This window comes from Equus quagga, chromosome 2 (genome assembly GCF_021613505.1).
Source record: "Equus quagga isolate Etosha38 chromosome 2, UCLA_HA_Equagga_1.0, whole genome shotgun sequence".
In the NCBI taxonomy this organism is placed as follows: Eukaryota; Metazoa; Chordata; class Mammalia; order Perissodactyla; family Equidae; genus Equus; species Equus quagga.
The window spans coordinates 169471727-169532674 of record NC_060268.1 but is presented as its reverse complement, the minus strand read 5'-3'; the positions used below and the strand labels follow the sequence as shown (position 1 = coordinate 169532674).

Sequence of the window (60948 nt, the reverse complement as noted above, 5' to 3'; positions counted from 1 at the left end):
AAATGGGCAAAGGACCTGAATAGACGTTTTTCTAAAGAAGACATACAAATGGTGAACAGGTATATGAAAAGGTGCATAATATCACTAATCATCAAGGAAATGCAAATCAAAACCACACTGAGATATCACCTCACACTTGCTAGAATGGCTATTATCAAAAAGACAAGAGATAACAAGTGCTGATGAGGATGTGGGAAAAATGCAACCCTAGTGAATTGTTAATGGGAGTGTAAATTAGTGCAGCCTTTATGGAAAACAGCACGGAAATTCCTCAAAAACTAAAAGTGAAACTACCATGTGATCCAGCAATCCTTCTTCTGGGTATATACCCAAAGGAAGCGAAATCAGTACCTTGAAGAGATTTCAATGCTACCATATTCACTGGAGCATTATTCACAATAGCCAAGATATAGAAACAACACACATCCATTGACAGACGAATGAATGAAGAAATTGTGATATATATACATATATATATATAGAGAGAGAGAGAGAGAGAGAATGGAATATTATTCAGCCTTTAAAAGAAAGAGATCCTGCCATTTGAAACTGCATGGATAAACCTGGAAGACATTATGAAATAAGCCAGACACAGAAAGAAAAAAACTTGCATGATCTCACTGATATGTGGAATCTTAAAAAGTCACATGCATAGAAGCAGAGAGTAGAATGGGAGAATGGGGGGATGAGGAGATGTCAGTCAAGGGTACAAAGTTGGAATTATATATGATGAATAAGTTTAAAGATCTAATACCACAGATAATAATAGTGTTGAATAATGGAAATTTGCTAAAAGATTTCAGGTAGTCTCATCACACACACACAAAAAGGGTAACTATGTGAGGAGAAGATACGTTAATTAGCTTGACTGTAGTAATCATTTCATGATATCAAATCATCAGGTTGTACACCTTAAATATATACAATTTTATTTTAAAGAACTGATGAAACATATTAAGGCACAGATTAAGAAATTCTATGGACATCTAGAAGGGAATTAAAGAAGACTAACTAAATGGAGGAATATACCACGACCATGGATTGAAATGCTCAGTATTATAAAGATGTTAATTTGCCCCAAACAAGCTACATGGAAATGAGAAAGGTTAACGAAGAGTAATGGCAACCTTGAAAAATAAAAACAAAGTTGGGACAACTTGCACTGCCAGATGTCAATATTAATTATAAAGACGCAATAATTAAAACAGTAAGATATGAGCACAAAGATAGACCAAAAGATCAATGAAACCAAAGAGTCCAGAAACAGACCTAGGTACATGTAAACAATCTAATTTATGATAAAGGTGTCAGTGCAATTCTGTGGGGGAAAGGTTACCTTCTCAATAAATGGATCCATCAAACATCCATATTGAAATGGAGCTTCCCCTTACCTCACACTATACTGAAAAATAATTTCTTAGTTTTAAAAATAAAACACTAAAGCTTTATAAGATAACCTGGGAGATTATCTGCATGAATCTGAAGTAGTAAAAGATTTCTTAATCAGAACATAAAAATGTAATCATCAAGAGAAAGATCAATAAATGCAACTTACCATGGATTAAAGTTAGGAACTTCTGTTCATCAAAAAGCACTATTTAGAGAGTAAAAAGGCAAAAAGCAAGCCATAGACAGGGAGAAGATATTTGTAATACATATACCCAACAAAGGATTCATATCCACAATGTATTAAAAAACTCCTACAAGTCAATGAGAAAAAGAAAGAAAGACAGAGGAATCGAGAACGGGCATAAACGTTTAACAATTACAAAGGAGGATATGCAAATGCCCAATAAGGACATGGAAAGATGCTTTCTACACCATTTGTCATCAGATAAATTCGAATTAAAACCAAAAAGAGATATCATTACACACTCACCAGAATGGCTAAATTAAAAGGGCTAACAATAGGAAGTGTGGTGAGGCTGGGGGGGCAAAGAGGACTCTCAATAGTGCCGATGGGAGTTAAATGGCTACACTCCCCTGGGGAGCTTCTTGGCAGTTCCCAGGAAAGCTGAATATGTGCATACTTCATGAACCTGAAATTCCTTTCCTAGGTTTTTAGCCAAAATGGTGCATACAAAGTAAATATTCAAAAATATTCATACATACAAAAATATTCATAGAAGCATTATGTGTAACGACCTCAAACCAGAAACAACCTAGGTGTTCATGAATTGTAGAACAGATAAATAAATTGTCATGCAAAAGAATTCTATACAGCACTGAAAAAGATCAAACTATTACTATTGGCAACAATCTTATAGACATAATGTTAGACAAACTAAGAACGAACAAATCCTGTATGATTCCCTTTATGTCAAGTTTAAAAAAATAAGCAAAACTAACCTATAGTGATAGAAATCAGAATAGTGGTTACCTTTCGGTGAGTAATGATTAAGAGGGAGCACAAAGGAGACTTCTGTAATGCCATTAATGTTCTTTTTTTCTTAATTTACATGAGTTTGTTTACTTTGAAAAAATGCATTGAGCTGTGCATTGATAATTTGCGCACTTTCTTGTCTGTATGTTACACTTCAATAAAAAGAAGTTTAAATGAAAGCAAATTGTGGCAGCCCCTTTCTCCCAGGGGCTTCCTTTCTATACACGCAGGTGACCTGGGTTACCCTGTGTACATTTAGTGTAGCTGTCCAGCTTTCACTCTCTTTACCAACCTGTGGTTCACCCAGTGGCCCCACCGATCCTCCTTCTAACCTCCCCGGTAGTGAGGAAGCCCAGCCTGCTGTCAGTGGAGCGAACAACCGAAGGAGAGGACATGAAGTTTCAGGATTAAAGACCTGGGGCATCTCTGCAAACATGAGTTACTCCCATGACAAGGGCTACAAAGAAATGGCAGGGTTTTGCCCCACCCAATGCATGAAGTATCAGCACTTCAAAGATTTATTAGTCATGGAACTTTTCCATAGTTATGTAAAGCTGGAAATGCATCTAATTTTAACCCAGTTGTCATAGAGCTATCTATTGTCCTTTCGCTGTGAGTGATCTAAATTTAATATGAAGAGTTGTTATAGAAACTTACTACATCAAACGTTGTCCTATAAAATACTAATCAAGGTAACTATTTAACCCCATGACAGGCAAGTTACAATATCTCTTTCTAGCTTTCTATTTACTCCATAACACTCTTGTTACATATATACAATGTAATATGTTGGATGATTTGGCATATTGATATATTGAAATCAATAACTGGTGAAATTCTGTTTAAAAAAGTCAACTTGGTTGCTTGACTAAAATGATTTTGTCACTTTTTAAAAACAAACTGACCAGTTAGTTGTGTTAAATTGGTTTGTAAACATAGCTTAAATGTTGTTGTCCTCACACAGTATTGGTTGCTGTTCAACCAAGGGGAAAGTTCAATCTCTCGAGAGAAATGTCTTTATTGATTACTACACCAACAGCAATTACATCGAAACAGAGTCTGATCAGACCTGTAAGTTCTTGTATAACCTGATGACAGATGCCTGGAGCACATCCACAACGTGTGCCCTTTCTGCTCCCATGCCCTGGAGATTCTGTGAAGTCAAAGGATCTCTGTTATAGTTAGTGTGTGCCCCGGCTCCGTTCCACAGGTGCAGTCCCTGTCCCAGCTGAAACTCGGGGGAAACTACCGTGGGGAAATCCACAGTAAACTAGGGAGGAGTCCAGGGCTTTCTTCACTAGTTGTAATTCATGGCGAAGAAAATGAAACGTCCTCCAAATTTTCTACAGCCTGATATACACTGTTCCTCGAAGAGCAACAATTCAATGAGGAGGAGAAGTTTGTTTAAATGATAGTCTACATTTACATATGCTGTTATTCTTAAATTTCAAGATTGGTTCCAACCCAGAATTTTAACTAGAGTGAGATAATGAGATCTTGAGAACTAAAACTTTCACTGCACATAGAGGTTTGATTTATTGAACATGCATACAGTGTTGGAAAGTGGTTTGTTGACTGTAAAGCTGTTGCTGGACGACACAATATGCTCACTCTTCCACTAGAGAGGTGCTTAGTAAATATATTAAACTCCTATAAGCAAGGCTTTCCACTATAAAAGGACATATCAAACTTTAAGAAAACATGAATTTATTAGGTACAATCAGTGTACCTCTTAAAAACATATGAATACCTAGTTAGACTTTGTATAGTTGAGGAGAATTGTGAACACGCAAGAAAATCCAAATTTTATTTTTTATTGGTTGATTCCCCATCTATCCATTCATTCATGTAGACACACCTTCACCTGATTAGCCAAAGGATTTCAGAATGAGAAAGCAACCCCAGAAATCATAAATATTATCTTCGTTTTACAGGTGGACACACTGAAGCTCAAAGAGGAGAAATTATTTCCTCAAGTCCACTTCATTAATTGATTCTGGAATCAGGGCCAGACCTTAGATCCTCGAATTCACAATTCCACGTTCTATTCACTACATCAAATTTTAAGATATTGTGGAAATTCAAAAAGAAATAAACTTCTATTTCCGAGATTTCAAAAACATCATCTGCATTGTTGGTACAAAATAGAATGTGCCCCATATTCCATGTGTGTCCTGCGTTTTTCTTTTTTCCAGTTGTGTGTTTTGGATTCCTTGGGCCTGTCTCTTTCTCGTTGTGACAACCAATGGAATGACTGTTTCTGGCCTTGAAAATCCATGGGGCTTTGTAAATGCTGGTGAAAGAAACCTTTGTAAATAAGACAGAAAATGCTGCATTTTCCTCTGCGGCTTCAGAGAAAAAGCAAATGGCATTGTGCATAATGAAAGTGTTGTTAGTAAAACACCTGGACGTTCGATATTGATGGTATATCCTGTGAAAATAACCCTCAACCTGTAAAAGATCCAATTCTGATTGGTTGACTAAAGTGTTTTGTTGTGGAAATAAAATTGAAATTCCTTTCTGCTCCACAGAAGCTATAAATACGCGTACCTTTTCATTTTAAACTAGAAGAGAATCCCTGACTCTCCCCTTTCCTCACACTTCCATGTGGTATTCTGATTCGGATAAAGTTCTTATTTAAACAAAGAGCTTGAGAGTCTTGTCTCATATAAAGCAACAGTGTCTGGAGCATCCCCTGCTGCCTACATGCTCTCTGAGCTAAGCTCAGGAAGTAATGGCATTCCCTTTATTGTCAGTGGCATTCTTGTCCTCCACACACTCACCTACCTCTAGCCTTAGTTATTTTGGATGTTAGGTTTGCTGTGGTTTTTCCTAAATGATGGATTGACGTTTGGTAATTGCATCTGTCTTCATGATCAATGGGCTTTGTTCTGCAGTTGACTCAGTTAGGACCACTGGAGTGTGTCAGACTCAAGCCTGAGATGAGTGGATTTGTCATGCTCTGGTTGGCGTCATCCTAAATCTATTGGGCATGGCCTTTGCTCCCTCTTCCTGGGACCCTCAAGGAAATTATTGCTTCTCTGGCCACAGTTGACAGTCAATAGGCTCTTGATGGATAGATGTGTGTGCATGGATGAGTGAAATGTCAGTTCTATTCCTCCAGGACCACAGCTACTGGAAAAGAAGTACACTGAATTCCAAAATGGGATCACGTATAACAATATATGTAGTAACCACAGAATCCAGAAATGAAAACCTACTGGTTTCTTTCTCTGTCGTTATTGCTTCCATAGGAGATCAATGGCAGGGGGCGAAGGTCCTCAGAGTCATCAGGTAAGCTGGTTTTTTTCTATGCAGCTCTCATCTCTGTGTCTGCTTCTATGACAATTCTTGCCATGATGGATTATAACCAACGATTTCCTTTCCCTCTGTGTAGACCTCAAGAGCAGGAACCATTTCTTTGTTTTTCATCCAATCTCATTACTTAGCACAATGCCTGGCACATAATAAATGTTTGTTAAATGGACTAATGAAGAAAAGTCTATGAAAAGAAAAACACGTGACTATGTAAAGGCTAAATGTTTGCAAAACTCAAATGTAGAAAGTAAGTTGTACAAGGAAGAAAGCATTTGGCAAAAATCTTTGGCCCCATCTACATAGACATTCGGTGTCTCACTTTGGAATAAAATCTGGTAGAGAGACTCCACTCTCCTGAGTATAAGACTTAAATCAATTAGAGCAGAACTCTTAGAGAAGCATGTGTAAAATGTTTTTAAAAAGCCCATCTGGTATTATAAGTATGTATTTTGGTAAAAAAAAAATAACACAATGCAACACAAAGCACACCTATCATTTTTATTACACAATCTACAGAAAGTAAAGATTTACAAAATCTTTTTGGCCAGAGGGTGTATGAAAAAAGGTAGATTTTCCCAAGTGGAGGAGTAAGGACCCCAGGAGAGACATGAGATTTTTATGATTATCTACCAAGAGTTTAGGTTTCAAAAGGCTGGGAAACAAGAACTTGGCATAAGTTATGCTTCTGTTCCTGAGACCCTGTGCTTGTTCTAGAGAGAGGCAGAGTCAACAAAACCTGAGGGCTCTATCAAGCAGGGTAATTCCTATTAATCACTCTGAGCTGAGGAGCCTGGGGAAATAATCACACAACTCAGCCAGGTATCTGAATTTTCCTTCTCTTCTGCAGGGGCATTTATTATCCACCTCCTCCAGCCCTAGGCATGGTACAGAGTTCAATGCCTCTTCTGTAACTGGATCTTTACACACCCATCAGCCCCTTTCCTCCAGTCCTCCCACAGCGCGAACCCTGTAAACCTGCTTCCAGGCCTCTTTCTCCCCTTAGCCTGACATTTAACAACTAGATTCCAAGCCATCCAAGGTTCTATTTTACCTGCAACTCTAACTGGTGCAGCTGTTTCAAATTTATAAAGTCATACTACATATATAATCCTTTAAATTAGAGGGGAAAAAAAAAACCGTCAGCAGTTAACTTGAGAGCTGTGAGTAAGGTGCAGACACTGCCCATCCTGCAGGACAGCAGGCAAGTGGTCACTCCCCACTTCCCAGCAGAGAGGAACCTGAATCTCATCAAGTTCCCCAACCCAAGTACTAATTTATAGGATACATACAGATAGAGAAATATGCTAAGGGGTACCAGGGGATTCCATCAGTTGAATGTGAGAAATTTTACAGGAAAAGTGACCTGGTTGATTTAACAACTGGGGTGAAAGAAGTAGAAGAGTAATGGATCAGAAGTTGCAAAGAGGTCTGAGAATGTCACTGGGTGAGTCTGAAGGGAGGCAATGGTGGTTGCTCCAGAGAAGGGGAGGCTCTGATTAGCAAATTTGGAGGCAGGCATTTGCGGGTGACATGATGACATGGTATGAGTGTGAATCCATGGCGATGGGGAGTGGAGGAACTAAATGGCTAATTGGATTGCAAGTCACTTTTCAGCACTAATGGCAGTTTGTTCAAGAAGCAAAAGAATTTCCTAATAGTCCTTGCCCCAACATTTACTGGCCCCAAATACTATGTTAATGTGGGGCACTCAGGGAGAAAGGGAATCATTTTTTAGAGCTTTCCTAGGGAACAATACACACAGAAAGTAATGTTGTCACCTTGAACTTTCAGAATCCCTTTGCCTAGATAGCCCAGGCACTATTTTTCATCCTCACAACATTCTTACAATGCAAAAAAGGGGACAGATATTAAGAACTATGGAACAGAAAATCTATACTTTATTAAAATAGAGTTCCTGGAAGTTAATTGACTCCCATTTGTCTTTTCAAGCTTAGAAAACCCGGCTAAAAGACCTCTTGGGCAAGGAGGCAGGCCAGGACTCACAGAGCCTAACGTGGTGTCTTGATCCATAACTCTTCTTGCTGTTGGCCAAGGCCTTCCTGAAAGGAAGGAAGGCTGAGCAGAGAGCAGTGCAGGCTCAGGACAGCTGCTCTCACAGGAATGTTTCCCTCCCCCAGAGCCATGGAGCTGACTCGATGGCTGCTTGCTAAGGAGTGTTGGGGCTGGGACACAGTGCTCATGGCCCCCCTGTTCCTGGGCTGGTCTGCGTCTAGGGCTGACATGCCCACCAGTTAGGGTAGGTCACTCAGCCGGATCATGCCAAATGGTCCCATCGCCCTTCCTGCTTCCACCAAGCCTTGTGCTCCAATCTATCTTCTATCTCCTACTTGCACGATGGGAGGAGCCACCTCACTTTGTTCTCTGCTTTCTGCCACAGTTCGAGTTTATGTACACCATGGGTCTCTTTTTAAGATTCAGCTGGCACGAGGCACCAAGGAGAATCAAGAAACCCTCTGCAGAGCATCTGTCATCATTTCTTTTCAACAATATTTATAGCACAGTGCTATGGGCTAAACTCTGAGCTCAGTGACAGGAAACAAAGCAAATAAAAACATTCATTTTTCATTTTCACTGAATAAGAACAACTGAATTAGAAGAAATTGGAGCAAAATAAAAGAAAAAAACACAATTGACACATTTAAATATTACAAAATTTTTATTGCAAACACAAAGCGTTAGTCAAGTGCTTTACAAATGAAATGCTTCCTTTAGGCTAAATACAAATGTGCAAGGGGGACTTCAAGGCCCAGGGAGCTGAGTACTTCCCCTGTGGCAGGGGGCTTCTGGAAGAAGGGGCTGGTGATGCCCAGGACCCATTGCTAACTGATGAACAGCATAGATAAGCTCCAAAATCTCTCTTACCTCACACACGCCCTGAAGACCAAGGAGTGCCTCTGAAATACTAATGTACTCATATAAGTTTTCATTATTAACAGATAGAAGTATCAACCCACAGGGTTATAATGTACTATACATCATGAACTATAGCCATAATTTGTCTTAGCAAGATAGTACAACGTAATAAATATTCTTTCAATCATTTTAGAACAATGATTATTCTACCTGGAAATACTCAAAAGGTACTTCAGAAACTAACCAGACAGAGTCTCCCTTTTGCCCGGTGGGTTTACACTGCTGTAATTTGCATCCCCTCCTCTTATTTAGGGTAATTCCAACGCAGCTCTATTTTGTCCCTGATATCCAGATTCCTATAGATCACAGTACTGTACTCCACGCCAGGGCTGTCTGTTTTTAAGATACATAAAAAGTTTACCAATGATAAAAATATTCTAGACAGAAAAAACAACTGTACTTTTCTCTCATTTACAGAGGCCAAGTGTGGTCTGGATACCAACTGGAAGGAAAGTCTTTTTCCATTGCTTCCACTGAATAAGTCCATCAAAACTATATCTGAGATTAGCACTGTTTCAGGATTTGGGCAATATTAGGTCTCATAATGTCTTGACTACAGAAGGTAGATCTGAAAAATTTTAAAGGGCAAAAAAGGATATTAATATGATTCCAGGGGGAAAAATGATATTGGTAGATCTCTTAATTTAATGAGTTATTATTTTGTAAACACTTGTGCAAATACAGTATTGATTTTTAAAATGTTTCCTTTTCTTTAATTGCAAAATTTCTAGGTGAACAAATTTTCATACTAGTTGCAAATTTCAAATCATATGTGGGTTATAAATGCCATTTATAAAATTTTAACTATGTTTGAAAATGCAAAGGAAAAGGTAATACTTACTCATATCCATATTTTCCAGATACATCTGTCACCATTTCTGCTCCCAACTTATTCTGAGAATGTCCAAATGAATGTTCCTTCCAAATGAACTCGATATTTGTAATGTTTCCAATGTTAACTTCAGTATCAATTAATTTTGTGTAAGTCATGCCTGGATTAAGTGTTCCACTGCAAACAGAAAAATAAAACTCATAAGTTTGCACTCGTATTCACAGGGCTGAAGTGAAAGACAACATCTGTGTGTGTGCCACGGAAGAGAAAGTTGCACTTGCTGGCATTTGCTTGTAGGAGATTTATTCTTTCCATTCACATTGAACAGCATGGTTCTAGAGCTTGAAATAAGGATGAGGTGAATGGGAAGCTTGACTAGTTGATTTCGGGGATGCCTACAGGGGCCTTATGTTGGTGAGTTCTCCATAATGAAAGATCCGGTCTCGGCTTTTTAGTATCAGAAACCAGATTTTATTGACACCAGGAAGTGACCAAACTGTCAGTGATGGACTAAATTCACACAAAACTGATCTATAAACCAGAAGCCTGTTTATCAGTTCACAATGGGAAATGCTTCCTTTATATTAACCAAAATGTTCTCTTTCTCTTTCCCTGGTACCTTCTTTATCTGTATTAAAAAAATTGCGTAACCAAACTAGTGATCGAAAGAAGTTTTGGTGAGCATGGCAATAAAGCAAAGTGGATTATCTTGAGGCATAAGGCATATTTAATCCAAGTCAGAATTAGGCCAAATGAGATTTCTTTATTCCTGCTATTTCCTTGTTCCTTTGTGAATTTATTGCCTATCTCCTCTAACTGGAATATAAGTTCCAGAAGAGTAAGACCTGTGTCTGTATCCTCAGCAATTGGAACAATTCCTGGTACACAGTAGGCATTCAAATGTTTGTTGAATGAATGAATGTTACTATTCCTAGAGCCTATCTTATTCTATTACGTGTAGAATTAATTGACGTAATTATCAGAAGGCAATTTTTCTTCTGGGTTCTTAGTTCTTAATTTCCCTGTCGCTGCATGCACTGCCTTCACTCAGGGCACACACAGTGCAGCCCTTCACAAGAGTGTCGTTGGAAGCTCTAACAACTAAGATATACTTTACAGTGAAGCCAGGCTCTTAAAGCTTGACCAAAGAATAGGAATAGACTAGCATACAAATTCATTTAGCTGGCTTCATTTCAAGATGAGACATCTACTATGAATCTGAAATCAGCTTAATTATTCTTAAAAGAGGATTGGGTGAACTACGCAACGACATTACAACAGCTTCTTCAGACATTAGCGAAAGAAATACGGAGATGTCAAAACATTTTCAGGAATCTTGAAAAAGGCCGGGATTGCCTATTCCTCCCCGCCTGCCCCACGCCAGGCGCCTCTGCGCAGGGCACACACCGCATATCCTTAGGCAGTGTCCCGAGTGCCTCAGAGCCACAGGCAGACGATTGTGTCGAACTGCTCTCAGAGTAGTAGCTTAATGGAGACAAGAAGAACAGGCAGAAGTGGGATCTGCTAAGACAGGGAAGGGTATTTGGAACAAAGGAACGGCATGGTCGTGAAGTCAGGAAGGGAGGAAAGCATGGGATCTATTCAATGGTGGGTGGCGCAATCAGTGCATCCTGGCTGAGCCGAAGGTGAATGGAGCCAAATGGTGGGGACACGGCTAGAGAAAGACGTGGAGCCTGTGAATTAACCAGATGCAGATGATCATTGACTGAACCCGTATTTACAGGCAGTGGCACCGAGGCAAGGTGATGGGCTCAAACTCTGCCAGAGTGAGCACTCTGATGCATCTCTCAGCTGACAAAATAAGCACCAAATCCCTGCTTCTCATGTCTCCGCCCGGTGTTTGAAGATGACGGAAATCCCAGAGGCTGACCATCTAATCCATTCGTCAATTCGCAAAAAGGTAGCATCTAATTAGTGTGCAGAACGCTAATTCTGAAATGAATTATGGGATTAAACAATCAAAGTGAAATATGGAAAACAAAAACGCTAAGGCTGATCAAAGAAAAGGTTAAGGAAAACTCAAGATAAAAGGGACCTTAGCCCAAGATACATAGGGAATGTCTCTACTGAATTATTCCTACTTTTGATTATTCCAACACCCGTCCTGTATCTGTGGGTACTACATGGATAGCTTATTAAAACTTTGGCGACCGATGTAAATGTCTTATTTCATGAGTAATTTGTAACCTACACAAACAGAAATATATGCTCTAATTTGTGTAACATTAATGGACTGGATTAAAAATATATCTTGTTTACTGTCAATTTTTTTCCACTTGCTTTATCATCTAGATCTGTATTTTCATGTTATCATTACCTAATGTTTTCTGTTTGTAGCTGGAACTGTGAAGAAAATAGATATTATGATGTCTATTTTATATCTGGAAAACATGAAGTGAAAAGGAAAGCAAATATAACATGTTAGCCTGTGGTAGCATAGGAAAAGAAAAGACTGAGCTGCTTCTTGAGCCAGTGTAAGCAAGCGCCGGTGCTGTGTCGCCTGCCAGCTCCTTGTCCTTACCTACCTGGCCATCACAAACTCTTCTGTTCCCCCAGTCGCTCCACCTACACGGAGAAATATGCTCCCTTGAGTGATATTGTTTCCACTGAGTTTAACAGACAATTTGTGCCTCCAACCTGGAAATAAAGCAAAAAAGAAAGAAAACGAAGGGTTAAAAACATGTGAAAAGTGGGTCCGGCCGGGTGGCGCAGTGGTTAAATGTGCACGTTCTGCTTTGGTGGCCCTGGGTTCGCCCGTTCAGATCCCGGGTGTGGACCTACACACTGCTTGGCAAGCCATGCTGTGGCAGGCGTCCCACGTATAAAGTAGAGGAAGATGGGCATGGATGTTAGCTCAGGGCCAGTCTTCCTCAGCAAAAAGAGGAGGATTGGCAGCAGATGTTAGCTCAGGGCTAATCTTCCTCAAAAAAAAAGTATGGAAAGCATGACATCCTGGACACTTTAATGGAAACGCAAGTTTTCAGAGTTAAAACGGAACAAGGCTGCTCATGTTCAGGAAAAAATACAACTTTAGATTGTGCGAATTTGCTGAAAAACTACATTTAAAAATACATATAAATGTCCACATTTAATTTTCCAAAAATAAATAGTTTAATGATATTTTACAAGAAAATTCTTTAATTCTCCAGGCATTTTTATGACTTCTTAAAATGGAAGTGTGTGTCTCTTTCATCCATTTCCTTTGCATTCTGTGGCAGATATACTTTCCTTAGCTGGGTTTTTATTTGTCATAGTTGGACAACTAATCCAGAAAAAATCTAGAAAACCTACGGGCAAGAAGGTCTGTGCTTTGGAAATTACGTGGAGGTGAAGTGAACTGTCCCGTCCCCTCCTGCAGGGATGTGTGCTAGGAATGGCCTAGCAGCACAGGTCTGCGTCGGCACAAAGCCTACCAATGGGATACTTCCCTTGCAGATGGTCCAGTGTAATTTTCTAAAAATGTAGAGGCAAATAGATCTTTCGTTCCGAATTCTGAAATTGTTGTATGCTTAATAACACATCGCAAAATGAAATTCTTCATAAAGCTGTTTGGAAAGCATCTGAAAAGGGAAAAATCTACCAGAGAGAATTTTTAATTCATGTGTTAGTCATTGCCAAAGATTTCTCTTTCCCTCTTCAATCCATTCTATTGAAAACAGTATGGAGGTTTCTCAAAAAATTAAAAATAGAAATACCATATGATTCAGCTATTCCACTACTGGGTATATATCCAAAGAAAATGAAATCAAGAATCCAAAGAGATTTATGCACCCCTATGTTCAATGCAGCATTATTCACAATAGCCAAGATGTGGAAGCAACCCAAGTGCCCATCAATAAGTGAATGGATAAAGATGTGGTATACATAAACATATATATATATATTTATATACACACACACACACACACATATACAATAGAATACTACTCATCCATAAAAAGAGCTAAAATCACACCACTTGCGACAACATGGATGGACCTTGAGGGTATTATGTTAAGTGAAATAAGTCAGACAGAGAAAGACAAATACTGTATGATTTCTCTCATATGTGGAAGATAAACAAACACATAGATACAGAGAACAGATTGGCGGCTACCAGAGCAGAAAGGGGTGGAGGGAGGGTGAAAGGAGAAAAGGGACACATACGTATGGTGATGGATAAAAACTAGACTATTGCTATGAAACATGATGCAGTCTGTACAGAAAGTGAAATATAATAATGTACACCTGAAATTTACATAATTTTGTAAGCCAATATGACCTCAATAAAATAATTAAAGTAAATTAAAAAAAAGAAATACAGCTCCCTCTCTTCCCTCTCCACTGAAACCTTTCTCCCCCAGCTCACCAATGACTGAACTGGTTTTTCACCCAGTGAGCCCTTTGGGTCCCTGTCTCATTTGACCTTTTAGCACATCTCATGCACTGATGCATCCTCTCTTCCTCGTCTCTTTCTTCTCTTGGCTCCTTTGACTACTACCCCACCAGTTTATCTTCTTTCTCTCTCTTTCCGCTCAGTCCTCAGTCTCCTTTACAGGGGCCGCTTTCTTGGCTCTTTCTTTTTATTTGACACACTCTTCTTGGGTAATTATATCATCCACTTTCACAGCTCTGATTACTGTCTGAATATGAGTGACTCTCAAATCTCTATCTGTAGATCACAGTGATCTCCAGAGGCTGAGACCGGTATCTCCAACTGCCTGGTGGGCATGCGCACTCCCAAGTCCTAAAGGCATCTCAAACCTAACAGGTCAGAGACTGAGCCCAACTTACTCCGAACCAGCCTCTCTCCCTGAGTTACCCAGTTCAGTGGATGGGACTTCATCCACCCAGCCAGAATCATCCTTGACTTCTCTTTTTTCTGCATTCGTCAAATCCATTCACCAGGTTCCTTTCTGCTTCTACCTCCTAACCATCTGTGTAATCTCTTCACTTCTCTCTGCTTTTCTGCCTGGCTTGTCCCAACAACTGTTCTCTATTTTTCTCCCATCATTATTGAGATATAATTGACATATAGCATCATATAAGTTTAAAGTGTACAACATGATTTGATATACATACATTGTGAAATGATACCCCAGTAAGGTTAGTTAACACATCCATCACCTCACATACTAGTGAGGGGTGAATGATTCTAACAGTCACTCGGCCTCCAGCTTGTCCCCCTATTATCCATGCAGCAACTAGAGTGATATTTCCAAAAAACCTATCTGATAATCCTTAATACCCTTCAGTGGCTTTCCATTAGCCCCAAGATAAAGCCTAAACTCCCCACATGGCACACAATTCCATTATTAGACCCAATTTACTTCCCCTTCCTCATTTCATATTACTCTTCTCTTGGTCTCTGCAGCCCCAGCAGGGGATCTTCTTTCAGTTTCTGCTCTTACCTCCTGGAGTTCACACACACAGTTCCTTCTGCTGGGAATACCCCCATTTCCTTCGCCCTCTTATTCATCTTTCAAGACCCAGCTTAGAAATCGCTTTCCCTCAGAAGGCTCCCCTGACCTGGGTGTGGAAGTTCCTCCTTCCTCTCCTAACACAAAGTTTATTACTCAAGATTGGAACTGCGAATTATTATTATTATTATTATTTTTGCTGTCTTCCCCACTAGCCTAAACTCACTGTATTGTTCTTCATTGCATCCTCAGAGTCTGGCCCAATGCCCAGTTATTCAGTAGACACTCAGTAAAAACTGTTGAATTTTTAAAGATAAGTACCTTAAAGCATTACAATAAAACTTAGCTACAATACTTACGGGCAAATGGGGAAAGAGCCCCTGTGTTTAAAAAATAATATGATCTATTAGGCTTCCTACTTTTGACATGAAATCTATCAGCAAAATGACCCATTGTTGGACAACCTTCTTTGGGACAATGGAGGCAATTTCCCTGGTGACAGAAAATAAGAGGCAATTAGAAATGTAATTAGAAATGTTGTCCTTCAATAAACACATAAGTTATCAAACTGTAATAAATCTTTGGAATCTAAATAAAGTACATGCATTTACAATTGACGAAGTTGCCTAACAGGTGGAAAGCAAAACCAAATAAAACAAAACAACTGAAGGGAAAAAGAAAAATGGCCTGTTAAAAAAATGGGTAAATGATATGACTAGACAATCCACACTAGAGGAAACTCAAATAGCCAATAGCTATGTAAAACAATGCTCGATCTTACTAGTTGTCAGGGATGTGCTAATTAAAACAACAGGCAATTTCATACTCAGCAGATTTGCAAAAATTAAAACAATTGGCAATACCAAGTACTAGTGAAGACATGGAGTGGGAGATTCTCATTTGCTTTTGATGGGAATATAAATGGACAAACATTGCAGACAGCAATTTGGTAATGTCTAATAAAGACAGAAAGGCACATACACTTCGATCATATGCCTCAGAAAAACTTCTACCCAAGGACATAAGGAGATATGCAGAGGTCTTTATGGCAGAATTGCTTTTAATAACAAAGACTGGAATCAACCAAAACTCACATTAGTGGGGGGAGGAATAAATAAATTGTGGCTGATTCCTATAAAATAAATACATAGATTGATATATATCACCGTAGATCTCAAATTTATAACATTTAACAAAAAAAAAAGCAAATCCAGAAAGATACTTAGAGTATGATGCTATTTATTTGATATATATCTGATTCAGTTCAAATTCTGCCTTAGGGGAGACAGTGAGGAAATACAAGGTACTTCAATCCTTTAATTATATGTATGCTTTAAAATCTAAAGCAAAACTAACGAGATGTTAACTTTTTAAAAAAATCTGTGTAGCAGTTCTTGAGTATTTGCTATTTTAGATTTTGAACTTTTGGGTTTAAACCATGGCCATTTGGGCTAGGACTATAGTGAAACATCCCATTTAAAACTCTATTTTTAATGAAGGAAAAATCTAACAAAAATAATAACAGCTCATATTTACTGAGTGTTTACCCTATGCCAGGCACTGTTCTCAGCACTTTACGTTGTATTAACTCAATTGATCCTCACAAAGCCCCTAATTGTCATAATGCTTTTCCTCTTCCTCTTTTACAGATGCGGAAACTGAAGCGCAGAGAAGTTAAACAATCTGTCCAGTGTTGCACATCTAGTAAGCGATGGAACAAGAATGCGAACCCGGGCAGCCTGGAACTAGAACTCCTCCTGATTTTATTTTATTCTATTCTATTTATTTTATTTTTCTGGCTATTTGGGTAAAAGTACAATAAAACATATCGAGGAAATTGACTCGTTCTCTAGTTTGTAACCATAATTAGCATCCATGGGCACAGGAGCCTAAGCTTCTCCAGTCAGGCAGACAACCCCATCATCACTGAATATACCGTAACTCTAAGGGCCAGCCTTCAGTATAGTAAAGGCCAGGACCCGGTAGCCACTCAGAGCAGCATCCCGGGCCGGAAGAAGGGAGAGGTCAGGGCGGGGGGGAAGGTGGTTATAGGGGGAAACGCCAGTGCTTGGCTGTCAAGCTTTCTGAGAACGGCAGTTCACCAGGGCACGTTACGAGTGATGGCAACTGGCTCAGGAAACTGAGAAGATGGCCAGAGGGTGACCACTCACCTTGCTCTGTAATAGGGGAGAAATGCTTATTCCTGTCCTAACATTGCACTTGTTCACAAAGTGCTACTACTTACAATAAACGTTGGCTGGAAATCCCACGTTTTTCTACCCTGACAAAAGAGGAATTAGGTCTCTAAAGCACAAGAAAGAAAATCTTTCCACTCCCCACTACAAAATAGATTTTTTTTCTCCTTTTCATAGTGATAACCAAGTGAAAAATATGTTTAGCTCAGATCTGGCAATGTGTGTTTTATGACTCAAGCAAAATCAGATCTGGTACTTCGTCACATATTGATTTGATCTGTGTGGAACTCCCGTGAGCTATCTGTGCCTTAGTTCAGCTCTGTATAAATAGTTAAATTTTAACAAAATAGTTTTTATGTTCCAAGTAAATAGCAATATGTTTGATTCTAACTATTGATTAGTGCAGCCTTCTCCGGGCATCTTTGAAGATGACATTTAAAATATATACACAGAAAACTTTTTGCCCTGGACTTATGCCCCTTACATGGTAGCATATAATTACTGCATAACAAATAGCCAAAAAAGCAAAATTTGACATAATCTTCAAAAGAGCTGAAACAACCAGAATACAAATAGTTAGTTTAGTTATTTAAGCCCCTCAGCAACCCCAGCTCCGGTTCAGTACTCAGCACAGAAAGAATCTATTATTTCCCAAAAAGGCAGATGCATTTTTTGCCAAATACTCAAAGCCATAATTTTTAGTTGGCTGATCATGCTTCAAAAAATGACTTGCTGATTAAATTCCATTGCAAAATGCTTTACTTACTGCTTTAAAAGATTCGTAGGATCTACAAGGATAAGCAATAAAGGCATCAGGATCAAGGATGCTTTCAGTATAAAAGCGATGACTTCGGGCATGGTTGCAATCAAAGAAGGAAGTCACTTCTGTGGAAACAATTTCCAATTAACTGATAGCAAAGAACTGATTAACTGGTAACGGATAGCATGAACCATTTCTTGGAAAAAGTAACTTTAAATGCCGGTTTCCTGACGAGTCTAGACAGCTAGGCTTTGCGTGTGGGCTTGGATACTGCACAGCATTTATCAATATTAAGTATCATTTTCTTTGTACCAAAGAAGCTTTGTGTGAATCTAACGGGACACTCAAGCAGGGTAAACAAACAAATGCAGATGTAGGTGGCTCTGTGCTCTGACCTTAATATCCCCAACACTTTCCAGATCTCTGACAAAGGCACTTAGAGCTTTAAGTGTCCCTGTGTACACAGCGTCTCCACCTTAGACCAATTAATTCTGTCTCCCTGTTTCTGCAGGGAGGACTGAATACCCTCCTATTCAATCACAAAACAGCCAGCAACGTTAACTCGTACACCCCTTTAGCTGAGTTTCAAGGTGTGACAGCTGGGACCATTATAAAGAATGCTGAAGACAAATTCGTTTTGTCATTGTCAGGCATAACATTATTGCCACCAATAGTTAGGATCATTGCAACAATAAATAAGATAGATCTAGACACATTTGCGTAGTCTGAAGTTCTCATAGCATTCTAGCCATTTACACTCTCTTTACCTTACACAACAACATTTTTATTGTATGGCATGGACTGTTCTTTCAATGACCTACACAGCTTGGTTGATCTTTGAGAAACTAGATTTTGGTTTTAGTATACGTGGTAAATCATTATTCTATAATAAATAGTGCCCTCCAATGAAACACTCCTTCTCAGATCCTTGCCCTTTTGCAATATCATATTACCATTCCTCCCTTCAGGAGATGGAGTCTATTTTTTCACTCCCTGGGTTACAGGCTAGTCTTGTGACTTCTTCTGACCAACGGAATGTGGAGGAACTAATACTGTGAGAGTTCCAGGGCCTCAGTCTTAAGAGACCTTCCAGCCTCCCCTCTTGCTCTCTTGGAATCCAGGCTCCACGTTAAGAAACCCAGGTTAACTGGCTGGGGAGAGAGGCCCTGAAGGCTAACAGACCGCTTACGGAGGAGAACCAGACACGGAAGATCATCTTGGACCTTCCCACCCAGCTTAGCCCAGCTCAGCCTCCAGCTGGATACAATCACACAAATTATCCCAGTGGATTCACCCCGAAGCAGAATCTTGGCAGAACTCTGCCTGAATCTTGAACCTCAGAATCACGGCAATAAAACCGTCATTCTTTTAAGAATGTTTTTTATCTGTTTTTGTCGTTATGCAATAGATAACTGAGACAGCTAATTTCATAAATGCAGTATAGAAGCAGAACTCAATAAGTGGCATCATCTTATTTTTTAATGAGTACTTCTCTTACATCAGGTTTCTTTATGTACAGACTATATTCACAACTAATTGTGATTTAGACAAGACGGTTAGTTAGAATATAAGGAACTACGAATTTTAAAAGTAAGTGGTTTCTTAGTAATAAACATAATGTAAAATAGAACATCTTGAAGTCTTAAAACTCATCTAAAGACTTAACGTGAATGATAAATGTGCTTTTAATCCAATAAAGTTGTAGGAGCTCTTATAATGTCTCAAAATGATAGTATATAATACATGTGTTTTACTTGAATTAATTCTTTACAGAATTTCAAACTCTCTGTGTATAACACTTAATCTAGTATACAAAGGAGTCTTATGATCTATATTTTATCCTAACAGAAGGACTTTAAATCATAATACGGAAAATAATAAGAGAAATAAGTTTTATAATAGGCCTTTTTTGAATGAATTTTGCTTTTCTGTACTAGGTGGAATTGGCTTTCATTCCTTTTCTTTTTTTTTTTAAAGATTGGCACCTGAGCTAACAGCTGTTACCAATCTTCCTTTTCTTCTCTCTTTTCCTTCTTCTCCCCAAAGTCCCCCAGGACATAGTTGTATATTTTAGTTGTGGGTCCTTCTAGGTGTGGCATGTGGGATGCCACCTCAGCATGGCCTGACGAGCGGTGCCATGTCCGCGCCCAGGATCCGAACCGGGGAAACCCTGGGCTGCCGAAGCGGAGCACACGAACTTAACCACTTGACCACGGGGCCGGCCCTGGCTTTAAGTCTCATTTTGAGCATCTGTAGATTCATCAGTTGTTTTTTTAAGTAGTCATTGCAAATAGATATTTCTAATCACATTTATTCCTTCAGAACAGATATTAAAACTTGTAATTTATCTCTAGTGAAGAGGAAATGTGAGCTAATCTCAATGTCATGATCTATGTATCTTTCCTCTACAACAGCCAAATGGAAGATCAAATAATTACATCATCTAACTATTCTGACCATATGTGATCAGGTGGTGAGATATTTAGAATCATCCAGATATTTATCATATCATCATACTTATATTATGTGTTATTATATATTATGTATGTTTCATTATTTACATGATGATGATACGTAGAGATGGAGAGGAATGGAATTCCCAAATAATAACTCTTTGGTGCCTTATAGACATTATCATTTTTGGAAGCTACTATAAAAGTTTAAATACTATTTGTTGAATTTGTGATTAGTGTAATCTGTTATCCTGGGTGATTCTCTTAAAAAATAAGTCAAACCATGTCTCTCTTCTGCTCAAAATCCTCCCATAGCTCCCATCTCCCTTGAGTAAAAGCTAAGTCTTTACTACAGTCCATAAGGCCCTGTATTATCTCCCTGTTCCCTCTCTAACCTCACACTCTACTACTCTCCTTTCACTTCGCTCCAGCCACAATAGGCTCCTCACTGCCATGAACCTCATGCAGGCTCCTGCCCCAGGTCCTTTGCACTTGCTATCCCCACCCCTCAGCCTGGAATGCCTTTCCCCCAGGCATCCACAAGGCTACCTCCTTTAGGTCATCTTTTCAGAAAGGACTCCCTGGCCACCCTATCAAAAATCTCCTTCCCCTACTCCACTCCCACTGTCACCAACACATCGTATTCCCATTCCATGCCTTATTTTGTCTCCTTAGCACCTATTCTATTACTGTTTTTCTAGCAAATTAGAATATTAGCTCCACGGGAGGGATTTTTGTCTTCGTCTTCATTCCTACTGTTCCCAAAATAATGCCTGGCGCATAGTAAGCACTCAATACATATTTGTTGAACGAATGAACACATCCTCCTTGTTCATATTGAGTGCCTCAGTGTGCTAGACATTCTGTCAGGCCCTGGGGATACAAAGGGAACCAAGACACGGATCCTGACCTTACAGGTCTCGCAACTGGTGGGAGCTTCATACACCCCACTGTGTTTTGGGCTAAAATACATCTTTATATTATTTTATATACGAAAGGATGTGGATCCTGTCCAAGGAGGGAGCTGAGTGAATGTATAACAGTAGACTTCATATATTTAGAAAGTACTTACCTTCCTTGTAAGCATTGAAATCAAATTTAAATAAAGGCGTAATTAAGTCTTCACATCCTGGCATGTGCTTCCCTCCATTTGGATAAAAGTCAAGATGACCACAAGCATTGATAGTTCCGGCACCTGAAATAGATAAAAGCAGGATAAATGCTTTAAAATTCTCCTCTTTGCTTCAGCGTAGTTTCTGTTTGTGTCAAAAACTGACCAAGTTCGAAGAGGAGGCGAACTGCATTTGTATGAATAACATCAACGAAGTTGGCGTCTGAGGGGTCCAGCCTGACTTCTTTCGGAGTGTTGTGGAAATACGGCCCCGCTGGGTCCAACCCTAGGAAAAAGCATGATGTCTATTAAACCAACATGTTCTATACAAGAGTACATCGATAGTGGTGTTCTTTTGGAAGGATAGATGGTGAAGGCAAGGTATTCTTTTCTACATGTTTCGTATAGGTCAGACACCACTCAGGACAAAGTACAGATACATAAACAGCATGTAAATGCCAGGGCTGTATATATCGAATGTCAGATTCCTACACACAAGTGAGGCTGTGTCTAGACAATGCTAAACAGCTAACAAAGTCAGAAAAATCAAAGTGGCTATTCTAGAGTCCGTACGTGGACTACCATATACATAGTTAAGGTTATGGATTACAGATGACCTCAAAAGCAACATCTGTCTGCAAAAAAAGAGAAAGAAACATCAGCTCTCCAATATGTAAAGTTGAGTCTACAAAGCAACATGGTTAAAATAATAAAATCATAATCCTCAGCTAAGGCTCACTTAGTTCCACTTCATTATATTACACATGAAAAGCCTGAAGCCCAGTGAAATGAAGCGACCTGACAAGGCCACCATATGTTAGAGGCAAATGGATTAAGAGTCCACGTGTCCAGACTCTCAGCCCATTGTCTCCTGTTCAAATGTCTAGTAAAATAAAGCTAAGATATCTAGAGGTCTCTAAAATGTTATGACCATTCACATACCCCGTCATTTACTCATTCAGTGATTATTTATCAAGCACTTACTGGGTGCCAGGAACCAGGTTTGGAACTAGGACACAAGGATGAAGGCCTAGCCTTGTCCGCGAGAAGCTTTCTGCTTGGCGGGGAAGGCACCTCAGTCCAGTGTGCTCAGTGCTGAGACAGAGGGGAGCGCAGGTGTTATGCAGGCCTGGAGAAGCCACCTGTAACCCAGTCCTGGGAAGCAAGGACACGCTTCTGCTGGGGATGGGCAATATATGCAGAGAGCTAAGCGATCAGAGGAGCCAGCCAGGGTAAAGACGGGGTCAGCAGCATCCCCGGGAGAGGAAAGAGAACTAACTAGTTTGCAAGGGCTGGTGTGTAGAGTTCTAGAATTTGGTGAGAAATGAAGATAGCATTGTAAGCAAGAGCCAGATGTAATTGGAGCCATTATAAGGAGTTTGGACATGATCTGGTTGACCATGGGCAGCTCTTACAAGCTTGCAAAAGAGGAGATTTATGATCTGATTTATATTTTAGCAAAATCTCTTTGCTGTAAAGTGGAGTCTGGGTCCCAGAGCGGAGAGGACGTGGAGCAGAGCTGCAGTGGCCCCTTCTGGAAAAGCAGCTTGAGAGAGAAATGAAGGTTTGCACCGCAGGTGAGGGGTGTGTATTGTTGCAGCACGCTCAGAGTGTCGCAAGATTTTGTTTTTGTTTTTATTTTTCTGATTAATCACTGAAAGAGAAGTGATAGAATGAGAAGAGAAGATAAGAGAAGGGGAGGTCTGGGATGGAACCTTGAAGAACACCAACATGTAAGAGAAGGCAAGAGAAAAGGAACCTGCACAGGAGCCTGGAGAGAAGCCAGCAGAGAAAAACAAACAAAGATAACCGAGAAGAGGTGGAACCACAGAAGCCAAGAGGAGAGGCTATTTCAGCAAGGTGGGAGGGGTCAAGTAAGATACAGGTGGGAAAGGCCTGGGAGAATCCCACCAAAAAGCTGTTGGTGATCTTGGAAAGAGTGGTTTCGTGAGAAGTGGGGGCAGAAACTGGACTGCAGCGGGTTGAGGAGAGCACGGCCCCTGAGGAGATGCAGCCACTCCACTTTAGAGGAGTTGGGATCTGAGGAATGAGGCAGGCCAGCGCCTCAGTTAGACAGGGCTGTGTGGCCCCGGAGGAACAGGCCGTGTCCGTGCTAATAGACTGAGCTGGGGAAAGAGCTAGATGAAATGGGAGAAGAAGTGGACAAATGACAGAGTAAGGTCCCCAAAGTGGTGGCCTTCAGAGCACAGGTGAAAAGATAAAATTAAACAGAGAGGTCAATCAAGCAAACCAGCACATATCTGAACAAAACAGCTGTGCTTCCAAGAAAGACACAAAAGCTTTTGTCTCACAATTAATCTTAAACTCTGGGGAGAATTTTTTTTTTTCCACTAGTGTGCAATCACTGATAAGCTACACCCTTGTATGGAAGTCGGGAGCTCTGTGGAGACACACGTAAATATAGCAGGTAGACCTCAGACTATATTGATCTGAGGACAGGGCAACTAGATAAAAAATTAAAAAGAAAAGGCAACTAGTCCTTCCAAGAGGTGGGAAACAGGGAACCCTGGATGTGTGGTTCTGGGATATCTCAGGAGGAAGGTCAACAGAAGGGAGAAGAAGTATTAAGTTGAACCTATTAATTGACCTGAGATGTGACTCCTACTGGATGAGTGAGAACGGAACCACTGGGGATCCCGGTTTATTACTGTGGTATGTATCTGGGTGCATGTGTGTCAGCAATGAGAGAGTAATCTCTTCTCAAAGAAGGGAAAACATGGATGCTGTTTATAGATAAAAGGAAAGTAAAATTTTGAATCAACTGAGTAACCCCCATGCTATAGTCATTTATGACAAATGCCTACCAGTTACAGATAATTACTGTAGACATGGAAACTTATGTACATCTTAAAATCTATCATATTAATTTTGTTTTTAACTGGTTTTGTTATAAAGATTTTTGAGGTCTCAGTTCTTTTGTTATTTCAAAACCTAATCACTTGGAAGGAATATAGATCGCAACATCCAAACGACATAAATTATTTGGATGTTTAGAGAGCCTTTAAAATTTATTGTTTTCTATTTACTCAACAGTATAATTCACTTGGCAGGAAAAATTAGAGCTAAATAGCATCTGATTTTTGAAATAAGAATCAAGGAAAACAAAATCTCCATGAGTTTATTGTAACCTAGAGCGGATTTTTAATGCATGTATAGCGATGTTCTTCTTTAATTTATGGCTGAAATGCCCCACAGCCTGTGTAGGCCCCATGAGGCTCCATATTCATAATCTGTGCCCATTTCTTCTGTCCTCTGGGCTTGAAAACTTAGAGCAAAGGGGGATTTTTGCCACTCAATGACTTCAGAGTGAAAATATAATTTTTATTATCCTAAATAAGAATGGTGGTGGAGGACTGGAGTTGGAGCTGGGATCAGAGAGCTGGGAGGAAAAAGAAATTTTAAGCAGGAAAAGCCTGTTACACCAAGAAATTGCAGAGGCAAAATACTTTAAACCCAATTTGGAATTCTTAACTATTTTTAGAAAAAATATTTTAAATTGAAATTTGGAATTAATGCGTATGTGTGTCTGTGTGTGTGTTTACACAGAATTGCCATCTGTTATTTTAACAAACAGAAAATGTACACCTATTATATGCTTAGTTCAGTCTAATGAGAGTAACAAGTGCATAAACAATTACATGAAATATAATATTTGTATTTTCAAATGTAATAGAAGCATATTTCAAAGAGTGCGGGAAGCACAGAGAGTTAACCACCTGAGGAAGAAACATTTGAGATGAATCTTGAAGGACGAAGAGCGGATGCTTAGGGCGGGGGGCAACAGCACGTGCAAAGACACAGACAGATGAAAACACTTGACGAAATGTGAAATGTTGCTCTGACAAGCTAAGAAACTTTGGGCAGCGGGAATCTTCAAGCAGTGGAGTGGCAGGGCCTGTACTGAGAAAGATGATGACACAGTCAGTGCTTGTGGAAGACTGGGCTGGGGTACCAGCCAGGGACGGCCAAGATCCAGGCAAGACGTGGAGAGGACCTGAGCTAGGACAGCAGCCAGCGTGTGGAGAGGCACAAAGCAGATGAAGGAGACGGGAGACGGGCTGACTGACTGTCGGTGGGAGATGCAGAGGAGAGAGAGGCCAGCCAGCTTGTGGATAATGGAGCTGATATTTTGATCTCCAATCACTTGACTCAGTTGGTTTGGAAATCAGAGTGTGGGGAAGAGATACGGTTAATTATCATCCTCAAACACCTAATTCATAGTGTATACTTCATTCTGCAGCTTATTTTTAGACTTAACAGTATATCCAGGGGTAATAGTCAAAATTTTAGCAACTGGATTGGCATGGGCATGCCCCTTAAACAAACCAATTCAGCACTGCCAGCATGCACTGGGTGAGCTGTTACACAGAAGGACATCCTTCCAGGACCGTCAGTGGGACTCGAACTCTGTCCTCGTATTAGTGGTGTGCAATCACAAAGTATGGAGTCTGTCACAGTTCGTTCAGCCGTCCCCTACAGGTGGACGATCACAGTTTCTATTACTGCGCCACCACAGATAACGCTGCGGTGAACACCGTTGAACCTGTCTACACACTCAGGCTTGAAAGCCCTTCCACCTTCTGGTGTAGGGGAGTCACGGTCCCTCCCACATTACACTTGCTTCTGCTACTTCATTCGGTGCTCAGACACTTGATGTTGTGTGTAAACAAATGCGTAAACAGGTTCCAGGCCCCCGTCCCGGGCAGGCTTACCGGTTATCCTTCCAAGGCCTGGCATCCTTGACCCAGCTTCCCCAGCCAGGTGAGCTCCCAAACTGTGGCCAATCAGGTGCACTTTAGAAGGGGAATATCCGAATTTTTTCTGATAGGATTTTTTTTTTAAAAGAAAACAGAACAAGTATTTTAAAAACAGCAGTCTGAATGGGTTAAATGTGCTTAAAATAAAAGAGGAGCTGACATATTCTCCCTCTCACACACAGGATGGGACGGGTAGAAGGACAGAGTGGCCTGCACGTCCACCCACGTCTGGCTGAGTGGAGAGAGCATAAGGCCGACCTGCAGGAATGCCTCTGTCAGAGCTCTTCTTGCGCTGAGGGGCCTCACGGTCTTCAGGAACAAGAGGACAGCCCAGTGACAGACATCTGTGGCTTCCAGCCCACGCCCATCCTTCCTGAGGCCCAACCCTTTGGGCACACCCCCAACACAGGTCAAGGCAGCTCACGCCTACGCTGTTACCTGCCTCACCTGTGTCTGTTTCCTCCAGGTTAAGGTAACTCTAGCAAATGTCTGGGATAGCTTTGGTTTTCAAAGAGGGGCTTTTAAGAATATTCACAAAGAGGGGCCGGCTCGGTGGCACTGCCGCTAAGTTTGCACATTCCGCTTCTCGGCGGCCCCAGGTTCACTGGTTCGGATCCCGGGTGCGGACATGGCACCGCTTGGCAAAAGCCATGCTGTGGTAGGGGTCCCACATATAAAGTAGAGGAAGGTGGGCACGGATGTTAGTTCAGGGCCAGTCTTCCTCAGCCAAAAGAGGAGGATTGGTAGCAGTTAGCTCAGGGCTAATCTTCCTCAAAAAAAAAAAAAGAATATTCACAAAGAGACTACATGCCTAAGAGTTCTCACACACACACACCTCTTAATGGGGAACAAAGGAGCAAGGTTTTAGTTTCATCTAAGTTTCAGGCTCTCTTCATGATAATAGTGAAAATCAAGCAATTGCCTTCACTTGGATAGATTAGTCATTTGATCGAATGTTCCATTTTTTTCCACCAGTAATGACAGTATTCTGTGCTGCTTTACAGGAGTATTTTCTCTCTCATTTACATGTGAATAGCTGCCTGGGAAGGGCTCCTGGTCCTGAGGGCCCCCTTCCTCCACTGCCACCATTTTAAATCTCGGCTTTCTCTATCTTCCTCCACAGGCTGGGATCTGAGATCAGCTCTGAGCGCTCCTCCCCTTCAGCCTCCTCTCCTCCTTCCCCGGCTGCGTCATACCCCCTTCCCAGGCACCTGATTGCCCCAGGGCCAACCCAGGTGCGGACGTGGCCTAGTTTCCCTGTGATGAGATGACAGAAATGGAGGCAGAGAAGACTCCCACCTGTCCCTCAGCCGCTCCCTCTGCGGGCCTGGCTTCTGGATTATTCCCTAGGTCCTCTCCCTCCCTTCCCCTTGGGCCTCCAAGCAGCTGGGTCAATTCAATGAACGTTCAATTCAGCAAAACTTCTCCCTTGGGTTCAGCAAATATCCCCTCCCAGCTTTCTATAAGCCACTGTTGTTTATTTCCTGGTCCTAGAAGAGCCCACAACTCAGGCCCCAGGATGACGAAGAAATTCACAAAAGCTTAGGGCTGGTTTCTCTCTGAGGAGATGAGTCGACTGCATCCTCTGTGTATAAACACTCACCAGCAGCTCCTCCTGCACTCCAGCCTCCCCTGACAGAGTGGGAAGAGCAGACAGAGAGGTGTGGGGGCAGGGATGAGTATTTGGCTCCCGGACGCCTTCTCCAGGGGCTGTTTCCTAACTGCTCTCAGGGTCCAGATCACCTCTCCTGGCTGCCCGTCTAAATGAACCGCCCCTGGCCCTCTCCATCCCACTGCTTTGGGTTTTCTTCCCAATACTTGTCCCTCCATTCTGACAGAGCAGAAACACCAGCTCGCTCACTGTGCACCTTCAGTACCTAGAGCACTGCCCAGCCCACAGCAAGTGCAGAGCAAAATATTTGTTGAATGAATAAGTGAACCCTCTTTAAAAATCCGGAAGGGTTATAAATCTTTAGATTTTATTTCACTGCATTTTAGGGTGGGAAATTACTTTCTCTAACGGTAGAGCATTTGCAGATTTATAAATGTCCTTCATAAATAGCAAAGTCTGTTTGATTCTTTTAGAAATTGTGTAGGTTAAAGAGTGCGGCCTGGACCGGCCTATAGACCTCACTAATTCACCACCACGGATTCAATTTCTGTGGGAAGATGCATTTCACGCTCTAAACAAATAGCGTTTGGAAGATGGAAACAGTTTATAGTCATTAAGGATAGGTTTGCAGTGTGGTGGAAACTAACCCAGGTGACCCAACACACTGACCGAGGCAGTGACCTTGGCCCGAGGGGGGCATTTGGTGATGAGCCTGTGAAGGGACACTGCCACCAAGTGGTGCTTCGTGTAACCACAGGCTCTTCTTCCACGAGAAGTAACCTCCCTTTTCTGGCTACCATACAGGAAGGCTTATTATTTCACATGTTCAGTGCTTGCATAAACTGATAAAATCGCCCCAAATTCTTGGTGTTATGATACAGAACCAATTAAACATAATTTTTTAAAAAATCAACTCTTCTTACCACAAGAACATCAATAAAATAAGCCACCTCTGCACCAACCACTCGGAGATTGTTTACGGCATGGATATATTCCAGCGAACCGTTAATCCAGTCTAAATTAATGCAGTTCACATCTTCCACTTTCAGCAACACCTGGTACAAAGAATTATTGTAAGTATTAAAGAATTAAGGATTAAAGAAAACCAAAGTGCCAAAACAATTGATTGCATAATAAGAAGTAACACTAGCAGGTATTGAGAACATACCACGTGCAAGGTCCTGTTGTAACCCTTTTACGTACACATAGTAACTTATTTAATCCTCAGTTACAGATAAGGAAACCGAGGCTCAGATAAGTTAATTAACTTGCCCACAATCACAGGGCTAGTAAGTAGAATTATGACATGAATTCAGACAGCCTGACTCCCTTATACTTTATAACATTGTAAATAATTATTTGCTTACTATGTTAGCAGTCTATTAATCTTGAGTATAAGAGAGGAAAATTAAGTTCATGGAGTGAACTTGGAAAATTTTTTCCTGAAGTTAAACAAGAAATTGATCATACTATCCAATCTTTTGTCAAAGGTGAGAATTTAGCAAAGAATAATTATAAAATGTGCTTCTTTTATAATGTGTGAAATTAATATAATAAGTGAAAATAAATGGGAAGTGGGTAATTCTACTTGAGGCCTTGGAACATGGACAATGGGGATAATCAAATGGAGGATTTCCATAAATACGGATTAATAGCATGCGAAGTACATTCCCATTAAACATAAAGCTTTCATACTAGTGTAAAGACCAGTTTATTCCCATCATACATTACACATCACTTGCTGCCATTTGCCATCTGTTTTCCATCCAGCTATGTTGATACGGGTGATCTTGTCTGTTCTGAAGTGCGAGGCTTGGATAGTTAAATAGTTAACCGCACTGATCTCCTGTTTCAAGTGAAAAGAGATTAGGTTAAAACAATAACTCAAAATTACTTTACATTTAGTAGAATTATTCTAAATCTACTCAAAGTCTTCTGCTAAACATGATTTGAACAACCTTTTGTGTTGTGTTTTGTCTTTTTTTTTTTTGAGGAAGATTAGCCCTGAGCTAACATGTGCTGCCAATCCTCCTCTTTTGGCTGAGGAAGACTGGCCCTGAGCTAACATCCATGCCCATCTTCCTCTACTTTATACGTGGTACGCCTACCACAGCATGGCTTGCCAAGCTGCGCCACGTCCGCACCCGGGATCCGAACCGGCAAACCCGGGGCCGCTGAATCGGAAGGTGCACACTTAACTGCTGCGCCACAGGGCCGCCCCTTAACAACTTTTTAAAATACATTTTTACCAAAGAAATAGTTACCACGACATACTGTAAAAGTACCAAGAAATTATTAATGCATTATAAAGTTCAATATACAAATTTAATCATGAGGAAAGGAAGTAAAAATGTTTGGTCTTAAGGCAATGTTTGTGAGACAATGTTGGGTCAGTTTCAATCAGAATTTCAGTAAACCTTACTTGTGCATAGCACTTCTCAGCTGTCAGTATAGTTCACGGGAATTGCCTTATCTGAGGCTTGGAAGCATGCTAAGGGTAGCAGAACAGATTGTCCAGCCCACTTTATGAGAGAGGAACAGAGGTTAGAGTCTCACCACATGAACTACAACAGCGTGTTAAAGATAATTTTACGTGATCAGGTTCACTTTTCTTTCGACTTTCTTGTATTTTGTTGGATTGTTTTTACAACCAAACTCTCAAAGACTTCAGAAGTCATTTCGTTAATAAGAAAAAATTAAAAGGCACAAGGATAAGCAATTCTATCGAGAAAGAATGAAGACTCTCGACAGCAAATAGAAAGTCTGACAATGGTGAGTCCTCTAACAAGAAAGCAGCACATTTAGATACTTATGAAATTCAAATGAAGAGCCTGTTACTAGCCATCTGTGTTTAATAGTAATATACAGTTAATCATACAACTTGCCGGCTAGTTAAAGCATCTCCAAGACAGTATGCACAGGATTATGAGAATCATAAGCTGGTTACATAGTAATTATAATATAGCTAACACTTGTATCTGTCTATATGCCGGAAGTTGTTCTAAGCTCTTTATAGAGCAGCTCAGTTAACCCTCACAACACGGTGAGGTAGGCACTAATTTTACAGATTAGGAAGGGGCACAATGAGAGGTCAGGTCTCTTGTCCAAAAGTACTGCAATTAATGAGTCCTGGAGCCACAGTTCAGACCCACGTGGTCTTTCTCTGAAGTCATGTGCTTAAGCACCAGGCCCTCAAGTTGTGATCTGATCAGTGTTCTCCACGGAGAGGGCCCAGTCTGGATGTGGGATCCGCTGAGGCAGGTAATAAAATCAATTGTATTCAGGCTTTCTAGGAATCACTTCTCTGCTAAATAATGGAATCCAAGTGCAAAAACTTTTCTCCATCTATGTATCTAAAAGAATTCGGATGCTCCAGCTGGAGCCCCTTAAACACCTGCTATATTCCTGTTTCCACACCAAAAAAGCCTACTTTGGAGAGGGAATTCAGTGGAAAAAAATTAGTTTAGTCTTTCCCCATCATAAGAATAGTTTGTAGAAGTGGGACCTCGAGGAAGCCTTGAAGTGGCAATCGGACAAGTACCGTGGGATCCGAGCATCCTCCATTTTCACAAACGCCACTGAGGAATTTAATAAAGTAGGAAAGGCAGAAAAAATGTTTTTGTTCACTTCACATTCAGTCTAGCATACAGCTCTAAAATGGCGTGCTAACCTAGAAAATGGGAAACTCCAAATAACACCATGGAATCAAAAGAAGACAACTCGAATTCTGCTGCCACAAGGATAGAAAATAAAAAGGGTGTCAGAACAGAACATGTTATCCAGAGAAAGGGCTCATTCAAGTATCAGTATTTAGGTGGGTGCTCTGGCCTTTTCTCTTCACATTCTTATCTTTACTTGTCATGGAGCCTAATTGGTGTGAGATCAACCCATTCCACAACTGCTGACCATTTTCCAAGTGACCTCATTTCCAGTCAGTCAAAAACAGTCACCAGTTATTTCTGTTCTAGCCTTGACACAAGCTGCAGGCACAGAAACTACAGTAATTATGCAAAATGTGCATCACCACTAGTGACGGCATGAGCCATTCTAGATTAAGGACTCCTGAATTCCTGGGGGATGTGGGTTGGTCTTATTCTTGCAGAAATGTAGCTGAGAAGACCTATGATTCTTAGAACACCAAGTTTATTGTACCACATTTACCCTCGACAATTCTTCCCACTGAGAGAACGATATGTTAAACCATCGCATAGTTTACTTCTGCTTTCTCATAAACAAAGGCAGTCAAATTTGTGCAGCACAGCAGGTGGGTCAAGCCTGGAACACTCCTTGGATTTAGTAGTGCACCGTGACTCATCCTATATCCTTACTGTTGTTAAAAAGCTCTTTAACAGCAAACTCTCGGGCTTCCATCCATTGCAAAACTTAGGTAAAGATCTGGTTTGTCATACACGATTCTTTCCAAATGGAAGGGAGTGGGGAAGACATGAGGAACATTGTGTTCACGGTCTCTTTATCAGGAAAGTACTTGGTTTCTGCTGTTCTCTTCACGGCCTTTAGGGCCTAGACTCGCCTAGACTAGTTTCATCACCTTCCGTGTTAGTGCCTGCGCTATACAAGGTTCAAGTGCAAGGTCACTGTGCAGAAGGGGAAAGGACCAATGAGTCCTATGAGGACTGAGGGCCAAGACTGGCAGATACGGTTAGTCCTGAACGGACACATACACCCTGCGAGTCCTAAATGGACAGAGAAGCTGCCCAAAAACATTCCCACTCAACATAGACTCTCTTCACATTTTTAGAAATTATGGTAAAATATACGTAACACAAAAGTTACCATTTTAACCATTTTTTAGTGTACAGTTCAGTAACATTAAGTCTTTCACATTGTTGTGCAACCATCACCACCATCTTTCTCCAGAACTTTTTCATCACCCCAAACTGAAATTCTGTACCAATTAACAGTAACTCTCCATGACCCCCCGCCCAGACCCCAGTAACTACGACTCTCCTTCCTGTCTCTACGAAATGGCTATTCTAGCTTCCTCGTATAACTGGAATCATGCAATATTTGTCCTTTGGGTCTGGCTTATTTAACTTAGCAAAATGTTTTCAAGGTTCATCTATGTTGTAGCATCTGTCAGAATTTAATTTCTTTTTAAAGCTGAGTAATATTCCTCTCTGCTTTTTGACAGTTATAAAAATCAAACTTTTGAGGACAGTTTCTCTATGAGTTTCTCTATACCTAAAAGAAAGGCTTTCCTTTGTTCTAGCTAGTGCCATCCCCTACAGAATAGATGGCACGTTTCAGTAAAGAGCTGTGTGTCCATATGCCTGTGTGTGTCTGGTAAGTGGACAGCTACAGAGGCAGAGCAGAAGGCTATCTTGGCTGGTGAGGCCGCCCCGTGTGTGATGGATCTGATGGAAAGCACACCTCAAGGTTACGCATGCAGGAAGAGACTGGAAATGATCTTGCATTGGGAGTGCTCCTTCTCTACGCCTTTCTCTCTTGTTCCCTAAATAGGGGTGCTCCCCCCAGGTCTGATATCCTGTTCTTTTCTCTGTCCCTTACATCATATCATTCTTTGGGTTTCAACTCTGACCTCCGTGTAAAAGACTTTTGAATCTCTTTTTCCAGCTCTGGACTGCTTGCTAAGCTAAAATCTAAACTAAGACTAAAATCTCCAACAGCCTGCCCAAACCTCAACTCTCCAAAATTTAACTCATTCTCTTTCACCCCAAATTTTTCTGACAAGAGGGGGCCATCATTCTTCCTACCACTCATGTGGAATCTCAGGACAGTTTATGATATTTACCGTGTCAATTTTCTATTATCATACTCACTCTTATTACTCTGGTTCAGGCTAGTCCCCCATGTCTGAACCAAACTGCACCATAGCTTTCTACCCAACACTGTCAAATAAAACTTTCAGTGATGATGAAGTGTCCTATATTTGCACTGTCCAACCTGGTAGCTGTTGGCCACATGTGGCTATGAGCAGTTGAAAGGGGGTTGGTGCAGCTGAAGACCTGAATTTTTATTTAATTTTAATAGACACACGTAGTTATAGCTCCCATGTTGGACAGCACGGTACTAAATGGTCTGGCAGTCACCTCCAGACTCCCCCAGCTCCAGGCAAGAAGGTACACTGCAGCCAGAGCAAAGGTCCTAAAGCCTCTTTAAAACCTCTCAGTGGGGCCTTTGGCTCACAGGATGAAGTCCGAACTCCACAGGAAGGAGTTACACAATTTGTCCCTAAGCTACTTTTCTAACTAACTCCACATCTGAGGACTTCCTCTCTGACCCCTGTCCACCTCAACATGTTGTCATTCATCAAACATGCTCTACAGTTTCTCTCTTTGACATATTTGTCCATGTCATTTTCCTGTCTGTCTCTGCTTATGAAAACCCTGCCCATCCTTCAGGACACACCTCAAATACGTGTTCTCAAAGCCTTTCTTGGTTCCCATCCTCACCCGCAAGGGGAAGGTAAGCCTGAGCTCCCAGACTCTTTTATTCGTATCTTCCATCACAGACCATAATTTGTGTTGCAGTGGAGGTATTCGTGTACATACCCTGTTCCCTCTAACATAATAAACTCAAGACACTGTCTTGTTTATTCAATTTAATGCATAATAGATACTGTTGCTTGTTCATAGTCTTATACCTTGAAGGCTCTCAAGTAACATATGAACTGAATGAAATATCAAGTTTGCCTCATATGAAACAACATATTCTGAGCAATCTTTATATTTAAATACTAGGACAAATAATACAAGAAAAAAATCTAGCTCACAATAGTCAAAAGAAATATTTGCCATTAAATCAATAGGTTCCTGCTTCTATATCTAGGGCTACGGTCAGCTTACCTGATAGGCTCTGGGATTTCGTCTAGTGTAGAGCAGAAAGCGAGTGTTTATCTCCTCTGGAGACCAGGGTAAACCTGCCAGCTCCCTTGACAAAGTCCCCGTCCATGGTAAACCATCTCTAAAGCACCCCACCCTTTCATAGCAAACTTCTTTTCCTGCAGAAAAAGATGGAGTGTCATGTCAACCAGGCCGGAGAGAGTCTGTGTTTCTCACCATGAGGGTTAATTGAAATTAGTCTTTAAGTTAAAGAAATCTGATTCAGGGAGATTCTCTTCAAAAAATGCTCTCCTCCCCCCTTCTCTCCCCCTCCCTCCCCATATTATGACCGTGACCTTGTGGACTGCAATGCTGCAGATGAGAGTAAATGGGCTTTGGAATCAGACATTCCTGGCTTTGGGCAATTATTTTACCTTTTTTGAGTCTGTTTCCTCCTCTGCAAAATGGAAATAATATCTCTTACCCTACAGCCTTGTTATGAAGACGAACTGAGCTGTGATACAGGAAAGCCCTTGTTAATGGGCCTGAGACCTAAGATGGAATACTGTGTCTCCCCTGAACTTCTGCCTTTTCTTATTAGAGTGAAAGCTCTTGACGAAAGGGATCTTTGTGTCCCCATGATGTGAGCCCAAGGTGACCTGGCCTACATGCCAAACTATATGACCCAGTGGACTTTTTTTATGGTATGAATTAGGACTGCCCCAGGGAGAGAAGCCTGGGGCATCCTCACCTGCATGCCGATCTATATGGCCAGATTCATATCTAAAGTTATATGACCGCACAATAACCAGACCCCATCTGCACTGAAATCATTTAATGACTTTTTACATCATCTTTTCTTTTTTCCAGTAAAAATAAGTCATGTACCCATGCCTTATAAAATTAGCCCTAACCCTCAACTCGGGGCAGCAGCAGGAGCTCTGACTGCCCATGGGTCTTGTCCCCATGCAGCAGCAGCAGGAGCTCTGACCGCCCGTGGGTCCTGTCCCCATGCCAGTGGGGGCAGCAGCAGCTGCTCTGCCTGCCCATGGGCCCTGTCCCCATGCCAGCAGGGGCTGCAGAAGCGGCGGCAGCAGAAGCTCTGACTGCCCATGGGTCCTGTCCCCATGCTATTCCACACTATTCTCTAAATAAAAGAGCACTACTGCCAGATCTTGAGAGTCTAAGAAATCTTTCTTTCGACTCCTCGGCTCACCGACCCCGCATCACCCAGAGCCTAGCACCATGCCTGGCACACAGTAGAAGTCTAATGTATGTTTTCTGAGAGTGCAAATGAGATCAAAGTTTCACTTAGTTCTAACAAAGTTTCTTCTTTCCAGAGCTCAATTTACTCCTCTCTAAAATGAGGGGCTTTGGGGAAACTGAATCATCATCATTCTGTCATTCACTGACTCTGATTGATCCTTTCACTATGGCCTCTCATTGTCAGTTTCATTTAATACTCAGAGAGGATTGAAAACCCCCAAACAAATAACTTTATTTCATTCTGTTTTGTCGAGGAATACTTTAATTTATTCAACCAGGATTATAATTTATAATTATTATTTATTCAATATATTTTTGAACTATTTATTCACTTTATTGCTATTATTTATTAAATTGATTAAAATGTATTCAATTTATGATTATTCATTAGTATTGGTTACTTCTGTTCGAAGACTTGAATTTGAGGATTTTCTTTTATCACTTCCAAAAAATACTAAATCTTTGACTCTCAAGTCCACCAGATTTTAACTTCAAAATTTTAGGAGATTTTGCTTTTTCTCCATTGCCTAAGAATGAGATTCCACAATAAATTTAAAGAAGAGAGAGGATAAGGAATTAAAATTATGTTTTTAATCAAGGGAATGTTTGTACATTAAAAAAAAAAATTGTACAGATGACCAACATACCCTGCTCATCCCAAACCCAGCCCTCCCCAGAGGGATCTTGCAGATCCTGCGGTTGCCCCCATATGTGTATAGAATGTGCCTATGCTGCCAAGTTTCGATGGATCAACTCTAGTCACACCCGATCTGTTAACTTACTGCAATAATAACTAAGGGTTTAACCCACCTATTCCTTGAATCAGCCAGGATCAGGGCAAGGAACAGAAACCACGCTAGTTATTTTAACTGTGAGAGTTTAATATAACGAATTGTTACTAATCAGGTACGGGAGAACTGAAGAAAACAGGGACCCTGTAGCAACTCAGAGGTGGTAACTGCAGGGAACAGCTGCCAGCGCGAGGGTTGCAGAAAGAAAAGGAAGAAGTCGAGCTATTTAAATATGGAATCTTGGGGGAGGGGCTGCTAGACCCAGGGGACAGGGTGCGGTACTCCAGAGCGGGGACTCGCGCTCCTGAGGACCGGGTGCTAGCTGGCTGGAGCTGGCATCTTTGAGTGGGCACCATGCGTCTGGTCTGGGAGTACTGGAAAAACTGCAAACCGGAACCCACTGCTGCCACTGGAATGCCTGTTTGTGCCGGAGTGCAAAGCCAGTGCTGGAAAAACGCAGAAAGGACCAGCCACAAACGGGAAGGAACACCTCCCTTCTCCCTCCTGGAGCCTCCGTGTCTCTAGTGTCTCTATTGACAGCGCCTGCTGGGGAGTGGCTGAAATGGTGAACCGTGTTTGCCACGTCCCAGCCCTGGCAAAGCAAGGCCGGCTTGAAGCTCCATAGCCGGGCCCTGCTGCTCTCCGCCGGGTCCCAACTCCTCCTCCCGCACAGTCAGTAACACTGTTTGCAGCTCCTTTATTGGCCTCTCTCTGTCAGTCATGTGGCCAAAGGTGGGGCTGTAGAATCCTCTTTGAGGGAGGGAGAATGAAGAATGTGGAACAACAGTACGATCCACCGCCAGGGGTCTTCAGATGTAAATTTTTATGTGAAAAGCTTTGTCATTTTAACTTTGCATTTCTTTAATTCTCTACATATCTGAATATCTTTTTGTGCATTTCTGACCATTTGCCCATCATCTGTGGATGAGATCTTCATGTCCTATGCACATTTTTCTGAACTTTGTTCTTTTCTTATTTATTTTTAAAAACGCTTTGAATAGTAAAGAGATTTGCCCCTTTTCATCAGATACTTAGAAAAGATATTCTGGTTTGTTCATATTTTTGTTTTATAGAGTTTACTTTTTGTCGTATAGAAGTTCCACATTTTATTCAACAAAATGATCAATCTTTTCCTTTATGGATTTAGGATTTTGTCTTGTTTAGAAACGTCTTTTACTCCAAGATTATTAACAATTTCGCTCTGTTTTCTTTCCGTACTTACATGGCTTCGCTCTTTTACTTTTAAATGTTCATCTGTCTGGGATTTATTTTGGTGTAAAGAGTAAGACATTCATCTAGAATTCCAATTCTCTTAGCATGAATTTATACAAAGTATAATCACTTTAATATCTTCCGCACCTGTGGTTATTTCCCTGTGTTTATTTAAATCTGCCATGACAGTTTTCTAATTTTTTTAGTTTTATTAAGCAACCACCATATACATTTATCAGTTAAATTGTTTTTTCCTGATTTTTCTAATGCATTAACATCTGCTTTTATTTTTATTAATTAAATTCTTCCTTCAACATTACTTGTTCTTTTTCTAGTGTCTTCAGTTCTTGAGTCATTATATTTTGATATATTCTTCAATTGAAGTGTTTTATTTCCTTTTTGATCTAAAAGTTCTTTAAAGGAGCATTGGAAGTACAGCACATTACATGAAGCTAGCTTTAATTGGTTAAGAAATCATATAAATGGGCATATTAGTTCATATTTTCCTAATTTCCACTTTCTAAATGAGTCATTTCTCTATCTTACTATGAGCAGCCTTTTCCAATGACATAGAAAAGCTGGAAAATAGATCATTAATTTATTCAAGAAATATTTATTTGAGTATCTATTATGTGCCACATATTGTTCTTAGCACTGGGGGTTCAGCAGTGGGAAAATAACCCTAGCTCTTATGGAGTGCATAGTCTAGTGAGAGATGGGGACAGACAATGAATGCAAATAAATAAATAAAATATGGTGTATGTGAAATAGTGGCAGATGCTGGGAGAAACACAAAACAGGGCGGAGTGAAAGTGCCTGTGTGTTTCGGTGAGGACGGGTTTGCAATTCAAATAGGGTGGCCAGGGAAGTTCTCACTATAAAAGGTGGCATTTGGATCCAGACCTGAGAGGGGTGAGGATTTTGGGGTGGAGAGGCAGGTGCATGCAGAGGGAAGGAAAAGCACAAGACTCTGTGGGAAGGAGCCTGTCTGGTGTGACTGAAGAATTACGAGGCCGCCCAGGCTGGAGCTGAGGAAACAGGGAGGAGCGACAATTCCATAACAATTTATTCTGCAATTTCAAAATCTAAAAATCTCTAGGGAAAAAAAGTGCAGTTTTGAGTTTTTCGTTCATTTGTTTTTCAGTTTGCAGCAAACTCACTTGGTAGCTAACCTAACTACCTACTAACCTAGGTAACTGACCTAAGCCTGTCTATCTAGACTTTATCCCACTTAACATGAATACATTTTACTACAGAAATGAACGTGTGGTTGTTTATGGGTGCTGCCTGAGAGTCCTCTGGGGTTTTTGTATGATACAGTATACCAACCATAGTCTCTTTTTAAACCTCAAAACATCTAAATTCTGGGGCGCATCTGGCCCCCTTGAGTTTGAATAAGGGATGGTGGACAAGTAGCAGGGGATGATGTCAGACAGGTACCAGAGGCACCAACACCTGGCGGATCATTGGAAGGACTTTGGCCTTCACTCTGAAGTGAGCTAGGAAGCCACTGGAGGGCTCTGAGCAGAATGGTGACACGGGCTGACTTAGGTTGGCTTCTGTCTTGAGAATAGAGTGACACAGGCCAAGGGTAGAGGCAGAGAGACCGGCTAGGAGGTTGTAGTGGTAAACTAGGTAAGAGAATGGTGCCTAAAATCAAGGTGGTAGCAGGGGAGGTGGTGAGTAGTGGTCAGGTTCTGGATATATTTTGGAGGAGGATCCAAAAGAATTTGCTGACTAATTGGCAGTGAAGTGAGAAAGAAAAGTCAAGGATGATGTGAAGGGTTTTGGCCAAAGCACCTGGAAGACTGGAGTTGCCATTAATTGGGGATGGGGAAAACTCTGGGAAGAATGGACCTGGAGGTAGAGATCAAGAACCCAGTTTTGATATATAGATTTTATATGAGATAGATACCTAAGTGGAGATGTCACAGAAGCAGTTGGATATATGAGAATGGAATTCCTGCGAGAAGTTCAGCTGGAGGTATGAATTTGGAAGTTATTAGCATAAAGATAGTGTTTAAAGCCATGAGTATGGGTGAGATAACCAAGGGAGCAAGCAGGTAAAGAAGAAGCACCGTCCAAGGACTGAGTCCTAGTACACTCCATCATTAAGAAATCAGGAAGTTAAGGGGGGGGACTAGCAAAGAAGACTGCCAAGAAGTGGTCAGAGAAATAGGAGGAAACCCAGGAGACTGTGACATCCTAGAAGTCAACTTAAAACCATACTGCCGGAGGAGGGAGCCATCAAGAGCACCAAAAAACGGGAAGTCCAATTAGATGAGGATGGAGAATTGAACACTGGCTATTAACGTGGGGGTGACTGGTGACCGTGACGTGTGTAGTTTCAGGAGTGAAAGCCTGATTGGCGTGAGTTCAGGAAAAGAGGGGAAGAGAAATGGGAAACCTTACACAGACAACACAGAAGTGGAGTTTCTAAGACGCTGTTTTAAGAACCTGCTGCTGGGAATGATCCAGTAGAGAGGAAGGAAATTGGTGAAGCAGGAAAAATAAAAGAGAGTATTGTTGTGTATTGTGTATCTTAGCAGGTGAGAGGAGATGGAGTCTAAAAGATAAGAGGAAAGGTTGGCCTTTGTTGGGAGCAAGAACAGCTCTTCTGTGAAAGAGAGGACACATGTGTGGGCAGATATAGGCAGGTAGCCGGATTGGAGTGGTGCTGGGAGCTTGTGGAGGTTCTCTTCTCTTTGCTTCTATTTTCTTTCTTTCTTTAAAGATTGGCACCTGAGCTAACATCTGTTGCCAATCTTCTTTTTTTTTTCTTCTTCTTCTTCTCCTCAAAGCCCCCCAGTACATAGTTGTATATTCTAGTTGTAGGTCCTTCTAGTTTTGGCATGTGGGACGCCGCCTCAGCATGGCCTGATGAGTGGTGCCATGTCCACGCCCAGGATCTGAACCAGCGAAACCCTGGGCCACTGAAGTGGAGCGTGCGAACTCAACCACTGGCCAAAGGGCCGGCCCCATCTATTTTTTTATTGAAATAGGAAACAAGGCCATCAGCCAAGAGTGTTGGTGGGCAGGGAGGTGTTGGAGGTTTGACTAGGGCAAGAAGAATGAAATAACCCAGGAGCCTGGCAAAATGAATGGGCGGGAAGGGAAGTAGAGTACAATGGCTTGGCAGCTGTAGGGGCCACTTCAGTTTAATAACCGAGAATTCACAGTGAGACAGTCAGCATGGTATGTGTTTTTCTCCAGGCACATCCAGCTGCACAGATGCAGGCACAAAGAGGGTGAAGTGTTGGATTTAATCAGGGTTGTGGTTAAGCCAAGTGAAGCAAGAGCACAGAGAAGTCCAATGTGTATCCTAAGGAGTGATTATGATTGACCATGTGGTTTATACTGGGGAGGGAGGGAACTGAGGAGAGAGCTGCCAAATAAAAATTTTTTTTAATAAAGCAGTTATATTTTATATTTTATATATATATATATATGTTTCTACTACACACATATATCCATTACATAGCTGCCATAATTAAAAAAAATTGAGTGTGCGTCACATTTGTGTTATTACCTTTATGGCACTCTTAAATTTGTAACATTTGCATTCGGTGCATTTGCATTCAGTCTTCTGGTACTTGCCATTTTACAATTTGTGCTTAATTCAATGAATTTCCAAACAGGTTATTCCCTATTGATAATCAACTATTTCCTTTGGGTTCTAGGGAAGCTTTATCAATCACAACCGTGTCTCCAGAGCTTAACACAGTGCCTGGCACTTGGCACGTGATTGTATTTGTTGATTGAAAAAAATGTATTAGCATCCTTGTTTAGAGAGGATTTTGAGGGATAGCCTGTGAGTAGAGATGGTAAAGAGGGTGCTGAACTCTGGAAGGAACAGATGCCACCCGAGAAGAGAAAGTGACAGTACGAGAAAATAGACCAGAGCAGACTTCGCTCACTTCTTAATTCTGTTCTGGAACTCATCAGTCTAACTGCTTTCAGCATTCAATCAGGACTGTCCTGCAGCTGGAAAATAGAGCACAGTTCCTGGCATATACTAAAACTAATGGTAGCTCCATCTCCTTCCTTTTTTTATCCCATAGAGGAGAGCTAGAGGGCAGGGACTGAAAACCACTGAAATTCTTTGATTCTATTTTGGTTAAAACATATCAACTAAAAAATAAAAAAATATATATATATATCAACCATCTTGTCTTGTGCTTATAGACACACTATTGAACCACGGTGGTAAGAACAGACAAAACCAATAGCCATTTCATAGGGAATGCATAAGGAGTCGACAGTATAAAGAGCACAGTCAATGAATATTGGGTCAATGTGTAAGAAATGTACACAGACCAACATCCCTTCGCAAAATCATGACCCCAGAGGAAAAAAAATCAACATGGAAGTTCCAATCATCATTCATCATTCATTCATTCATTCATTCAAACATTTATTGAGCATCTACTGGGAAGTCAGGTACTGAAATCAGAAATATGTATGTATTTTCTCATTTACAGCTACATACCCCTCTTAGAAGTGAAGAAATTGAGACTTCAATGGCTAAGTTACTTGATCAAAGCTAGTAACTGGCAGAGCTGGGAGCCCAGTACAAGACCATCTAGCAACTTTTATAATAATTGTTAACATTGTAAATGAGATGCTTCTCAAATGCTCATCGGATTGATACTGTATTATGCAGTTGATGCATTTACTTTAGATAATTTTATGGCAAACTGAAATATAAACAAAGTCTATATTTCAAAGTCCATGTCAATTACATTTTGGATGTGAATGTAGTCATTATTTTTAAGGAACTTATTGTAAATTATGAGTCTTACCTGTTGACGTGCTAAGGAACAAGAGTGCAGCAATCCAAATTCCAAACATCTAAGTTGATTGACAAAACCACATAAAATCTTCTGGAAGATTTTTACTTATAAAGTCTCCTCACTATAAAATATGAAGCAGTTTTTGTGAAAATGACACCACTCAGTGTTTAAGTTCTAGTCCAGAAGAGCATGGCGCTCCACCACTTTTAATTCCTGTGCCCTATGAAGTAAACGTGCGCAGCCGAGACTCCCAGCTTCCCATTACAAGACATAATTAGCAGGGTGTGGCTTGCATTATGTGATTGGTAATTAGACCTTCTAAGATTGTGCTGACCCGTCATTAGTAACACTTTGGTTAAGCACAAACTGAGTCACTCTTGAAAATTATTTTAAGGCTTTGGGAAGCCAGATACACATTTAAAAGGTAATATTTTCCCAAACCAAGATTGTACACTTTGAGTATTTCTTCCTAACATATTTCTGAGTGTAAATATCCACTTAATACGCACTGACTCTGCTAAAGTACGTTATGAGTTAAATAGTGGATGAGGCTAATCTGCTGGTCTCACCTGTGTGGCAGTCTAACCCAGCAGTTGCCCTCACCTACTCCACAGCCCAGCCACCTGGGTACAGTTCTGGCTCTGCCGCTTATTAGTAGTGACCTTGGGCGAGTGAGCCTCGCTGTGCCTTTCCTCACCTGTAAAATGGGGATAATCATGGTTCCTAACTCATAGGGTCCTTTATAGGATTGAATTACTTATTACATGAATAGTACCTAGTATATAGTAAGTACTATATAGTAGTCCCCCCTTATGCGCAGTTTCAGTTACCCAATCAATCAAGGTCTGAAAATATTAAATGGAAAATTCCAGAAACAAACAATTCATAAGTTTAAATTGCACGCCATTCTGAGTGGCACGACGAAATCTCACACTGTCCCTGTCTGTCCCACCCAGGATGTGAATCATCCCTTTGTCCAGTGTATCCACACTGTGTACGCTGCCCACCCATTCGTCACTTAGGCGCCATCTCCGTTATCAGATCCTGTCACCTTATCCTAGTGCTTGTGTTCAAGTAACCCTTATTTTACTTAACAATGGCCCCAAAGCTCAAGAGTAGTGATGTTGGCAATTCACATATGCCAAAGAGAAGCTGTAAAGAGCTTCCTTTAAGTGAAAAGGTGAAAGTTCTCAACTTAGGGAAAGAGAAAAAAATCATATGCTAAGGTTGCTAAGATCTATGGCAACTTTTATTACAGTAAATTGTTATAACTGTTCTATTTTATTATAATTTATTGTTGTCTATCTCCTACTGTGCCTAATTTATAAACTAAGCTTTATCATAGGTATATATGCATAGGAAAAAGCACAGTGTATACAGGGTTCGGTACTATCTGAGGTGTCAGGCATCCCCTGGGGGTCTTGGAACGTATCCCCCATGGTTAATGGGGAACTACTTTATTGTTAATCTTATTACTGCCATTTTCAACTATGTTAATGGTTATAAGAGCACGTTTATGTTCATATATAGCTAAATACGCCTTCACCTCATTGTACACAGGCTTCATAATACACTTTAACGTAACGCAAACTTGCCTTCTCGGCCACGACATTAACTTAAAGTGAGGAGCAATTCAATTCACAAATATCCTCTGTTGGTTTCTCAATCTTTAAATGTTCATAGAAGATAGCTGAAAGTATTTCTTGGTTTTTCTTAATTTTTTCCTCTCACCGTAATAGCGTTAAAATTTTATAAAGTATTTATGAGGCATTCGGCCTTTTCATACAAACCTTATTACATTATGCAAGAATCAGATAAAGAAGAGATTAGGATAAAGAATAGTTACAAGTCTTGGGGGCTTTGTTAGGTTGAAATATTTCCTGGTACTCGGAGCAGCCAATGAACGCTGGCACGCAGACATGCAGAAATTAGAGAGCAGACTACTAGCAGCACCGAGCTCAGGGCCTGGCACTTTGAGTGTCCAGTACTACGCCATGGAAAAGGCACGCTCTAAAAGCATCGCCACTTACAGCTGGTCATTTTTCCCAAGTGGCATTTCAAGAATCAACGTTTTCAGCCACACATGTAGGATCAGCATGAATAGCATCACCAGCAGCAGTACCTCTCCGAAGACTGCATCTTACTCATGTCTGCATCCCAAATGACAAGCACAATGCCTAGAACTTAGTAGGTGCTTAACAAATATTTCTAAGTAAAAAAATACAAAGATCTACAATGATAATATAGGAATTTTTTTAAACCACCCTCTCTTCTGTTTTCACAGCACTTTTCCATAAATCTGCTATAGCACTTTGTATACAAAGTTAGGCATTTACCTATTAGTCTCCTCCCCTAGACTGGACCGTTCTGGGACAAGGACTGGCTTTTGTTCTTCTCTGGGCACCAGCATCTAGCAACAACTCTATCACAGCAGGCACGTGGTCAGTATTTGTTGAAAGAAAAAAAATTGCATTCGATTCCATTGATCTCATATCATTCAAGGAAATTCACACTCTAGAGAGATTATCACTCTGAGAGTTGAAGACTCATTATACTTAGGAATTATATTTAATGAGGATTAGATACGGGTGAATCCATAGATGCTTGCTGAAATCATGGCAGGTGTGCCTGAAAAATGTCACCAGGAAGAGTTAACAATAGCTTTTAAAAGTTCATCCCCAAATCAAAGCTGTGCTTATACATGACAGCACACCAAAATGAGGAAAAACAGCAAATCAGTTGGATTCTTGATTCAAGAGTAGAGAATAATTCAATTAATTTTGTCCCTGACATGATAAATTATTTTGAGGATTTAATAAGGCAGAGAACCTTTCAAGATGTCATGATGAATATTTCAATATTAATGTCAGAACCCTAAAGAACATGGCTGTAATTTTTTAAACCACTTTTTAAGCTACTTCTTAATGCATAGCTTTTTAAATCATCCAAGATTTCAAGGAGGCTGGCATCATGGCCGTTTTGGGGAAGCAAAGAAAGAAAGAAATACAGAGAAAAATACCTAAGTAACCTTAGCACTCATTCATTCATACACCAAATATTTGAGGGGCTACCACTTGCCAGGCAGTAGTCTGGTTCTTAGTGAGACATTAACGAACAAAACAGGCAATAAAGACGTTGCCCTCTTGGATATTACAATTGGGGAAGCAGCCAACAAACACAGTTTACAAGTAAATTATAGAGTATGTGAAAAGGTGGTTTAAGTGTTACAGAAAAAAAAATTAAAGCAGACTAAAAGAGACTGGAGAATTTGGGATTCAATTGGAGGAGAAGGTTGCTGTTAATCTGGGTGGCCCAGGGAGGCCTCGTTGAGACGGTGACATTTGAACAAAGACTCGAAGGAGGTGAGGGAGGTAGCTAGGTGACTCTCCAGGCAAAGGCACAGGGGAGGTAGACCTTGAGGCAGGAGTCTGTCTCAGGTCTTTGAGGAAATGCAAAAAGGCAGTGTGGTGAGAGCAGAGGGAGAGAGAGCGAGAGGAGTAGAGGATGAGGTCACAGAGGCAGGTGGGCACCAGAGTGGGTAAGGCCTCATTGGTCACTGTAACAACTTCAGCTTTTCCTCTCAGAGAAAAGAGAGCCATTGGAGTCCTCTGAGCAGAGGAGGCAGATGGTCTGACTTCCGTTGTAACAGGGTCATTCTGGCTGCTCTGTTGCCAATAGACTGGAGTAGGGCAGGGGTGGGGGTGGGGGTGCAGTAGGAAGACCAAGTAGGAGGCAATTGCAATGATCCAAACCGAGAGATTGTGGTGGTTTGGACCAAGAGGGTAGCAACGGAGGTAGTGAGAAGTGGATCAACTCGGAAAATGGTTTGAAGGTAGAGCCAAAGGGTTTCCTTTGTTATTATCTCTGTTTAACTTAGCACTCGAAGGATGGAATGATATAGGAGAGTCCTCAGTGCATTTTGCAGAGAGATAGAAAAATTTACTCACTTTTTTTGGTTGTGTTCTCAAACAATGGATTGTCTCTCATGAGTACTGTCAGAATAACTCTTACGTTTGATAGGATACGAATTTTTTAGCTTGATTGGTTTAAGGAATGTAATTTTTTCTGCAAATTTTTGGAAATGTGTTTCTCAAACAGATTATGCTTCTAAAGTCTATCTTTTTAGTAAGGTTTGATTTATAAGCACATTTTGTAGTAATACACCACTTGTATGCAGACATCAAACAAGCATCTCATGTGGAAGCATGACCTCCACCGAGGAAACATTGCTGTAGACTATCACTCTGTGAACAGCAGCCTGCACTTAGATAGTCACCACATGCTTGTTAAATTACACACAATGGAAATGCACAGAGCAGCGACACAATTCAATAGAATTGCAAGTTACTCTAGAAGGCTACTTGAAGTTTCCAAGTAGCACACTTTTCATAAGAGTAATTTACTATACTGGAGTGTGGTATATTAAAATTGCACTTTGAAAAATTAATTTAAATTCTCTCATATTCAGCAAAGAATTTGGAATAATATAATGTAGAAAAATATCACCACCAAAGAGGCAGTTGCATGGGAAGTAGAGTTTGGGAGGATTTGTGTCTATGTTTAGAATTGGCAAATCACGTGTGGGACTTCATTGCAGTTTGAAAAGGCCTAAAATCTAGAAGCAGGCTCTCAGGAAGGAATATAGCATGGTGATTTGGAGCCAGGACTTTGAACTGGATCTGGATTCACAGCCTGGCAGGACCTCTCCAGCTGTGTGATCTTTGGCAACGTATTTAGCTTCTTTGAGCCTCAGGTTTCTCACTTGTGATACTGAGATTGCGTAGCACAGAGTGTTATTGTGAAGATGAAATGAGATCATGCTCGTAAAGACCTTAGCCTGGCACGAGGCATAGAGTAGACACTCGAAAAGTGGGAGCTATAATAATAATTATTATTTTCTTAGGTCCAACCCAGTCTCCTGTTATGTGTGGAGTGGCACTCAGTGAATGTCAGTGGGAGAGGCTGGGCTGCTTGTCCAAACAAGCCCGGAGGAAGGCAGGACCAGAAGGGGGGGGGGGGGGGTCATCAATGGGTAAGTCTGCCGCGGGAGATAATGACAACAGGGAAGTCTGGACGTAAACAGCTTGTGTGGTTATGAAGGAATTGTGGACCTAACAGAAATGAACCACAGGGAGAGAGTCATAGAGAACAGGCTCATTGGGAAGCACAATGAAGTAGTCAGATATACGTGAGAAAAGGGATGATAGCTGGGTGGGGATTTCAGGAAGAAGAACTAGAAAAATGTGCCCAGGACAGGTAACACGAAAGCGACTTACAGGTGAGAGAGCAGAGGGCAGAGGCTGATGATTTGTCTCAGTGTGGATTAAACTTTTTCTACGAAGTTCTTGCTTCATAACCAACAGCATTCCTGACGTTGGCTGGTAGTTCTGTCATATACTTCCACCTATCACAAGGAAAACCAGAGCATAAGCAGGTTAGTGTAAATCCAGCCAAGCACATTTTAAAACAACTCAAATGCCCATTCATAACAGGATTTACCATGAGTTTCAAGGCTCCTCTCCAGTACAGGTGCTTTCAAGGCCCTGGAAGGGGCCTTAGCAGTGTTTCACTTTGCTAGGATATTTTGACTGCAATTGTTTAAGACTCGAGTCTCTTTCCACTCTGGCTTCCTTTCCATCATATTTCCCCTTGTGTGGGTGGTGCTGGAGTGGCAGTGGGTATTTCTGGGGTCCAGCTATGGGAGATTTAGGGAAACACTTTGTAAGAAAGAGTCTGACTCCATTATTTATTTATTTATTTTTTGAGGAAGATTAGTCCTGAGCTAACATCTGCTGGCAATCCTCCTCTTTTTGCTGCTGGGGAAGACTGGCCCTGAGCTAACATCTGTGCCCATCTTCCTCTACTTTATATGTGGGACGGCTGCCACAGCATGGCTTGACAAGCGGTGTGTAGGTCCACACCCGGGATCTGGACCAGCGAACCCTGGGCCACTGAAGCAGAACGTGCAAACTTAACTGCTTAGCCACTGGGCCGGCCCCTCTGACTCCATTTTTTGATGTTTGACTGCTGACTGCTTTGAAGCCTCATGGTGCCCTCTTTCCTTTCTGCCTGACATCTTGGCAAGCTGATAAGAAAGCCTGGGTGCTCCCTCCTTTGGCACGGGTGGGAAGTCCAAACTGTGCAAGCCCCTGCCACATGTGTGGGAACCCTTGCCCCAGCCCCACCTCCTAACCACCACAATACCCTCAAGCCAGTATCCTTTCTCTCCTCTCTCCAGCCATTTTTAGACCAGTGTGTGAGTCCACCCTGCTCCCCGCAAAAAGACTTGTGATGGAAGTAATAAACCTTCACTAATCAGGGACTGTGTTAGATGTTACATGTACATTAGCTCATTTTGTTCTCACACTTACCCTGTAAGGTTGATATTTTATTCAATTTTTATTCAGATAAGGAAAGTGAAGTTACAGGGGTTAAAGAAATAATCGCCAAGATAATTGTGAGAATTGAGCTAGGATTTGAATCCAGTATAAATTCTAAACACAGTGTCTCGCAATAATTTTTCAAATTGTTGGTCCTCCCCAACCCCTCTGCTTCATTTACTTTTCCCAGCCCTTGAAGTACATCCTTATCTTCCAGGTCCCTGAAATAACCCATTTCCCACCTATTTCAATGGCTTCTTTGGTTCCATTGTTTGTGGCTTTTTTGATTTTCTTTTCTTATTCTTCATATACAATTATCCCCCAAGATTCTGCTCTTTTCTTCACATTTTGTAGACTCCTAGCATTTCCACCTGTGGCAAGATCATCCCCTCCTGTGACTTCACCTTGTGTCTTTACGTGACAAACTTCCCTCTGTCCTCTTTCCAAAGCTTATGATCCAGCCATGCCAGCTGTCTTCTGGGCCTTTCTAACTGGATGTTTTATCTGAATCATAAAGTCGTTGTATTCAAGTTCTAAGCAACTCTTTTCCTCACACTTTCCCCATTCCTGTTGTAGGAACTGCTATTCTTTGAGTCATGAGCTGGAAACATCCACATCATCTTTGACGTTCTCAAGGTAATTGGCCCCCAGAGAGTCCTGCCAGGCCCTGCTGATTCTTCCTCTATGGTGTCTCCATCATTCATTTCCTACGGTGAGACTCACTCTCAACTCCCCTCTCAGGACTTCATCTCTTGCCTGATGCATTGCTGCTGCACCAGGCTCTGTCTCCTCAGTCTCGCCTCCCAGGCTTTATTTACAGATCAACCATCTCGAATCACATCTCTGATCACACTCTCCTCAAATGTCTCTACTGAATAAAGCTCAAGCTATTTAACTTGGATAAAGGACCTCCTTGTCCTCTTCTCAGTCTTAGACTCCAAGTCCACGCCCCTTCACATCCATCACTCTTGTTGACCTCCTGAGTTTTTTGCTCATGCTGTTCCCCCCCCCACCCTTCTCTACATACCGAATCCTCTTCATAATTCAAGGCCCAATTCAAGTGTGACAATCTCTTTCATGCATATTTTTCCTGATTCCCCTTAGCCATATAAGATTTCTCCAGTTTCTGAATGCCCATTGCACCTTGTAATATTTTTATCTTTCTTATGTTATTTTTATCATTGCATTTTTAATATTGTATATCCATGTGCTTTCTTTCTTTTTACCTTTGACTCTCATCACTTATTTCTCCCACCCCATAATCTCCCCACCTACCAATCTATATGAATCTATTCTCTGTATCCATGAGCTTGGTTGTGGTTTTTTTTTTTTAGAGTCAACATATAAGAGAGAGCATATGGTATTTGTCTTTCTCATTTCACTTAGCATAATGCCCTCGAGGTCCCTCCATGTTGTCACAAATGGCAAGATTTCATTCTTTTTTATGGTTGAGTAGTAGTCCATTGTATATATGTACCATAACTTATTTATCCATTCATCCACCAATGGACACTTAGGTTGTTTCCATATCTTGGCTATTGTAAATAATGCAAATAATTATGTTTATCTTTCTTATAACTTTTTAAAATCTCTTATTACTTATTTTTTCATCTCCATTACTAAATTGTAAGCTTGAAGGCCAAGAGTATATATTTGTAATGTTTGTTATGATACCTAATTAGTATAGTTTTTTTCTAAGACCCAGATCTGATCATTTCATTCCCCTGCTTTGTCTATGAGATAAAGGCCAAGTTCATCACCATGTGATGCATGGCCTTTCTCAAACTGCCCCCTTGTGCTTCTCCCACCACTCCTCACGCTAGGCGCCCATCAAGCAGAACCACTTAGAGCACTGCAAACAAGCTAGCTGTGCCCAGGCTTCTGTGCCTTCATTTGTGCTATTTCTGCTACACCATTCCCTCTGCCTCCTCTATTGGGTAGAATCTTAATCCTCCATCCAGATTAAGCTCAAGTATTACCTCCTTTGTGAAATCATCCCCAAACCCTAAATTGAAAGTTATCACTTACTCTGGGCTCCGCTACACTTTAGACACATCTCTAACTCTGATGCTATTACATTATAATTAGTTAAATGTTGGACTGTCCCGTCTGACCACCTCCCTGAGACTGAGGAAATCAGGGCCTCATGGTCATCTTTGTGTTCTCCAGTACCAAGTAAGGAGCCTGTCATTGGTGGACACTCAGTACTTCTTGAACGGAGACCTTAACAAATAAATGAGTGAATGAAAGACTGAATGAAAGAAGGAAGGAAGAGATATAAATAAGTATTAAATGGACGCATCTTGATTTGGCTAAACATATTAAAAAAAATAAAATTCTTATGTATGGTCCAAATTTCTATCTTTACAAACTTCAACAACTTATGGGGGGAGGAAGCAATTCTATGTTTATTCATTCCATTCTTCAAGTTTTCCAGTACATGTAGGCACTTAAAAAAAAAAAATCAACTGCAGGCCTGGTTCCCATTCTCTGAAATCCAAGAACCACCACTATGTACTGTCGTCTTAATATACTAAAATAGGCGTCTGTATCCCGATATAACAAATAAATATATTTCCACAACAAATAATGCCAAGAATTCAACTTTGGTACTGATGAACATTTACTTCTAATGAGTATTGGAGCAGTTCACTAACTGGTTCAGTATCACTTATTTATGCTTCCATATTTCCAAAATGTCTACTTGCCATCTTAATGAATTTAAATTTTCTGAGGAGAAGATGACTTGGGGGTAACTTGATGGCAATTGAGTTTTCTGTCTTCACAAGAGAACCAGTATTTTGGCTGCTAGAGACAGAAGGACATGCTACCATTTGAGGTTTGTTGAATACATACCCTTATGCTCCTTACATGATAAATCACAAAACACATTTTAACCAAAGCGCTATTTCCCTCTGGCAGATTTTATATTTAAATTTTAAATGACAGTACATGATAAAGACAACCCAATCTGACATCTGAAGAGAGTTGTGTGAGAAGGGTCTCCAGACATAGATAAATAGAAATAAAGGGTCTTAGTCTCTGCTTCTGATGCTGCCACTAGCTAGCTATGATCTAGGACAATATACTCTTTCTGAGTTTAACTCCCTTGTCTATAAAATAAGGAACTTGAACTTTGTGATATAAGCCCCTTTGTGGTTCTTTAACAGTCTATGCTTTGAATTTTAAGGATCACATTCATAGATATTTGAGTAAGCTCTTCTTCTGAGAAAAAAAAAAAATCACTTGACCAATTTGATCCCTCTGTTCACAATAATACTGGTGCTGTAACATAAAACCATCCTAAAGTGTGATTATTTCATGCCATCTATGCCGACTCAGTGTTTACATGGTCAAGTGGTGACTCTTGGCACCAGCTGGAAAGGAGCTCCTCTCTTGGGGCGGGATATCTTTAAGTAATTTTATGAATGGAGAATGACTTGACTTGCAGCTAAAAAACCCAAAGAATCTGTGTGTCTTGATGAGTAAAGGAACTGATTTAGGTCCAGTCAAATCTGAGACCTTGCAGTGGCGTGAGGAAAACGACACCACTGTTATTTTAAAAGGACACAAACTGAGATTAGCTTTATCCCCATTGTGAAAGGGATAACAAGGAAGCAATAACAAAGAGCTAATACCTAGAGCTCCACCTTGAGAATGAAGCCACTTCCTTGGGCTGGGAGATTCCTAAGAAAGGAATAAGAGCAGCTGACAGAAGATGGAGAGCTCAATTTTTTTTTTTTTTCTTTTGAGGAAGATCAGCCCTGAGCTAATATCTGCTGCCAATCCTCCTCTTTTTGATGAGGATGACGGGCCCTGAGCTAACATCCATGCCCATCTTCCTCTATTTTATGTGGGACACCTGCCACAGCATGGCTTGACAAGTGGTGCGTAAGTCCGCACCCAGGATTCAAATCTTGGAACCCCACGCCACCAAAGCGGAATGTGCAAACTTAACCACTGTGCCACCAGGCCGGCCCCATGGAGGGCTCAATTTAAGGAGGAGTCTTTCAATAAGTAGGATGTCTACAAATAGGAATTCATTAAGTGATTACTTCAATAATATATTTGAGAACTTTATTACAGGGAGAACATTTGAACAGGATATTAGGGATTTAAATATTGACTCTGCCCTCAAGGAGACTACAGTCTCGTAGAAGTCATAACATAAACATAAAGAACTCTAAAACCAGACAGAAGGTAAATTTATGAACTGAGTAGAAAGGTAATAAATCCAATGTCAGTGGCAGTGTTCAAGGAGAGGCTGTGTGACTGTTTGGGGTGACGTAAGCGAGATTTATACATCCGGTAGGAAGTTCAACTGCACGACCTTCAACATCCTTTCCAACAAATGCTTCATGGTTTTATTAAGTCTGTCACCATAGCAAAGATTTTTTCTTTAAAAAGCAAATTGTCTGATTTTCTGTTCCACTCACATCTCAGTTAGATGTTCTTCTTACAGAAATGTATCTCTATTATATACTATCATTTTCCAACACTAGCTCTTAGAACAAATATTCTTAATGTACTTAAAACATGTCTGAGAATTTAATCAGTTAGAAAAAGCCAATAGAGCATATTTAAAACTATTTCTAAAAGGCAGATACATTTTTTCTGATATAATCATGATGGAGTTTTAAAGGAAAACTTAATTATTTTATATAATACAAACCAGAAAAATGGGACTAATATAACAAACCTACATACATCTATAATTTCCATTCACTCTTCATACTATTTTAGCTTTAAGATTAATTGTTCAGAATCTTATTTCACAGTCACTCAACTTTTATTGACTTGGATATTGACACACTTGGTACAAGTTATAACGCCTTATGTGGCATGATATATAATTAAAATACTTTGTCTCATAACTTATATTAATGGGTACATGTCAGAGAATGCCAATTCGCCTCTAAGAAGAATGTAAGTCCATGTTAATTACTTTACTGTGGAAAAGCTTCTCAGGGCCATTAACCACTTTGCCTTTGCCTTACACAGCGACATGCCCTGCAGGCTCTGGCTCCTCTTCCTTAATGTGACTTCTGTTAACAGTAAATTCATAGTCAACTAAGCTACTGGGTAAATTTTTCAAAATGTAAAGCCACTAGATTAGATTAAAATAGAGAAAAAAAAGCATTAGTAGAAACATCTTTTTTTGGAACTACCCGCTAGTGACTTTGCTTAGTACTTTAAATAGTCCCCAGATTTCTCCAAAAGGCTTCACCAATGCCTAAGATCATCCATTTTATGTGGGCTTTCGAAGAGTACTTATATTTCTAAATTATTGTGGTAAGAGAACCTTTCACTACTGTTCCTAAATACTCATAATAAAATTCAGTGGAATGGCAATGGCTACGGTCTGGTCCAACCATTTTTAGAACACTGAGTTATAAATAAATTAGTAGGATTCGGTCCATTGTTTATAGGTCAAGATACTTACTCTGTTCTTATGCCCAAGGGTGATAAGGCTCTAGCAACTGATTTAGCTACCCAAACTGACAAGAGGCTGCTACGTAAACTGGAAAGCAAATGTATTAATGTGTCAGGGAAAAATTCACTTCTGAGGAGAAAAGATACTCTGTTGTCTGGTAGTTATGGTATCTCCCCCAGGTAAGATCAATAATGTCCCTGTTGCTTGGTGAGCATAGCATCTGATCAAGGATAGCTAGTTGAACGATATTTATGGTTACTATTTTCCATCTGGGAAAAGACCAATGCATCTATCTCCATAGTAACAATATCCTTGAAGCCACTGGTTGGGCACATTTTTCTCCTAGACAGTGCTGGAGACACTCTGACAAATTCTTGCTCTTTGGAATCTCTGTTTAAAGACACCATAAAGGTCATTCTCTTTAATATAGACTTTCACAAAAGGATGATTGAGCATCATATAGAGGCTTAGGTCAAAGTGGGGGTTACTCATTCAAATGCCTACAGAGGCCGGCTAGTCACGAAAGTGAGTGAAACAGATGAGATGTGAGAGAAGTCCAGCGTCAGAAAAAGAACCAAATTTACTTTCCATTTCTTGACCATAGTACAAACAGGTACGTCCAATATTTTTAGAGATATTTTCAGTTTTAAAATTAAAAAAAACATTGAAAAAAGTAGAAATATTTGATTACTGAATTTTCTTTCATAATTTGTTACTTTTTGACTTATCATTGAACCTTACATAAGAGATCACCATCAGGCCATGGAAACCTAAACCACAAATCCTTCAACTGGGTGCAATAACTTGATTTACTCAGTTTCACATGCATAAATGGCGTTTACGAACATCAGTGCTACTTAAGATGGATAGACTCTCTTTACCTGATGGTTATTATCTGGAAACATATGTTCAGTTCTGGCATTCCAACATCATTGTATTTAATTTTCAGTTACTTATTGCTTTGCAGTTCAGTAACTTCAATTTGTAGGTATTTTTTCATATGATCAATATCAAGTTATAAAAGTAAACTTTCTAATGTTTCCATGTTAGTTTATTTTCATAAAGTTTAAAATCAGAGAACCTTTTTGGAATTCCATTTTCAACTCTACAGCTTTGGTAATGCAGTTCAAGCCATGACTTTCATTTCAGGAAAATGATTTCAGTGTAGGATAATGGGCCAGATTATTCCTTGCCAAATTAGTTTCTTAAAGACACAATTTCACTTCAAGTGAACAGACTGAATCATACATTTCTATGACTGTTTGTGAATGCCTTTGCAGAAAGCTGTCCAAACTGGATCGGCTCTAACATCAGCCCCAAAGGCCAAGACTTTGATCTACTTTTCACTATGAAAGGTTGAGTCGGGATTTTCTCTTGAATGACTTAAAAGTGTCCAAAAATCTCTCTCAGCACTCGGCCACGTAAGTCGATGTACTACCACAGGCAGCCATAGTGTACATCTAAGTCATAAAAGGAAGCCCTGGAGTGCGTGGGTTTCATGCTATGGGGTTTCATCCAGTTCTCAGTGCTAATTACTGCACATTCATGGTATATTACATTTTAAATTCTTTGGCACAGTGCAATTCCTGGCAAATGATGTAATCAGGAGACCTAAATTCTATGTCTCTTGGAAAATGCTCCGTTCTTGAAGTTAAGTTTCCACATAACACTGTCCATTGCAGGCGTTGAATCACACTGACTGATTTTGACCAACTACGCTACATTTTGCAAATTTTCTTACAGACAAAGATAAGTCATTTGCTGAGTTCTAATCAGAGCCTCTTATCTTCTGACACATAAAATTTCTTTCCAATATCATCAATTCAATATAGCTAACTATGTGATATTATTTATATCTGTGCTCTCATCCTCTGCAATAGAAAATGGTATCACATTTAACTTTCTTTATACTTTTCTGTAAGTGCTAAGACATAACTTTAATATGCTGGTCAACAGTATTTCCAGTAAGACTTAAATTTATAAGTGCTTGTGTCTGTGTAGAACACATAATTTCTGCTGGATTCTATTCTCTGCTTTTATAAACTTGCCATCTATAAAAGCTTTTGCTGTCTGGGCAATTTTCTCACTTAATATATAACCTCATTTATAGTAGCATCAGATATTTTATTCATATTCAAAAACAATTGTGTGTTGATATTTCAGTCCCTTTTCAGGTTAAGGTTTTCATTTCTCATCTCCTCCACATGCCAGTCATACATCTTACTGTGATTTAGTTCATAACAGTTTCATATGGTTTATTTAATTTTTCACGACCTCTTAAGTTGTGGTTCTTTCAATATGGACATCTTCTATTTGCATACTACAGATGGAAGAATAGTCTTCACTTCATCAAGGAAAGATGATCTCTTCCATTGTGCCTCAATCAAGCATCTTTTTCCCACACTTAGTGGAGATAGGAGCATAGAGAAGCAATTCTCTATTCTAGGACAAACAAGCGCAAGTGGCAACTGAAATCAGCTTCCATGTCAGAGAGACAATAGGGAGTGATGGTGATTGTGGTTAATGAAAGAGCAAACGCTCCATCTCAGGGCATAGTTGCTGTGGCTCCATGTAAAAAAGGTGGCTGATTATTTTCATTCAGGAATGCAGATCTAGTATTGCCAAAATTGATTTTTTTTTTTTAAAGAGGAGCTGAACACGAGTGGTTCAATTAAAAAACAACAACGAAAATACTACAGGTCAATAGGCCAGACAGAATAGGTCAGCAGGCTAAAGTAGCCCCATAGGCAATCAGTATGCAATCTCTGTATTAATGTGTAAGATATTTTCATAGAGTTTTGCTTCTCTGAGACTAACAAACCACTGTGATTGGAGCGCCGCATACCCCCAACGCCTCAAACATTTGCAAAACTTTTTATAGATTTGAGTTCATCGTGTGAATCTCTTATTTTTCTTATCTCACCTGGTTCTCCCTAGTGGTAGGGATGTCAATCACGTGTCTCTGCATCCAGCATCATAGACAGGATGTCACGCGATGCAGCCTAGCCACAGTTCTGAGATCTATGGATGGGCACGTGACTCAAGCCAGGTCAGTCAGAAACCTCTCCAGGTTTTTGTTTAAACAATTGAGATACTCTCTTTTTTCCTGGGGCTCACCACCTGAAAGTACAATAACGTCTAGAATTGTTTATCATCATTTTTGTCAACCACACAGGAAGGGTCCTCCTCAAAATGATGCCAATATGGAAGAAGATATTCGAACTAAATATTGGAAGAAGAGAGACAAATTGGTCATAATACCATTTGAACTGCTGAATCCAATCATTTCTGAAGCCAGAATTTTCCTCTGTCTTCCTAGTTACATGAACCAATATATTCTCTTTTTGGCTTAGGCTGGTTTAAGGTGGGTTTCTGCAACAAGCAGTCCTGACTCTCTATTTGACTAGTACAGACAACTAATATTACTCATTATGTCTGAGATGTTTGACAAGCTATATGGTCCATGTAATCCTGAAATTTCTCCATTGCAATTTACTACGCTTAACCGTAATCTTTTATTTAACATCAATTTTACATGCTAGATTTAGAAAACTTTTTCTGTAAAGGGCCAGATAGTAAATATTTTAGATATTTTGGGCCAGACACTGTCACAACTAACTCAACTCTGACTTTTAGTCCGAAATCAGTCATAGATACTACATAAACAAATGAGTGTGGCTATGTTACAATAAAACTTTATTAATGGCAGAAATTAGAATTTCATATAATTTTCACGTCATGCGATATTACTCTTCTTTTGATTCTTTTTGAGCCACTTAAAAATCCTTCTTAGCTTGTGAGCCATGTTTAGCCTGCAGGCTGGAGGTTGCTCACTCTGTAGTAGGTCATAAGCTCCATGAGGATGAGGAGTGAGTCTCATCGTCATTGTGTCCACAGCACCAAGGGGCAGTGCCTGCATATAGCAATTCATCACTAATTATCAAATGGATAAATGAATGCTCAAGGAAAGTCAAGATTATGGGAAATTCAGTTTACACCAAACAACAGTCATACCCAGCATTTTGGAAATTTAGTAGAAATTATTAAAGATTGAAAGAATCTAAGAAAAGTCACTGCTTTTACCTAGTTCTCTGGTCCCTTTGTCCCTCTCATCTCTGTACAACCTCCCTCCTGAATGGTCCCAGGAACCCCAACTTTATCTCCTTGTGTTACGCAGATCAAGTTTTTCTCTTTACAACTTCTACCTCTAAACTTGCATATCAAAACCAATCAAAGTATTCAGATGGCAGAGGGATCTACCCTACAAGTCAGGTGACCAACCTTCCCAGTTCTATTAATGACATTCTCAACAGGTAATAGGTCTCTGGCAACACACTTAACTGCTCATTTTTTCACACATAAAATGGAGACAGTGTCACCTATCAAACCAACTTCATACGTTTTCTTGAAATGTTCACATGAAACAGTGAATATATAGAGTACATAAGCTTTCTAAATTCCTAAAAAAAATTAACACATTATTAATAAAGATTTTAGTAGTCTCATGATGGTGAACGTGTATGAGGAATGTGATCCATCGTGCTTAAAAAAGTAGATCAAATTTGTTTCAAAAGAGTAATCGCTATAATGAAATTTCTCATCTTAAAAATAAACTAGTTATTTTAAATAAAGAATTACACATGGAAGTGATTAGAATTTAACTTGTTTTAACTGTTTGGATTATGTTTCAAACTGCAAATTCTCACAAATGGAAGTTTGGGTTTACAGCCACACCACCCAGTTAATCTGTCCATTTTTGCACTTATGTCTGTTTATGAAATGTGTAAGTAAAATATGAAATACCTAATGCTAAGCAAAGGCGATTCCATCATTTAAGAAACACAGGATGAATATATATGGTTGTTTTAATACTAAATAGATCAGTAATAGCTCTTACTGGTTATCTCCCTCCGGCTCTGCAGAATCAAGTGTGGACCTATAATGGAACATTCTTTCCCCTACTCTATTTTTTAGAAAGTAATACTTTAGAAAGTAATATCATTTTTCACAGCTGACCATGAGGAGCTTTTTAAAAAAAAGATTTCACTCATTTTTTTGTTTTAATTGAAGGAGTGGGTGTGGGGAAAAGGGCAGTAGAGGAACACAGAGAATTAAATCAAGTCCAGCTAATTTTCAAAAAAGAAGTTGTGTTCTTGCCACCTCTCAGTTGTAAGCTCCTAATAGGTAGGAACCAAGGTTGTGCACAAATCTAATTCCCCCATTATACTGTGAGTTCTCCAAGGGCAGGGCCCTGCTTTACTCATCTTTTTACTCCCAATACCCAGCAGAGTGCAAGGGAATTAGGAGGAGGAGTTTAGCAAGAATATTGAAGAAATTAGTGAATGGTCAAAAGGCTAATGATTAAGATTCTATTTGTAGACAGCCATAAATCCCTTTAGAAGAAAAATGATGACATCTCATTAGCTAGGACTGTAGGGTGACCCCCAAAGAAGTGATAAGAGTAATCATTGTTATTGATTATTATAACTATAGAAAGTAATTAGTAAAAGCCACTCAAAAATTTGCATTCATCTATTGAGATCTGAAAGGTTGGGTTAGTTTATGACTGACTGTAGAATAGGGATGAAAGAAATACCATTAGGAACTAAACAAAAATTTTGCATATCAAGGACCATTTTGACCAATTGTTAGAATTTTTGTTCCTTTTGAATTAGTGTATTGCATATGGCAATATTTTAGAATGAAGTGGGGTTAGAATTGTTTTTCACCCAATATAGAGTTAAATGGAAAAACTGGCTTATCTTCTATCTATTTTCTGGAGACAAAGGTGAGATTCCATTGAAAAAAGTGGACAAGAAAGGGAATAGTTAACTCATTCTCAATAATCCTGATCTCTATCCTGGTACTCAAGTAGATCCCTTGTTTTAAAATGAGCACTTTGGGACACACTAATGAGCTTGTTGATCAGTATACAACCCAAGATTTCAAGGAACTTGAAATCAGTGACTGTTTCCTCACATGGTTTGTTGCACTGAAAAGCACCCTATCTGATACAGCCAGAAACAGCGCAGAGAAGGGCAAAGCAACCCAGGCAGGGGGACCACTTAGAAAAGTGTCTTGGGAAAGACGTGATTCACATCATTAAGAATCCAGGTACATAAAACTGATAATATGGCCTCAGCAAATTGTCGCCAATTTCCCTAAATATAATCTGGCGAACTGGGAGCTTCTAAAAAGAAACCTAACTCCATCTGCATTCAGACATTACACCAATTTACTTGAAAACTAAAATATGTATCTCTTGTTCTAAGGGGAAAAAATTGAAAACCAATTAAATTAATGAAAACAGAGGGCCTCAGACTAGTAGGACAACCCCAGTGGGCTACACCAAGTCCCTTCAAAAAGGTCCCAAATCTATAGCTGCAGGAACATTTTGAGAGGTGACCAGCGATCCATCAAATAAGGACCTAAGCACCCATATTTAGTGCTTACAAGCTACTCACTTTTTACCA

The 60948-nt window shown here is 40.3% G+C and overlaps 1 protein-coding gene across 2 annotated transcripts; it reads right to left on the bottom strand.

Annotated features, from left to right (window-relative positions):
• Positions 1-8355: 8355 nt before the first annotated feature.
• PNLIPRP3 (pancreatic lipase related protein 3) lies at positions 8356-42887 on the bottom strand. Of its 2 annotated transcripts, XM_046655404.1 has the most exons (12): positions 42671-42887; positions 34624-34778; positions 29523-29642; positions 28720-28851; positions 26140-26248; positions 21573-21692; positions 21368-21490; positions 17849-17967; positions 15247-15379; positions 12014-12125; positions 9477-9644; positions 8356-9203 (listed from the first exon to the last, which is right to left on the bottom strand). In XM_046655404.1, exons 1-12 carry the CDS (start codon positions 42717-42719, stop codon positions 9140-9142), a joined length of 1404 nt encoding a protein of 467 aa, XP_046511360.1. In that variant the 5' UTR covers positions 42720-42887; the 3' UTR covers positions 8356-9139. The 2 variants fall into 2 exon arrangements, with proteins under 2 accessions (XP_046511360.1, XP_046511362.1); XM_046655406.1 differs by lacking the exons at positions 8356-9203; positions 9477-9644; positions 12014-12125 and adding an exon at positions 12363-13064.
• Between the last annotated feature and the right edge of the window lie 18061 nt (positions 42888-60948).

Excerpts from the sequence above, each read along its gene's own strand:
- PNLIPRP3 (XM_046655404.1), bottom strand. The coding sequence starts at position 42,719 with ATGTTTGGAATTTGGATTGCTGCACTCTTGTTCCTTAGCACGTCAACA. Across the intron at positions 34,779-42,670 it reads GTTCCTTAGCACGTCAACAG|GAAAAGAAGTTTGCTATGAA; the intron begins GTAAGACTCATA and ends CTTTTTCTGCAG. Across the intron at positions 9,204-9,476 it reads TCTGGAAAATATGGATATGA|ATCTACCTTCTGTAGTCAAG; the intron begins GTAAGTATTACC and ends AAAATTTTTCAG.